Raw genomic sequence first — 56,304 nt, forward strand, 5'->3', positions numbered from 1 at the left:
TCATGCGTTTGTACTTTGTATTATTTCCTCTGTCGTTACTTGCTGTGGGATTGCGCTCATGGCTATAGCCGACCTACTCATATTTCAGGTTGTTGCATTTATAGCCCGGAGGGAGGTCCATGGGGAGTTCTTGTTGTTGAAACAAAATTTTCCACAATCTGCGACTGTAAAAAGTGGTGGAGGCCACCACATTGGTATATAGGTGATATCTGAAGACATTCAAGAAAGCAACTCTCTTGAGGAAAAATATAAATCATGGTATGTGCGTCACAGATATTATTCCAGTCTGATGCACACAGCACAAAACATGAAAGCATCCTTTTTCCAGCATCTCTTCATCTGCCATATTGCTTATCCACAGCTTATTAACTCAGAGACTGTATAATGAAGGAAAAGAAAAGAGGAGGGGAGATGGTGATAATGCTTTCCTTGCCATACATTGGGATCGGATGCGTAGCTAATGAAATGGACGACACAGACGACATGTTGCTGATACAGTAGTAATTACCAACTGCTGTCGCTGCAGTACCTACACTACTCCAGCCTCGCGCTCAGAGCCCCGAGCACGACTCAGGCATTGCTCCGAGCAACTCTCCCAGCATGTCACTGCTCTTCTCAATATCCAGCTATGTATTGACTGTCTTTAACAAGCCTCCCATGTCTCAACTACTCAATCTTTCACTGCATCAGAGCAGCTTTAGGTGCTTTGTGGAAATACACAACCACAGTATCATCTCATTATTTCCCTTTCAAAATGCCAATTTTAATAACCTCTAATTGTTGCCGAATATAAGGTCAATTGCATAATTACAATTCATGGAGCATGTGTTCATTAGTAGTGGACAATGAAAACTGGAGCAATTTCCAGTACTAATTGCTTGAGTTTTGCTCAAACCGACTTTCTCAAACTTATACTCAGCTCATCAACAAAGAAAACCTTTAAAGTTGAAATTCAAAGGTTATTATGGCTCTGTTTTACTGGTCTGGACCACTCAAGGTAAAATCAGGCTGCGTGTGGCCTCTGAACTGAAATTAGTTTGACAGTCCTCTTATTGCACAGATGCTTTTTTTGTTTTGTTTTGTTTTGTTTTGCCAAGTTAAATCTGATAAGACATTATTGGAGTGCTGTGTTTACTCTGCATGCACTCTTACAAGGACGATACAGTTCTTAGTAGTTTTACAGCACCAAGCTTAATGCTTGTCCTTGAAGGAAACTGATTAATAAATGAATGAGAACAACAGGAAGCAGCAACAAAACAGCTGAAATAGCAAACAGCAGCAAATGCCACTGAGTGTGACCTAATGTTTTTTTTTTTTTTTTTTAAGGTTGTGAGTACATCAGCTTCTACAGATTCAGTCAAACATCAGGTAATGCCGAAACTAAGAGATGCTTCAGCAGGTCAGCATTAGAGCTCGAAAGCTGTATTCATCCATGAAAAATGTAATAACAAGTTCAGTGAATATTTTTTGTTATAACTGTTAGTTTCACACTAGTTATCGGTTTCTAGGGCACACACTAATCCACTGCAGTAAGGTGTAAGCATACGTCATACTCTGAGTGTGCCCCAACACTAACTTCCTTTGCTTTTAATTGCAAAAAACAAGCAGATTAGTTTAATCATTTCCATTTTTCAATTTTTTACATTATTGAGTATGAAAGCTTCAGGTTTACCTTCATAATATAAGCATGAAACTACAGACTCAGGTGCTTTGACTCCAGCACCCTTAATGTGACCTAAGTCTTCAAAAGCATCATAAATTCATAAGTGCGGGATGTGAATAAAATCTTGCTGATGCACATTTTTGCTCGCTATTGTAATTGTCGTGAGCTTTCTGACCCACTGAATAAGGCCCCTCAAGGAGGGATCCTCATTACAATAAAACATGTTGTCCTTTCTGGGATCCCGCTGCCATAAAAATGCCAAACGCTCTAACCTGAGCCACTTCTTTCCTTCAGGCTATAGCCATTGTCCATTTATATACATGCAAATGTAAATATAAAATGAGAATCTTATCTGTATGCCACAGCGGGATCTCGGAATACATTTGTGCATACCGCTCCTTTAAGGTCATGCATAAATTTTACAAAGCAGTTACACTACTCCAGCGCTGCTTTGTCTTAATCTGCTATCTGCTGTTCTTTAAAGCGCTGTTCTTCTACAACATGTGCTTGGTGTTTAACAACTGCGGATGCCTGCCAAACAATAAACACATTCCTTCCTTGAGCTTCGCGGCACAAGCATCTCAATCATTCCGCTATGATTAGCATATGCTAATGTGGCTATACAGTCAATACTTTGGGCTAATTACAGTGCCAGGAGACAGAAGAGTTTTCAAAGTGCTGCTCATTGATTATATTATACAGTAGAGAACTAATGGATTGTGGAGGCATGCAGACATCAGAATGCAGCTGGGGGGGAAAAAAAAAAAAAGTGCTTTCAGAGATTCTGTTTTGCAAATAATTACATGCAAGATGACAATCTTGATATGCTTGGCCAACATCGGCAACTGCACTTCCATGACAGCCAGTGGGTCAGTCCCGTTGACAGTTCCAAAAACAACAGACGGCTCATTAAGTGAAGAAACATGCTTTAGCAGCAAACAGTTACGCACACAACCCGGCACTGCCGGTGAAATCGCAACACCTGCAGAGACCCTTAAAGCTAATTTAGGAGAAATCCTTTGCGTGAGACATTAACTCAGCACAAATGATATGAAAAACTCAATTAACATTTAACCAAGTGATGAAATACAACAATACAAACAAGTGCGCCTCAGGGCAAAGTGAAAATAGGCACTCATTAGCCAGATGGAAATTATTAGAATAAGATAATAAGTAGACCTCCCCCCATGCAAGACTGTGCAGGGTGAAAAAGTTAAAGATGTTGCTTTTATTTGCCAGAGATGAACATTATGCTGAATATTTATAGGGATGGAAATGTTGTTTATCTCACTGAGAAATATCAAAACTGAGGTGAGACGTAAACAGAATACTAGTTATACTCTGTTTATTTCTGCGCTCTTTCCTGTATTTGTGGTTCCATCAACTTGATTCCCACCAATGAGCTGAATAATAATGTGGTTTCGCCATTGGCCTGCTGTGTGGTCGCTTTCCAAATTGATTTCAGTGTTGGTGGTCTTTGATCTCCACAACTTGCTTATCTAGTCTTTGAATCACGATGGAATTAAAACCGAGGCCGAGGTTGAGATGCAGGGGGAGGGGTCGCTCCCAGTGTGGAGACTGCCCCAACCTTTTTTCCCCTTCCCCATGTCACCCATTAATAAAGTGATACATCAATTATTCTGCTGTTGTCTCTCTTGTATTGCACCAAACTTGTCTCAAACTCTGGACCTGACACGCTCCTGACCCTGTTGATGACTGAAGAATTGGTTCAGGTTTACTCCTTCATCATTAAAATCTCCTCACTTGACTTGCTCCTCTGAATGTTGAGTTTCAGTCCATTCAGTGATTTATTCACTTTCTCCAACCGTCTGTTGATATACGTTTATGCAGCAGTTTATGACTTTGACCAGACACTTTGTAAAACATAAGAAAGAAAACCGTAAATCTGCTATTTGCATATTCTCCTGTGATAGGACGCTCTCACAGTATTGCGGCCGGGAGGCTGGAAGGCAGTATCATTAGAGCCACACACTAGGTTTTAATACACATACATGATTTATGGAACAGCACCATCACCCCTTCGATTCCCATCTATATCCGCTGCTATAATTATACTCAACAACATTTTTCTTGTACTTTCTGCAGGGATTGATGTACATAATTTATTTGCGTTTGGACAGATTCGAAATAGAAAGCATCAAACCGCGGGGTAACCTTGGTGCCTCTTGCAAGTGCGGCTACAAGGCTGTCACTTTGAGGAAAGCAAAGTGTGAAAATGCAAATGTATTTCTCTTTTACATACCCTTACAAGGGTCCCAGTTAGATGTTTATGTTTGTATTTTTAGCATTTGCTGAACGGAAATGTGACTTTGTTGGCAGGTCCTTGATTATAGACTGAGCGCCCAGCGAGATGTTTAAATTCCCTGAGGTGTGGCGACGCCTTCGTTGCATCACACATAGCGCACACGGGGAAACGCATGACTTGGATATCAAGGCTTTTGACGTCTCAAGCTGGAGCAACATCATAAGTGAGCTGCAAGCGATTCAGTGTCTCACTCAAGAAGCTTTCAAGTGTATGAATGCACTTTTGCTATTGTGGGGATTGAATGTATGACTGCATAATTCCATCCCTCTAATAACTAGGTCACCCTGTTGGCCATATTACAATGTGACTTCCTTGTAATTTGCCCCCATGCTCCACTCTGCATATATGGGATAGGAGCCTGTTTCATCGATATATTTCCGACTGCTCAGTATTCCATCAACATTATCTGCTGGCTAATGCATGAACTTTTGCTCTTTTTGTTGCCAGAGGGACAGCACTTTTACCCACATCCCAAGAGCGGCACACACGGAATCTAAAATTAATATTTCATAGTGCACCAATGCCCATCAGACAAATTTATGTGGACATCCCGTCAATAAATGGCTGAAAGATTGATGGAATGTGATATCTGCGGGTGGAGCATGAAGCAGCTGGTGGGAGTGCTGATACAATTTTTTGGAAGATCCCCCATTTATTCTTTTAATCTACGAGGTAGCCGGCTGATTCATCGTTGCGTGCACATGTGTTGGGAAAATTGAAAGCAGAAGGGCATTACAGGAATGTGCCATCCGCAGTGTGACGGTGGGAGCTGTTTTAGTGCGATGAAGCATCTATACTCCGAGGAACCAGGTTAAAAGTGCATTATCTGAAAGCAAATTGTGGTGCATAAACGAGATTAAACTTTAAATAAACCAATCAGGGTGCCAGCCATATCGCTAGAAAACTATGCAGAGGTGCAGTAGTTAGCAAGTTTGCCATACAGCGACACAACTCTAGGTTTGGAAGTCTCTCAACGTGGAATATGATTTGTGGATATTTCAAGAATGTAAAGATTATCTGATATCAGCTGGGATGGCCTCTACCGCTTTCTGTCCCCAAGATGGAAAAAGCACAGTAGAAAGTGGACTTATTAATAAGCTCAGTGGTTTTCCTCGAATAAATGTGTGGTAGCTCAGCTTCCTGTAAATGTTTCATAAATGCAATCTTTGATCTTGGTTTGATTTGTGTGGTGAAATGAATAAAAAATAAAAAGTACACACAAACATTTGTTGTTTGATCTTTACAACCCTCATTATCTTGAATCGATTAATTCATTCATCCATCTTTTCATCTTCCTTTCAAAACAGTTTCTGTATCTAATTTAGAAAAAACAGTGGAGACTGTCTTTGGGTGACGGATGCACATTGGACACATCACCAGTCACAAGGACAAACACAGACACTCACAATGACAACTTCCATCAATTTACAGCTACAGTCACTCTCTAGTGCATGATTCTGGACAGAAAACAGAGCTCTGGAAGGAAATCTACACATTAACGGGGAAGAACATGCAGTCTATGCATGTATAGAAAAATGCTCAGAAAAACAAGCAGAGTGTCCAGATTTGAACTGAGATTATTCAGATGTGAGGTGTTAAACAGTGTTACGCAAGAGTGCTAGCCCCACATCCCCACCGCTGGCAGCCTGGCATCATTATCAAGTGAACAGTAAACCATTGTCAGTGTACAAGCATCTTTGCCATGCTTTAAAAAGACAAACAGATTCCCTGCTGTTGTCTGATGATGCCATAAACACCATATTTGGCAGAACCTTTGTGTGTAACAAGCAAAAGATTTACAAATAATGAGCCATCTGGCAATGTAGCTGAACGTTATGAGCTGTTGATTGTGCACTATTTTATGTGAACAAAGTAAATCGTAGGATCCATCAGACTGTGTGGTCTCCAACCTTTTTAATAAGAGGTGTTTTGTATCCCAAACTTCCAAATCATATGGAGCAACAAAGCATATTTAACCTTCAAAATGAAAATCAGGGCTGCGCAGTGGTGTAGTGGATAGTTTTGCACCATGTTCTTCCTGGAGGTTTGGGTTTTCTCCAGGTACTCCAGTTTCCTCTGACAGCCCCCAAAAATATATTTAAGTTTAATTGGTAATTCTAAATGGCCTGTACATGTGAGTGTGCCTGTGGTTGTCTGCCTTTCTTCGTTTGTCCTGCGATGGATTGGTGACCTGGGTGAACCCTGCCTTCACCACAGCCAGATGGGATCGGCTCCACCACCCCATGACCTGGAATTGAATAAAACTGTATTGACTGACTGTAGAAGATGAATGGAAATGAAGACCACAAGACAGATCTTGAATACAGAGTTCATTCCTCTGTTTTTAGCTGATTATTCATTGTTACCTTAGAGTTGGTTTTGTTAGTGATGCCACATTCATCAGTAAAGTGAACGGTGCAGGGAAAGTAACATCTGTTCTAGTCTTCTTCTCATAGGTGTATCAAACTGTAACTTTTGAAAGACGTCTTATTGTGAAACTAAACTTGATTTAATAAATTTTAAAAATAGGTATTTTTATTTGTGATTACTTAAAACTACTGGGAAGATGGAAAAAGCTGCATTACAGCTCCAGGACATCAGGTTTCACATCCCAACACTGTGAAAACTAATTTGCTGACATGTTTTAACCAAGGTATGTTCTTAAAGCCACAACGCTCCACATACAAACCAGTCTGAGAGCTCAGGTAGCTCAAAATGAGTTTGCTGTCTTGTATGAGCTGTTATGTCTGAAACACTTTTGGTGTCGATGACAGTAAGAACGTCTTGATGCCAACAAGGTCTGACACAACGCCAAGGAGAAGAGGAAGTAATAGCACGTTTACCGATTTCTGTGTGCTTTTACTGTGAAACTACTGTATATTTGCTGACAGTAGTCTGTCATTTTTTACTCACCGGTCTGGAATGTTTCTCATAGCTTGGTTTGATGGGTCCACCTTGCTGATCTGTTACTTATTTGTGCTGGAGCTAACTATGCACCGAGGTCTGTTATGCTTTTATGTTGTCTTATATATTTATGTTATGTACGAATGTGAAGGTACTGCAAACTGAATCGCCCTGCAAGGGACTAATGAATAAACTGAAATCTGAAATCTGAACATGTCCTTTTCAAATCTATGATACTGATAGAGTTCACTCTGAATTTTTAAAATGCCTATTAGGTTCCACAAAAAAGTGAAGAATTGCACCTTTAACTGGAAAGTGTCACAGACGTTTCCATTCTATGGATGTGCACCTGACTGGAGTCCTCATTACCAGAGGCAGTCATGTATTTCTAAGAACCTACCTTTAATACATCACATCTAGTAATGACTGCACACACAAATTCTAAAATGGATTCATGAATAGCGGATGCAACATAATCCCGAAATTGAGATGTCCATGGAATACGCATTAAAAGATTAATGAGCTGAAATTATCATTGCTCTGTCTGGCTTTGTGACATTTGTCTTCAACCTGCGAGGCTTAGGGCATGTGCCCAGAGGGTTGCCTTGCGGGGCCACAGCCATCCTTGAAATCTCAATAGATATTCAAAGTGGCCAATTACACAAAAAGGGCAAAGATCTAAAAGTCTATTTGTCTATATTTTGGGGGATTCATTCTGTCACAAGGTATAAACTCTGATTCTCTGTTGAGCTTTTCTTCATACTGACAGTGAAAAAAAAGAGAGATTTTTGTCCTAATGTAGGTACTGTTTCATAGAATTTTCGAATGCCCCGTGAGCATTTAAGCCTTATGATTAATTTTGTATGATCTCATGGTGAGATGATAGCATGGAAACCAATAAATGCTGACAACTCCAACATTTTCTCATAGTTTTCAGTCCAAAAAATATGACTGCATTGTGAAAATGTTCACATTTAATATTGAATCTTTGGAATAAAGAAAACGAGAATGACAGCGCCTGCCACAGTCTTTCTCTTCAGATGAATGCCACCAAAAGCCTTTTCAGAACAGGAACATAACATCTTTTAATATACATATTTTCACAACTTCATGCTGATCTGATGGATTTGATGGTAATGCCAATAATAGCTAGCTATCAATGACACATCTTTGATGTCTTGGCTTTGACAGCTTGCATCCTCTGTGAAAAAAAAAAAAAATAAAAAATTGCGAAGTCAGTTTTCACTGTCACCCTGCGGGACAGATTTGACACCCTTGCGGGCCAAATTTGGCCTGTGGATCTTGGATTTGACACCCCTTCTGGTAGTTTTTGATATGAATTGCATATAAATTACTGCCTCTTAAACTGACTTTCATATCTCATCTACAGTTTTCTGACATCGCGGATAAATTAGCTGAAAGTCAAAGTGAACGCTGCACATTTTTAACACAGAAACCCACAAGCTAAGAATAGAAAGACAAAACAATATGAGTTGTGACAATGACAAATCCAAACCCCTGGAAGTGCCTTCAAACGATTTGACGTGATCCCATCTTGCCAGATCTGTCAAACTCCTCTTGAACTTTTCTTTCTATTATTTTTGCGGTGAGGAAAACAGTACAGCCTGGAGCGGCTCCTGCATGGTTTTGATGTAATGTGCTTTACCCTGACAGTGACGATAAAGGGCCTGGGTTGGGGGTGAGGAGGAAAAACAACAACTCTGACTTCCGAGCTTTGCTGTGAATTTTACGGTAAGCTTCGCAGTTTCATGCCTACCGAAGACTGAAGTTGGATTCAAGTCGTCTGCAATGCCACTGCGAGCAATTAATTTCTACCCTGAATGTTACACGGAAAAGAATGAGCCCTCTTAGGCTTTTCCTAAACACCAAGGCAGCATCGCTTCGAAGTGACGTGGCTAAATGAAGTTTTATTTCATTTGCATCATTGACTTCATGGGGGTTGGCAATTTTAGCCCGAGCCGAGGATAGTTTAACAGCCTCATAACTGTGTGTCAGTCATGCTTGGTTTGTACAGTTTTTTTTAAGCATGCTATGAATTACGACACCACCAATATGGTGAAATTACAACATTTCCAGTCGTGTTTGATTGACTGGAGTTCCGGCTTTCAGAACAGCTGTGTTATCTCGTCTAAATGAAGAATTTTCTCTATCTGCCGTCTAAAAATCGGAATCTGTTCCATTACATTTTTCCTCAATATGTGGAGGTCTCACTGACTGCAGGGTGCTTTATCCAATGAGTGTAATTTCCTCAGTGCAATTACATCATTGGCGACCGTCGGATTGCCAGCCTGAGCTCAAGCGCGAATTAGCAAAAGAGTTCTAATCTGGAGGTTTTGCATGTAAAGCAAATATTTGGATCACAAGGAGCTGGCATAACATCCTCTGATCAGCTGATTAACATAGTGATGAGAATCTTCAAAGGTAAAACTTTCTTCTCCGGGGGTTGAGCTCGCAGTTATAGGTTATAAGCTGCGGTGTTGACTGTCTCTGAGGGCATGTTCTGCTCAGCAGCAGGAAATATGGGACACTCCACTGTTGACTGTAATGAAGTGGAGAGAAGGCAAAGCTTACTTTTTGGAAAAACAAAAAAAAGGCTGACTTTTTTATTTTTTATTTTGACAGATCTCATTATCTTCTCTGAAGGTGTCTGAGGCTTTAAAAAGCAGCAGAAGCACAGGGAGGAGACAGGAGGCAAAGAGAGGAGCTGGAGATGGAATATCAAGTGAGGCTGGAGATTTGTGACATGATGAACTTTATATTATAGTGATCCATTTCTTAATTACTCCTCCAGGATAGTCATTTTCCCCCTATTCCCCAGCTATAAAACATCCTCCATATGGCACCTTTGGCAAAGGGCATTATTCTGCCTCTCAACAGGCAGGCATCAGGGTGAGCTGGCTTACTGGAATGTGCTGACACCTCACTTCTAGAAACAGTTAGAGGTTTAGGGGTAATGGGAAGGCTGAGGTATAAAATGATTAGTGAATGCAAAAGAAATGTCCACATTTCCTTCCATTACCACAAATACACATTCAGATGGATCGCTTTTCTAATCTTAATATTGTGCTTTGAGTCAATGTGAACATCAGACACCTTCTCCTGGAGGGGAAGTGTAAAAAGGAGGGTGCTGTTTGAGCTAAGCTATGAAGAGGGTAAAGAAGGGATTTGGATGCCCTTCTGCAGTCCATTTTTTGTGGTGTGGGGTCGATGCCAGATATTCCTCCCTCTCACTCCCTCACTCTCTCGGATACTGCTACTCAGCACTGCAGCACTGTAGTAAAAGGATAGATCTCTCCCTTAATGTGTGAGTGTGTGTGTGTGTGTGTGTGTGTGTGTGTGAGACATAACCCGAGTGGGGAGTCACAGAAATGAAAATGAAGTCACAGCATGTCAGGGCAGTGGCAACATGCAGCACAGATATTGAGATAACAAGCATGTTGCAAAACGAGAACAATCTGTGAGGGATGTGAAACTGCTTGGACACCCCTCAGAAGACTTTGGAATCCATTTGTTTTAAAAGGCTGCTGAAATGGGGTGGCATGCTGCCAGCGAGGACCCTTCTCTCTCTTTCTCTCTGAGGCAGAGGGAGGGAGGAACAATTCATCACAAGTACTTTCAATTCATCAGATGAGGACACGACATTTCAAGTTGTGCACAAGTCTTGCACTTAATATTGGGAGCAAACTCATAAAAATTGATTGTCTGAAAATGATCATTACTGCAAGCCAAAAGGTTGAGCAATGCTTTGCTTGCGTGGCTTTCTGTGTGCACTCTTGCTTTTCCCCTACAGCAGTATACTGTACTCATCCCTCTGTTTCCATACAGTCTTTCTAATTCGCCTAATTCATAACAGATCACATTAAATATCTCATCAGGATTCAGCGTCGGTAAGATAAAGCATACTACTATTGTTGGAGATACAAGCTGAGTGCAGTATCTACTATATCTCATCTATAAGCGAGCCTGTATAGTCCGCAGTGCTGAATAATAAATGACATCCACCACAAAAGGAGGTTCTCCTGCTCTGTTGAATTAAGTATGATTGATCCACATATTGCCAATGGAACTATAGGAACCACTCAAACGCCATCCGTATCAATTGATTCTCTTAAGTATCAGCTCGGCAGGTGTAAAATAAGATTTTGTATAGGTGGAGGCTGTTGCCGGATAAGCACTTAAAAAGACACAGCCCATTAAGCCTGGATGCATTGGACGGGAATCTGCTGTGTGACGTTACGCTGCCAAAGAGGGATGGCTTAATTAAACTTTCATCCGACAAATATTCATGCGCGTTTAATGATCCTGAATCACTTCATTCCACATGAATTATGAATATTAATGAATGGGAGGGAAGGGCAGCGGGAAGATGTGTTGTGCATGTGTCGGAGCCTGGAGGAGAGGCTGGTGTTAGAGAGGATGTGTCCAGCCACCAGTCAATGACTTCACAGTGTCACCGAGGGCCTCCAGGCCAGAGGTCATAATTGGAGAATGAATGCGCCGGCCGGGTGTGTGTGTGTGTGTGTGTGTGTGTGTGTCGTCTCGTTACAGACGTCTTGGCTGGCCACAACATATCAACCGTGTCTGACCAGACGAGGCGTGGCTGGTCCTGGCCTACTTCAGGGGTCCGGCCCTGTCACTGCTCCCCCTCGGGCCAAAGCTCACTGTTTACTGTCCTGCCCCTGAGCGCTGCTCTCATTTTGTCAAGATTTTTTATCCACCACCATTAATTGATAAAAGACTAGGTCGAATCCTAGTTTTTGGCAAACACTAAGACAGCAAAAAAAAAAAAAAAAAAAAAAGAGAGCGAACAAGGTGAGAAGAGTTTAAAAAAAAAAAATCAAGTACAGAGTGCCCAGATTAAAACTACTTTTGATTTTACCATCCAGTCACCTTCTTTATCTGTCCCAATCTGTTGGGAGGGCTCCAGACTCGATACCAGCAACTGGCTGAAGGCCGAGTACACCCTGGACTGGTCTCCAGTTGATCACAGACAAGACAACCAGTCAAGCAAACAAGCAAAATGATACACTTTTCATGCAGGTGCTAAAGGGCTTCATATATCCTGAAACAAGGGAGGACAAGGAAACAATAAGCACAAAAATGAATTTAAAGGTAAACTTTATGATTATTAGAATTAAGGGAGAGAGAGTTACACAGTAAAACTGATTAAAAATCAGGGGAACAGTCAAACCTACATACAATTTAGAGTCATCAGCTAACCTCAAAATTCTTTTAGGACTGTAGGAGGAAAACAGGGTGGGCAGAGAAAACCAATGCAAGCAGAGGGAAAAAACAATCCCCATACAGAAAGAACCCAACACAATTTCAACCAAGGACAGCTTCACTATTAGCCGAGGCCATTTCCACCACTTCACCACTGAGTCAGCCAAAGACAATAAAAATCTTCATATGGGGCCACCATGTGCTAGCTTGTTATTTATTTTGAGGCGAATAACATGTGATACTTTAAATCATGCCCCATCGTTCCCTGTCACTTTCTGCTGTCACTGCTTTCAGTATTAACAGAATGTGTTGATAATCAGCTGGTCACCTCAATACGGTCTGACTGAACCTAACAGAAACAAGAATGTACTTTAAAAGAGTGAACATTAGGCACGTGTGTAGTGCTGAGATTCTTCACATACAATTCTAAATGATGTGCAGTAAGTTCAGGTTATAATGGTCAAATGTCATTTCTGAATGGAAGGAATTTCATTTCCCCCTCAGCCACTAGAAAAAGCCTCCTCTTATGCAAAGCAAGCAGCCCCACAATTAGATCTATGCTGCCATCTACTGACGTGCTGCTGACTCTTCAACCTTTACTCCGCACCCCGAGACTAAAACAAATGACATTTGTGTTGCCTAAATCATGCTTCATTCTTCTTTGCAAATGAAAAACAAGATGTGATTTTACTCAGTGTTTAAAATAATCCCATTTCGTACATCTGTGGCTGGGTCTTATTAATCTCTCCCTTAACTTCCCTCTGTCTCTTTTTTCCCCCTCTCAGCATAAACTGTCCAGGAGTACGCTTTAATGGCGCTCTTCTGAATTCCATCCAAAAGCTGTAAATAGACAAAAAGAGGGCTCGGTGTAGGCAAAGGGATGGAGGTTGATGTATGGGGTAATGGCATGGAACCTAAAATAGATTCAACGGCTTCAGTCATGAAGTAGTGTACTGCACAGGTGTGGTTTTATGGCAGTTCTTTTTTTTTTTTTTTTTTTACTGCCTCCATTGCAACCTTGCAGCATTTTAAATCATAAGTATTTTGTGAGAATTCGCCTTCATGCCCAATACATCAGCTGTTAACAGCGCACAACAGTGCAGATCCCACAAGGCCTGATGACAGTAAAGGTTTCAGCTTTAAACCAATGTTTATTGCCAAATAAATGGTGGAAACTCCACCATGCATGACGTGTGTATTCCTCATGCAAAATACAAGAAGCAGATTAGATTCCTTTTGGTGGTTTAGGATTGCAGTTCACTCTGATCCTAAACTCAGTTAATTGAATAACAGGAAAATAATTGGATAGGGGGTATTCAAACGATGCTTGATGTGCCGTCACAGTTTCTCCCACTGAAGCCAGAACGTATCTCAATCTTTGATGTTGTTTCCTGAGCATGAAGGAGAAAATCAGTTTGAACTGGTTTAATTAAAATGGAGGGCAGACATGGAGGCCCATCTGATTAGCAGTGCAGCCTCTTGTGCTGTTCACTTGTCCTCCACACCCAACGCTGCCACGAGCATCTGCAGCAGTGGTTCAATACACTGAGCCACTCACCTAATCAGAGAAAACCACAGTAAAAAAAAAAAAAAAAAAAAAAAAAAGAAAAAGAAATCAAGGAAAAACCCAAAACAAGCCAGAAGAAAACTAAATGAAACAAATGTCAAATCTGGTATTAGTGAGCGATAGCCTCTGTGCAAAAATAAATGAAAGACGCTCAGAAGTACACCCCAACAGTTGTTATCTGTGAGGCCTTTATCCACCTTATATCAACAATTTATTTCTGCATTCAGTGGCTGGATGTTTCACAAAATGAATTCTAATAAATTTTAGCTTATAAGAAAAAATGGCAGATATTTTATATGTTACATCTCTATAATGCCCAGCTAGAATCTGACACTTGACAATGAGGGCGGCTACCTACTTACTATTCTTAATCTGTCAAGTCAAAACGTAGTCACGAAGATTGTTGATAAGTGGACAAGTGAAAGTGATGCAAATATGCTTAATTAACCTAGACTGAGCTTTGTTAGGTAGAAAGGTGTTTAGGTTTTCAGGTGTAGATATCTTGATGACATTATCTATTGTCGATCTATGATTATTTCAATCAGTTGTGCTGTAAATGAAAGCACCTGATAGTTAGTTTCATAGTGATAAAAGAAAGGTGCAGAATAAAGTGTGAAAGTAAACATCTACTGCTATAAGAATTTTTTTAGAACAACAAAGGTCCAGGGTACAACACAATAGACGAGTAATTAAAGCATCATTAGATTACCTGAAACATACAAATGTGCTGTATTTTTCCGTTAACGGTCGGTAACAACGGCATCATTGTGAGGATGTTCCACACAATAAACAAGGGAGAGCACATAATTAAATTAAATAAAATTTAATAAATCCATTTTAAAGCTTGAGCTTTGGGCCCATGAGTCTGCTGGTGGTCTTGAATATTCAAGATGCTTCTATCTACCAGCCTTTGGAGATCAGATTTACAGGATCGGTGACCTTAAATCAATTATGAGGCTCCTTTTTGACTTCAATGATGTATTTATGATATCTCATCATGTATTTTTAGTTTGATTTTCTCTGTGAATCTACATTAACACATTCATTTCTGTTTCTCAGTCCTACCTTTTTTTAATCTAACACATTGCAATTAAATTCTGTTGTGATGGTATTTAATTTCATTGTAGTTTAGGAGGATGAATGAAAGGTTAAAAGTCAGCGCTCATCCTGACTCTCTGTCACTGGTACGGACATCAAATCAAGCCAGAAATCTGGGTGTCAGTAAGGACTCTGACCTGAAATTCAATAACCGCTTAAAGACAGCAATAAAATCAGTTGAAAAATATTGAAAGAACCAAAGGATTTCTGACCCACACATAACACATTTATTTTTAGTGGACTGGATTACTGTAACGGTGTTTTTACCAGACTCAGTAAAAAAATGTTTGTGTTGGTGAGGATTGGTTGAGGCGTTCTGGATGAACTGCTGCTTTCTCAAAGAGGGTGGTGCACATTACTCATGAACTTCAGTCTCTGCACTTGGCTGCGTGTGTGTCAACGGAATTACTTCAAAATCTTTCTTCTTTTCTATAAAACTTTGAATGGAATTTGCCCCCCCCCCAAAAAAAAAAAAAAGTCAGATTTATTGTCAGAAGAATATGAAACAGCCAGACTCCTGAGGTTTACTATAAGGCAAAGCAACTTGTAGTTTATATGCCCCTCACCTGTAGAATAAACTTCATGAACACCTGATGACTCCTGAAAAAATCAGTTCACATCAGGACTATTATTTGCTCAGGCCTTCCATTAAACAATAGGACTAAACTATTGTAATGTTTGTGTTAATTTGCTTATTTTATTTATTGTCCTTTGCGTTTTGTCCTTGTTTAATTTGCCGTGTTTTAATGCATCTCTTTTATTTCCATGTAAAGCAGTGTGAATAATAGTGCTATATACAAATATTTCCTTGCCTTGGCTTCCTGACTTAACTTTTGCACTATGTTCATTTTGGCTTTATTTGAATTGTCTTATCTTACCTGTTGGTACTCCACTAAAAAAAAGTGATTTAATTCTTTAAGATTAAACCAAACCTTCCCAAGACAATCGCATTTCACAACTTTTTTTTTGTTGTTGTTGTTTTCATCACCTCTTTTCCAAATAGTATCCCACTGATTCTGAGTTGATATGTTGTGTGACTCTGGGTGACTGTTTATTTATGCCTTTGTTTTGTCGGAAGAGTTTGTGCGTGTTGATTTCCGTTTCCGGTTTGACAGGCCTTCCGGTTTCGATGTCGCAGTAGACTGTTCGCCCCTCAGTCGGTTTTAAGCTCATTGTGGTTTCTCAGAACGCTTCAGTTTTCGCTCAGAAACCATGGGGATCGAGGAGGAAGCCGAGAGAACGCTCTTCATCAGAAACTTGGACACAAGAGTGTCGGAGGAGCTTTTGTTCGAGTTGTTTTTACAGGTACTGTTAGCATAGCTTAGCATAGCATAACACCCAAACAGCTATACGGATAAACATACACGCTGCTGTCACATTGTGAGAATCTTAAAGAGTTTCTATAATCCTGACGAGTTACAGATGGAGAGAGAGTAGTCTTTTACGTCCATTGATTCAAATGTTTATTGTTTTACCGACGAGGTCAGTTTAGATTGCTGCAGTCCGATCAGCTAGTCGGCTAATGTTAGCGCCAGTATTTGTCAAAACATTCTGCTTTGATCCTGTCTGGATTTTGTTTATAGGCAGGACCTGTCATCAGAACCAAGATTCCGAAAGACCCGGATGGGAAGCAAAAAACATTCGGTTTCGTTATTTATAAACACGAAGAATCCGTGCCTTACGCCATGCAGCTACTCAACGGGTCGTCGCTGTTTGGGAAAAACATCCACGTGCTGTTCCGACAAGGTGAGCTGGCTTTGACCTGATGATGCAAATGTTACATTTTATGAAATCAAATATACTTATAGGCTATACAGCATCCAGTTACCAATAATAAAACACCTAGAGGAAATGCGCGACGTGGCTGGGAGGCACAGGGGCAATCTGGCTGCTCATTCCCGTTCAGGATAGCAAACACAACGACCAGATATTCCAATATTTAGGTCCAGAAGGCATTTGGACACTGCTGCTGTGCCACTTTCAAACCAAACAGCAATCAGCTATTTGTATCCGAGTTTGTTTCGATATCCTTTCCTGTGTGAGAGAATCAAGAATATAAAATTGAAGTCATTCAATTCTTTATTGATAGCGGTCAAAGTGATGCCAGCTGCTATCTCAAAAAGTTATTCATCACCCTTGTTTGATTTTTTTTTTTTTTTCCTGTTTCAAGACAAAGCTAAAGGTGTGGATTTCAAATTATTCACTAGCTGCTTTTTCATACCACTTGAAACATTCACTGGTGTTATTTTCTGGTTTGCATGACATTTAAAACCTCCTACAATAATAATAAGAAAAGATATGTAACTAGAGTCATTGCCTGTGATGTATTGGCGCTTCTTAAAGTGTATGTAGTTGAAATCAAACTTCTAATGCTTAATTGAAATAGATGAGACAACCCACAATTTATTTTTTGCTTTTCACCTTTCTTAAGAGATATGAAGGACAATGAAGTATCATATTTGTACCCTTCCACTGTTTAAGCTGTGTCATTCACTAATGGGTTTTTATTTTGTCTCCTTCCAGGCAGCAGTCACAACAGCAGTCCAGCAAACTCAAACAAACCAAGTCCAGCAAATACACCAGATCCCCATGGCCAGAGGTAAGAGTCTTGCAAATGGCTGGTTTGGTACTGTTGCTAGCATCAAGCCTCTTGAAATAACTTTATCATTCCTCCTAAATTGATAGACGTTGGTGTCTGCCTGAATATATGATTTAATCATATAGAAATGAAATAAGTCTATACGGTAGTTTAACTTAGAATGCAGTTTATTAACTTAAATTTTGGCAATGCAAAGAACAGTGAAGACCAAATGTTAAAAGAGCCACAGTAATTAAATGTGGTTACTTTTCACACACACTTCTACTCCAACAGGCTGGAGCATCATGTTTCAGTGTTATGTCCAGGCTACTTTCAATCTGTCGTCGCCTCGTCACAAACACTAAGTTTTGCATTTGCACGACAATTTTTCACTGCAAGGTTATTTTGTGGTGAAGTGAGTGTGTTGAGGTAAGGAAGACAAAAGGGCGTCCTGTGGACGGAAAGAAAAGCGAAATTGAGCAGCAAAGCGGAGATGGAGAACTTGTGATCTAAAAAGGACAAACAAGACTAACAATATGTACATTTTCCACTGAAGTTTTCATTCTGATTTTTACCGCCCTACATGTTGAGATTTAAAACCGGTCCGCTGTCTTATAATTGCTTTTGTTTCACAGTTTGAATTAAATTATTAATTAAAGTTAATGAATGTGGGCTTTAATTGTGACCTGTTTGTTTACTTTTTTTTTGGGTTGTATACTAACCTCTCCAAACATTTGTTTGCATATTTTGCATTTTTTTACACTGTATAGTATAGTATCATATACTATATTATATAATTATACATGAGTATCAATATCATTCAATATAGGGACAATTATTTGGATAATATTTTTTGCCATATTGTGCCACTCCATATGTATGTATGAATGTCAGGAGCTCAATGTTGAACGTGTTCAAAGGGAGATCATTCAATGCAGTTAAACTAAACTACTGAACTCCATACTGACTTGCTGCTTACAGTGTATTGGTGACAAATAAACCTGCCTCACCGGTCTGATCTTGTTAGTGCATCTGCAAGAAGATACACTCTGCCCCTGACTGATGGACAGCTGACGTTTAACTGTTTTCAAGTGAAAATGGTAGAATTCTGTTACTTTTTGGACATCTGTTCACATAACGGGGGCTAAAAGTCACAAAATAGTTACTTTTTAAAAAGGACTTCCACAGTACAACTTTTGAAAATGCTCCACCTTCATGTAAACAGTGAAAACTGAACTTTTGTAAAACTGTCTTATAACATCCAGTTGCCCCACATGACAATGACATAGTTTTCAGCAGTGATCATATTCAAAGCATTGCCGTTTAAATTTTCCTGAAATGCAAACGTAATGGCTTTTTCAGTCGATTGCTGTCCACAGGCGCCACGGACAGTCAACAGGATTCTCAGCTGTTCACATTTTGTACAATAACAGTTCAGGTGACACTAAAGTAAAAGCAGAAAATAGTCGTCAACTTTTTAAAAACATTCCACCTCTCTGGAACCTGGAGGAAACACGACTTGTTGAAAATGCTCTGGCTGAAATGATGATTTTTCAAATGCTCACTCTAGGCCTGGTTACTAGTTCTTCTGCACATGCGCCTGTAGATGGACTCCAGAGTCGACTCTGTCCATGTTCTCCTTGCACTTGATGGTTTTTAGAGATGACTCATCTGTAACAGCAGTCCAGTCATCTTTAGCAAGTTTACATGCTTCCTGCTCATAGCTTGGTCCTATTACAGAAGCATGAATGTGCTTTATTTCTCTTTCACATTTTAAAACTGATGCATGTTGATTAGTCTGATAGGAGTATAAATGCAGAACATGCATTGTGACTTCAGGAGTGTTTTATACTTTTTGTAATTGATTATAATAGCTCTTTTTACATCCTTTAAACATTTTGTTGGCTGTTACTATTCAAATGGAATTTTGGCATTTAGCTAACACCAAGTCTTAAGTTTGTGCTCTTAGATAATAATCTTTCTCAGTGAGTTTTTTTTAAAGCAGTTTCACACTCTTGTCTGCCCCCTCAAGTCTAAATTTAGAACTCTGGCAAAAGATGTGGCATTAAATAGGATTTGGCTGCTCTGTGTTTGCACATATAGGGGATTCAGTCCTTTCAATCCTTTCCATGTTTCTTGCCAAATGTGTTGCATTGACAGCTGTTTTGGGCATTTGGTGGAGGAGCTGGTAATGTGGCCTCCGATTTAAATTAAAACCTTTAATGTCAAGAAGATTTGGCTTCTTTTTTTCTATTTCTTTTTTCATTTTATGGTACTAAACTTTGAGCTGCATAATATATCTTTTCAACAACTTTGAATCATGCACAATGTCAATGAATGGGAATAACACCGACTCATGTGGTCACCAGTGTATAATAAGATATTCACTGTATGATAGTCGTGCATGTATGAAATAACATGCTCAGACAATCAAAGAGCCAGTTGCAAGCCTGGTCATTTTTTAGACATCACTGGTTTGTTTGGCTGTAAACCTGGAAAGACAGAGGCCTGTGTTTTATTCTTTTAAATATTGTCATTGTTACATATTGAGATTAATTTATATTCAAGCTGTCAGAATCAGCTGAACTTGAGCGGCACAGGTCTGCAGAAATCTGTAGGATTTCTTATTTCATTCTTTATTTGACTTCTCTTTATTATGTTGCCATGCTTCATCTCCTATCCTTAACTATTACACTCTGCAGTAGTGTTTAGGTTTGTTTAACTTGTTAAAATCCTACAAATTGGTCAGTAGTAACCAAAGAGCTGCATGTGGTCACTGCACCATAGGGTGTCTGGGTCTGGCCTCTTTTGTTTTGAATCGCCAAAGAGGAGAGTTCATGATGTTTTCATAAGCTGTAACCTTGTGGAAAACATATGCGAGTCTCTCTCTGGTAAACCGTGGGTTTGACACTGGTACTCTGCGGAGAGGATGGCAGTATATTTAGGGCTCCATGTGACTGAAATGTTGTCCAACAGATTTTCTAAGTTTTGTACTGTTTTTAAAATAAAATTAGTTTCAGACATCTGTGTGTTGGTGCTGCACAGCTCCATCTGCACTGATAACAATCCAGACCTGACAGATCTTGTTGCTGCTCAGTGTTTCTTGTGACAGAGTGTCTGTGTTGTGAAAGAAACATGACTTCACTGAGCTTTTCTCCAGAAAGCTGTTGGATCTTGGATCTCATGACAAAGACTTCAACACTGGCAGACCGTCTTAAAAACATGGTGAAAGTTCATCACAGTGTTAATAAAAACAAACAGCTTTGTCTTTCAGAAAGGGGTGAATCTGAAGAACATCGGCCTGACTTGATTGCTTTTATTGCTGCTTGTTTATTATTTTTATGTTTTGCCCATGGCGTGCTTCTGTCTTCCAGGACTTCGGCCCAGTTCAGCTCTCCGCAGTACACTCCTCCAGCCCAAATGCAGACGCCCTTCTCATCCTTTGACAATATGCATAAGCAGATCATGGTAATAATTTCTTAGTTGTTTTCTTGAACTGCTGAATGATCACAACACAATATGGCTTTATTTTTGTTTGATTTAAAAAAAAAAATATATATATATATATTTCAGTGTTTTATCTCGAGTGAGCCGTGTTACCCGTCAATCTTTTCGAACTTTTGTAGATGAGCAACATGATGTGGCAGGTTCACATGCAGCAGCTGGAGCAGCTGAACGGCGGTGTTTCCAAGCCCGCCGGCGGCCGGACGGGCGCGAGACAACACGACAGCGCCCCCTATCGGCACCACTCCTCTCCAAACAGCAGCCGAGGCCAGCGATACGGTGGGGACGAGCCGGGCTCCGGCCGTCAGGGTCGGGACGGCTACCACCACCACCATCACCACCACCACCACAGCGACCGGAGCGGCGGCCGTCACTATGACAACAGAGGAGGCAACAGACAATACGACGAGAGAGGGGGCAACCGTGGCTACCAAGAAAAATGGCGACGATACTGAGGGGTGTCGACCATTTCTCTAAGGACTGAACAATTTTCAGTGTCAGTTATTTTAGCAAAATTGTGGATATGCTCAGGTTTGGCGCACTGTCCTCTCAGTACAGATTTATTAATTCATGCCTTGGAGCCATGTTTTGTTTACTTTTTAATGTATTTTTAAAGTTGTATACATCTTCCATGTGAGTTTTTTCCTCACAGATTGTGAATTTTGTGAGGGACGACAATATATTGTCAGCTGAGCAAGGACAAAAATCTGATATTGTTGGTCAATTTTGGGTGGAATGCGAAAAAAAAAGGATTTAAAGAATTTGAATACTTGTCTGTTTTTATGCAATTGTTTAAAGGTGCTGTCTAGATTACACAAAATTTTTCAGGTACTTTGCAAAGAAAGAACAATGTTGAGCTCAAGATGCCACCAGCAACTCTTTTACTACAACAGGGCACCAACCTTTCTTATTGTTTGATCTGTGGACCTTGCTCTTTTCCGAAAATCAGCCTTTTTTTTTAAAATGTGATCTGTAAAAAACAATTTTAAAAACTGAACATTTTCACTATGATAAAGCTGCTGTCATTGGATCCTCCCGTTGTCTTTCATGTGGCTACAACACGAATTCCCGGGTCTTGGCTGTACATCAGGAATGCTATTTACGGCTCTTTGTGTATGTGACTGAGTTAACTAAGTAAGCTATTGTATGTTGATGCGACATGCTGTAATGCATGCCCACGTCGCCTTAGCTGCTCCTATAAATGGACAGAGTGTAACTAAATATGCTTGTGCATGGGGTTGTGGCATAATCTACAGGTGGCGCCACACACATCCTTTTATTGAATCAATTAAGGTGATAAATATAACTGTGCCACATGATCAGCTCCTACATTTGACCTTTCTATTTAGGACACTTTCATGTCTTCTCCCCTTCTGTTCCCTTGATAACGTGCAATTAGGTTCAAGAGGAGGACTATGGTTTTGCTCAAATTGCGAATGTGAAAAGAAGCGTCGCTATTGTTCCATCCCAGAATTAGCAGCACTTTGATCTGTGCATCAGCCTTTCATTAACAGCGCCAGCGCCACTGCCTCTGTTCCGACTTGCTTCTAACAAACTGGTGATCAAATCCCTTAATGTCCGCGTTGAGGTCATAATCTATCCTTCCGAAAGTGCTTATGGTCCTAACAGCAGCTCCCGCGCAGTATCGACAACTACATCCCCCCCCCCCCCCCCCCCCCCCCCCCCCCCCCCCCCCAATAAATCTGCCGGTGTCCAAAAGTGGATCTGCATTTGCACCCTCTTCACTAAGCTCCGCGTCTTGCCTGTAATCTGCCCAGTGTCTGATTGCATCCTGATGCTCCCAAATCGCTCTAATAGAGAGTATCCTCTGTTCGGTGTCAGTACTAGGAAGGCCCTTATTATTGCTGCGCCTCTGGCCTGGGCATAGCTGGTGTAATTGGTTGATCTTACTGGCGTCTCCAGCCCTGGAGCGGCCGGATTAGAGAGGCCACTCGGTAGCCGCTGCTGTGTGGACTTATATAGAAGCGTGTCTCCTGAAATGATCCACTTCCAAACACCCGGAGACCCCCCCTCTCCCTCCCTCCCTCCCTGACAGCCCCCCCTGCAACAAAAACCACAAGTGACAAGATGCCTGTAGCCGTGATGGTCGGAACCTGGCACCCCCCCAGGTTGTCGGGTTCATTGGCTCCGCGGTATCCGGGCCTGTAAACCCTACCGGCCATATTTTGTGTTTTATTGCATCTTAGTCACCTAATAAACAGGAAAATATTACCGTGCTTTTGGACTTGCGTTGCAGACAAGATTACTTGGCAAAAAAACCCCATTTAATTTGTCAGAAACTGTGGGAAAAGCAGGTTTATGAACCTTTTGTCAACACGTGTCTTCGTGCGCTCGGTATGAAAGGTGGACGCGCCACGCGCGACTCGGCCGCAGTTGTTCTTGTCGTCTCTTTGATCGAACATGAAGAAAAAGCCGGGCTCGCACTCTCTCTCTCTCTCTCTCTCTCTCTCTTTTTCTTTCTTTGCGGGCTCCTTTATTTCCTCCTCCATAATCCCGCACAATTTTGAACAGGGCAGCTTTAAACCGCCAGCGGGTTGAATACATTTCCAGTTGGGAGATGAAGTGTTTCCTTCACTTTCAAAGTTCAGGCTGTCCATCAGCAGAGACGGTTCATGAAACAAAAACATCTTCACTTTTATTACAAAAACAACGAGGAAAGTTTTTTTCCGCCCAAAGAATTAAAGCTTAAAGAAAACACTTTAACATTTTATTTTTTTCTTCGCTTTTATTTAGACTTTTGGTTATTACAGGGCAGATTTTACATTTAAAAATACTCCAGCGTCTTTGCTTTAAGCTGTCTTCTTACTTTTATAAGTTCGTTGTTTTTCTTTATTCATCCATGTAATAATTATATAACATTGATTTAAAAAAAAAAGAATATCACTATTATAACAGAATAGGTCTAGAATTACTAATACGACTTTTTCATTAAGAATTAATATTCGTGACACTTGTAACTTTCAAGATTTGTAACATTCAGCACACCGGTGTTGTTAATGAATTTCGAAATAATAAAATTGTATTTTCGTATTTTAAATGCAGATTTTGTATTGACGCCTGAGCAAATCTATTTCACAACAGAAAAGGAAAACTTTAAAATCAAAGGCAACTAGTGTATCTGTTTCTCACAACCTAATTTGCTGTTTCTATTGTAGCTTTCACAAAGTAATTTTAAAAGTAATGAAATTAATTCCCTATTGTCTGTCCATAAGCTGCGTTTACAAGACCCCCCAATAAAAAAGCACGTTCATAATAAAATATATTAACTAATTCCCCGAAACGTCTGAAACAAAGAACTCCCTAAAGTTTGTAACAAAAGTAACTTTGAGTACAAGTTTCAACATGCGTTTAAGAGTGTTAATATAATAAGGCTAGTTATTATAACTTAGTAAATTGATTATTTAAGCAATGCGCAAAGTTAAGAAAAGTTCTATGGAGTTTTGGAGTGTGTTTGGCATTGTCCGTGACAACATTGGTGTGCATTTGTAAGAAAGAAAGAAGGAGAGAGAGAAAGAGAGAGCGACAGAGAGCGCAGTGGATGTGATGTGAGGGATGGTTTATATAGCAGTGGGTGTGCGCCCAGACCTTCAGTCACTTCTCTTCCCACTGTGGAGCTGTGCGCAGCTCATGTCGGAGGCTGCTGATCCTCACCACGACACTTCAGGGAGAGCCGAACTGCATTTTAAAAGATAAACAATGACTTATTGAAACGCATGAACTTCAGCAGTCGCCTCCCCAGACGGTTCAACCTGCATAAGCTCAGACATCAGCGACGAGACGCGCAGTGGAGAGAGAGGGTTTGGCGCACGGCGCACAGGGACACATCATGCACTGTCAAGCCGAGCTGAGGCTCTCTTCCTCGGGGCAGCTGAAGGCTGCCAGGAGGCGCTACAAGACTTTCATGATTGACGAGATCCTCTCCAAGGAGACTTGTGATTATTTCGAGAAGCTCTCTCTCTACTCGGTGTGCCCTTCGCTCATTGTGAGACCAAAGCCTCTTCACTCCTGTACGGGTAAGACGCTTCTCTTTATTTCCTTTCAGTTCGGAACATACACTATTATGAACATGAAAGAAGAAGAAAGTGTAATCAAAGCTGCGTTATTCATTTATTCTCTTTGTTTTACACATTGATATATTGCCGTATTTATAAGTAGTGTTCCATTATTAATTGCATGTCTGAAAATATATTGCTTTAAGAGAGAAAATATAAGCGCAATAAATTTGAAAGTCTTCAATAAAGTGCGTTGTTTTAATTGGTGTATTGCACAAAATTAATTAGTGTACATGATTTTTTTAATGATCGCTCTTCATGTATAACTGCTCCAGAAAGTGTTGATATCCGTGAATATTACACGCGCAATCTATCCAATTTGTTGTTCCGTGAGTGTATTCCTGTAATTGTTTGAGTTATTTAAAAAGAAAATTGAATAAACAGTGTCTATGTCACGTTATGACACCAAAAAAATATCATTTTTATTCTGTATTTCACATTGTAATGTAGCAGACTAACTGAGAATGAGGAACAAACCCCGTGGAGTCAGCGCGTCAGGACTTTTGTAGAAGATAAATGACTGAACTGATGAATTGGTGTGGCGCAAAAGTCAACGGTGAACGAGCAGGGCAGATAAGAAATATCAAGGAAAATCTCACCTCAGGACACGGTGGGTACGATGTTGTAAGCTGCGGATCTCTGCGGGTATCTTCCGCACCTAAGGCCTCGGAAAATGATTAGTCTGTGGGACATGACAGCAGACCAAAGCAGGTTTGAATGAATGGTTTAAGTGCGTATGTTTTAAGAGTGGTGAGTGTGGTATTAATAAACATTACAGATATATATATTTTTTTTAAATTGCAAATTCAACCTCCCCAAAAAATAGAAAACATTTTCTCAGCTGATTTTTAATAATTTATTTTTTGTATTTATTGTACGCTCAAGTTTGCCTGTTGCTCGTTTCAGAGATAGATAGATAGATAGATAGATAGATAGATAGATAGATAGATAGATAGATAGATAGATAGATAGATAGATAGATAGATAGACAGATAGATAGATATAGATTACACGTGTGGATGTAGTTTGGATGTACACTGCTAAATGTACCACAGGTAATTGACAGTCCTCTGAGAAGTTTCCCCTAAATCAAAACCACTTGATGGACTCTTCATTGTAATTTCGGACCAGTCTGAACAACCCAGAGGTCAATGCGCACCAGTAACCATTAGGATAATTGCCCTAAAGTCCGAAATAATAGCCACTGCGATCTGATGATGACAGCGATGGGTGGATAAAAATAGGGAGGGGAGCAATTCCCTCATCTCCCTGCAATGGCTTGGTGTGTGCTAGAAGGCACTATGACTGGGCTTTGGCACCCCTCTGTTTGGGCGGATAGAGTAACCCGCCCTGCATATCAGAACACTGTGCCCACCACTTATTTGTAGCAGCGGGGGTGTGAGACACAGTATATTCCCCAACATCAATGGCTTTTAGTGCTTGATATAGAAGCTCGCGAGCTTAAAGACAGGGAGTTGGCCCCGGCGTGGCCCCTGAACACTGAAAGCTGACTTCTTCATTCTGCTCCAGAAAAGTGATGTTATGGCCCCGTCCTGCCAGAGGAGGCCGCTGGAAGACAGTGTTGGAAACAATGTGACCCCCGTGGACTTGATATCCAGTGATTTGTTTGCCACTCATAAACCTCAGCTGAATGATCTTCTGGTAATATTTATTCTGTAGTATTTTCTGAATGAGTGTACTGTTCTTGTGATTGCTTAACAGCCAGTTAGGTGAAACACAAACCATCATTTGGTGTAGTGAAAGTGACTAATACCCTTGGAGTTAATTCCCTGTCAGTTGCAGGGGGATCAGGCACCGTGAGCCTTGACCCGGTGCAGAACAGTGAGCGATGTAATGGCAGGTTACAATATTTCATTTGGCATCCCGTCTCTCAGCGGGACCCAGGGCAGGGCTTTTAGTGGGGTTTTCTGGAGGAGGTGAGAGCGATTAAGATCAACTGTGGCGTAATCTCACCTGACAGTGTAATGAAAAATATAACTAACACACACACACACACACACACACACACACACACACACACACACAAAAGCGGGAGTGTGTGAAGCCTGAGGGCTGCTGCATACGGGTCCTGAACTGGTTCAGGGCTTACAGTGGAAATCCAAGTGAGCAACGGGGTTTTTAATGCATCTTAAAGCCTTATCTGCCAACAACAAGAAAGTGTTTTAATAGGAACAAAGGCATCTTAAGAAGGCTGATTACACACACGTCAGGTACGCACACAAATCTACGTAAGACAATATGTGCACACCTCTTCCATCGTCAGATCAGGATAGTGTTTGACAGCCTGTCATCTACCTGCTCTCCCCACTCAGATTTTTTTCCCCCTCTGAAACACAAAAGTCACAGATCAGTTCTAAAAGCAATTTGAGCTGCAGGATCATTTCCGCTGTCACCTATATGGATCTGGTTTCAGGTTAAACAGTTAACATTTTTAACATTTTTGCAAGACAAGCTCATTGAATTGAAGACGTTCGCCCAGGAAAAACTAGACGACAGCTACACTTGACAAAATGCCTTAATGTTCTTCAATTTATATTATTTGTCTTCCTCTGAAATGGAAGAATTCTGCCTGAAATGTCAAAGCAATTAGACGGACTAGTAAATATCAAAAAAGATAAAGCAAACCTGCAGTGCCTGTTCCCCTCACACTGTTTACATGCGTTCAAAGGAAAAACACTTAATTAGGAGCTGTCAGTAGATTTATATGCAAAACGCAACAAAAGCCATGTTGTCATAGCCGAGCAATAAATCACCCATTCCAGCTCACCGTTGAACAACAAAAATAGCAAGATCATAGATGTTATCATGGAGGCAAATGGATGCGGGAGAAGTTTTGGCACTGATGGAATTTCTCAGTTGTAAAAATAGCATCCTCTTCTTCCTTGGAAGAAATTCATAGAGGAAGAGTAGGCCGATTGATGAGGATTATGTCATGACCAGCAGGTCATCGACGGGGAAAAACGGTCAGTATTAGGAGGAATGTTTAACAAACTGTTCTTCTTGATCTATTCTTAGCGGGTATGCCTTCTGTAATGGTTACTATAAGCACTTGTGCCGGTGCCCGCATTCCAGCCGTGATTATCAAGAGTATCAGTGCGCTTTTGCACGGGGCCGAGTTGCGCTCTTGCAGCTACTCAAACAGTTTATTTGTAGACTATTGACAGGACACTGGCACTTGTCAACAGCATGTCAGAGAGATGGCTTCGCTGTCAGTGGAAAGTCACTACGAGGGCTGACATTTCCCTCTTTGCTTTCTCTCTCTCGCGCTTTCTTTCCTTCCCTCTGGGGTGACGGAGGGGGGGGAGGGTTGGTGGCGGTCCGGAGACACATTCAAGCTCTTTGCTGACAGGAGATATTATGACAGTTGCGAAGACAAACTGAGGCGTGTTGTTTTTTTTTTTTTTTTTTGAGTGACAGCGTCCCTTCACTTTTGAATCATGCCACAAATCACTGCCCAATCGCAGTTGATGTCAAACGATGCCACGAGGAGGTAGAAACAAGAAAGCGGGTGATTTATGAAGAGGATTAAAGCTGATTGGCTATATATACACGGAACAAAAAAATCTATATGAATGGGAAAAGGCATAAAGGAGGAGTCAGCATACATCCAGAGGAAAGTGGACTTCTTGTCTAGACTTGTTGCAATACCCACAATTTAACATTGGAGGATTAGTGGTGACCTCAGCGCCTTACAATGATGTCATGATGCCCAAGGCAGTGTCTGGTGTGTGCGTGTGTTTGTGTGCGTGCGTGCGTGAATACACGTGAGCAGAACAACTGGGGCTACCTGCATCTGCACTTGAATGAAGCACTTGTGTTCCTCATGCCTGACTTGCCATTAATAATAGGGTTTATATTGGATTTGTGCACAGTTTATATGTATAGGATTCTCTGTTCATACTTGAATGTAATGAAAGATTAAAAATGTAGGCATGCCCCATCTTCTTGTGTCTGCGTGTGTGTGTGTGTGTGTGTGTGTGTAGGTCGTCTGTTCATTGATGTGGAGATTAACAGCGTGATCTACCACAGAACACTTAGAACACACATGCCTGTGTGCTTCAGTCTGTGACAGCCTCCTATTTTCTCTGCTCCATTTCAACCTTTTATCTGCCTCTATATCTTCCTCTCCTGCTCCTATAATCCTCCTCTCATGTCCCCTCCGCTGCTCCTTATCAGCTCATGTATTACGCTGTGCTTGTAAATTTTGGTTTACAGATTTGACTTTTTTTTTTCTTCTAAGCAATGAGGATTTAATTTTTTTGAGTTAAATGGTTTTGCTCTCTTTGGGTTGACCCACTGCATCCTCTCCACCAACCTCTAGGTCTCCATCCCTCCTGCTTAGGCTCCAGACAAGTGGTGCTTTTTATTGATTCTGGCGTCTGCTCCTGCCTGCATTAATAAAGGGCAAAAATGTGTGTGTGTGTGTGTGTGTGTGTGTGTGTGTGTGTGTGTGTGTGTGTGTTCTCATGCGAGAGCGTGAGGACTTGCAAGGGAAAAAAGTTTATTATTTGATAGTGTTACACTTTATTACAGTTCATTATAGGTGTGTGTGTGTGTGTGTGTGTGTGTGTGTGTGTGTGTGTGTGTGTGTGTGTGCTGTGTGGTTCAGTGTGTCCATATGATGGTTTTATGTGAGGAAGCCTGTTCGTACTGAGCATCTTCTGAAAAATAATCATTCATTCGAAGGGTTCAGAGGACCAGTGTAAAACACAGCCTGCGTCACCAGGATCACCGCCCTCTACATACAGGAGGTCAAAACCAAAACACTTTTCACAGCAAGTGCCGGTCAATTAAAAATGAACCCTGATCGAGCAATTACAGTCCGTCGATACCAGGTGACTGAGGGGTTCATGAGAGCTCACTAAAAACCCGAAGTGATTCAGAAGGACATCAAATTTAATCACCAGAGTTTAATGGACTTTTCCGTGCCTCTGACATGACTGTGCTGTCTCTGGCTCTCCCAGGCTCCTCGTCACTCCGTGCCTACCCGCTCCTCTCGGTGATCACCAGGCAGCCGCCCAACCTGACCCCCCACCTCCCGCAGCCGTCCTCCCCGGGCGCGGCCCACTCCCACCTGCCCCTGCTTTCCCCGCAGCACCCGCGGGGCTCCGAGGCCTCGCCCAGCCAGACGCCGCTCAGCATCAGCAGCGAGTCGGAGACGGAGCGCAGCACGCCCCGCCTGAAGAAGCCGCGCCGCAGCCGCACCATCTTCACCGAGCTGCAGCTCATGGGCCTGGAGAAGAAGTTCCAGAAGCAGAAATACCTGTCCACTCCTGACAGGTCGGTGTAGCCCGGAGCAGGAATAAGCCACGCCCACTCTCAGAACCAAAATGAATCATCAAAATCATGAATCATCAAAAATGAAAAAAAAAAAAATAAATAATCCATCATGTTGGGAAAGGGCATCTCCCTGACCCCCAGAATGACCCTCAAATAAATGGTAAATGCATTGAAACACTCAGGAAGCATAAAAGTACGTCTGAAAAATGATGAATGAGATCAGTGAGACGAGTAAAAGAACACGAATCACTGATCACTGATTGGGGTCACTGATTAATACTCCATCAACGTGTACCAGACATTAAAGTTGTTTATTTGTCACTGGGTTGTAGCATTTTGACAGCCTGCCTGACAGGCACAGGGCACACTGTGAAGAACACACAGCCTGCATGTACACACAGGCGCTCCCACCGAGCCACCGATGCAATTATCAAGCGGCGGTTAACCTAACATCATAATTTTTTGATTTATCCTGTGGGGAATGTCTCATGTAATGTGAATTTGTCTCAGCCAGAGCATTACCTCAACATTCTAGTTCAGGCAAGAGTAACAGTTTAACCCTGAACTCTCCAACAGCGAGAGAGGGAAAAAAAAAAAAGCCCCAACAAAGAAACACTGCCTCATTCAGGGAAAACAGGGACAGTGGCCAACACAAGCAAACGCAAATGTATTACACTGATTTACTGCCAATCATTTCACACATGTGCAGGTGTATATAAAGCACGTTTAGCTCTCTACAATAAGATGAAGTAATCTATAAGTTGTCTTACAATTCATTTTTGGGTTCATTTTTGGGACCTGACACCAGCTTACACCGTTTTTTTCCAGTTTTATTGCAGAACTCATTTTGTACATTTGGCCTTCAGGCTACTTTTCCATCAGAATCCTGACTGGTATTGAACCATGCATGTCGTAAAAGGCTCTCCTTCACATGCGTACCGGGACGTTCAGATGCTGATGAACCTCTGCTTTGCACATCTCACCCTGGATTGTTTTCAAAATGCAAATACAGAGAGTGAATCAGTGGTAACAAAACTGGATTAAAATACTATGTGCTGCTCTTTCCAAACAGATGTCACAAAACATTAAATCCTGTTTACAGTGTGGTTGTTTACCACATTCAACCTGGAAAAATAAAGAAAAAAGAACCCCTAAACATGACCACATTCAGAATAAACCAGATTTATTTGTCATTCCACTTACGTTGTATCTGTAGGGAAAACTCCCACGATGCATTATTAAATATATCACGCCTTGGCTCAGCCGGAGCCATTGGAGAGACGCCATGCCTCATCTTTAAGCAGGAGCCCCGAGGCTGAGCACAACTCAGCGATCAAAACCAACCACCCGTACGCCAAAACACTGGGCCCTGTCAAAATACACCATTGTAACACTGCGCTGAAAATTAATTAAATACCCAGCCGGTGGAAAAACATCAAGAGGGAAAAAAAATCCCCTTTTAAAATCCCACATCAAAGGTGTGGCACGCTCTTCACGCAGGTCTGTTGTGATCTGAAGATAACTTAATTTCTCTCTTCCTTTTCTTGGCACGGAACCTTTGCGGTCTTGAATAGAAGCTTTATTTGAGAGGAATGAAAACTAAAAATATCCCTTAAAAAAAAAAATCTTATTTATATCACAGAACCATTGTAATTTTATACTGTTTCCGGTTGCAATAACACTAATCGCTGCCATCACCATCATCATCATCCTCATCATCATCCTCCTCCACATCATCGTCATCATCCTAATCATCTTCATTAAAAACTATTCAGTTCCACCCAAGCTAGAAGTGAGAGAGAGGAACGACATGGCAGAGCTCCAGAGGAACTCAGACACTGTTTCTTCCCCTGAAAGTGTGTTTTTTTTCTTTTCTTCTCCATTGAAAATTAATGACCATAAATAATGAGGGTGTTTTTCTTTTCTGCAATTACTCCGTCTTGCCTCCAGTTGCTCACCTATAGACAAGTGCATGTATGGCAGTGAAGTATGACAGCTTGATTACACTGAGACACACACACACACACACACACACACACACACACACACACACACAAACCCTAATGTTCAAGGCTCCCAGCAAATCTCTGGGACTTTGGGTTGTTCTGCTTTTTAGATTTTCCTCACTCGGTTTCTCAAATCTGGCCTTGTACTTCCACCATCAAATAAAAGTCAGCTCCCTCCCCTCCGGGGGGTGGTGGACATGTAAAATCCTGCGTCTGGCTGGTAAGGATCTTGGGGAGAACAGGGAATAGGAAATCATGCTTAAGAAAGAAAAAAAAAAAAACCCGATAAGCACTCTTTTCCTTCCTTGTTCATTTTATCTGTCCCTTCCTGAGGTTTCGCGTTACACACCGACCAGTAGTCCTATTAGTCATGGATCTCCACATGTGGTGGATGCATTCAGAGTTTTCTTTTTTTTTCAGCAGGCCAATCGTTCAGCTACAAGCACTGTTACTGGATTACAGAGACTGGACACATGTCTCGAACACGGTTTCCTTTAGCTGCAGGTGCACAATGTCACACCAAACCCACCAGGAAATCATGTCTGAAGTGACAGGCGAAGGGTGTCTGAAGGTCAGACGTGTGCTGCAAATTGGAGTTACTTCAACATGTAGTTGACATGAGGTTTTTGATTCAAGAGTAAAGATAGAAGTAGTGCAACAAGGTGCCATGTTTCTTCATTTTCAGCCACACGAAGAAAATTCTGCCACGATGTGAAGCAGCTGATGGTTGTGAACAGTTTGTGCGGCGTACAGGAAACCATGGAGAAGTTAGTTTTTCCAATAACTCAATTCAAATAGAGATCATTTAGAATTACTTGAAATATTTTCAGCTTTCTTGTGTTACATTCGTTTAACTTCTAAATCATGGAAATCAAAAATAGAGCATCTCACATTATCAGACTATATCAGACTGAGAGAGGAATTAGATCAGATGGTCCTTCTATTTTTTTTTTTTTTTTTTAAACTAGAACTCATAATTCCAATTATAATCTCAAAAACATTTGAAAAATGTCAGTAGGCTATATGTTAGTGTAGAAAAAAGAAGAGAAACGTTTCAATGATATTGCTTTATTTGAAATGCCCCTGTACAACCAGAACTGGTCGATAAAGTTAACTCTGCTTAACTAACGTGTTGTCTGTGATTCCACAGGTTAGACCTGGCGCAGTCCCTCGGCCTCACGCAGCTTCAGGTGAAGACATGGTACCAAAACAGGCGCATGAAGTGGAAGAAAATGGTGAGTGATGTAAGGACAACATGCAAGAACTTTCTTTTCCTCAAATTTCTCTGACATTTGCTGAGACAAGCAGGACTGAATGAATGAGCTCATGAGGACCTGATAAGAGTTCTTCATCTTTCATTGGTGCCGGGGGACAAGAAAAAAATGGAAAATGTCCACATTTGCGGTTTCAGAGAGATAGAGTGGAGCAGGCGAGTGACAGCAGTGGAATCTGGACGTAACCTGACGCAACATCGCATCTCTGAAGCTGCTGTTCAAAAGCTGTTTATGAGCTTTGGTGCACAAAGAAAGAAAGCGAAACAAAAGTTAAAAGAAAAACAAAACACTATTTGAAGCATGATCACAGGGATGTGCAAAGTAGTCATTTCTGAGATCAGGTAGACTTTTTTTGGGGAGATCACAGGCTTTGGTTTCAAATGATTTCAGATTCAATCAGAGCTGAATGAAACACTTTTAAAACATCCGCCCAACTGTAAATGTTTCATAATTTTCTGTACCTTTGAGACTGTCTTCACAAGTATGCTTCTTCACAAATGCTTAATTCAAATTAAAACTGACAGCTTCTAACCCTTTTTTAATGTACGAGTTGCTGCTGCATCAACACGACCTTAAAAGATAAACCTTTCTATCTGCACTTCTGAACAGTTCATTACTGTTCCAATTATCATAGGAAAATCTTTGTTGTTTTGTTTAATCAATCCATCCCACCAAAAAGTGTGATTTTGATTTACTGCTAACCAGCTGTTGCTCATAATGCCAGCTAAGTGTTAAATATTGGCGACTATAGTAGCGAAGGAGCCAAATGTGGAGTAATACTGCAGGAAGAAAGGGTGCGGAAAGGCAAAGTGTGTGTGACTGATGATGACAGCGCGGAGAGCAAACACTTATGCAGGAAGGGTTAACAACTGAAAGAACAAAAACGACTTGAAATCGTTAAAGACAAATGAGTGCACAAGGTGCAGCCAGCAGCAATATGTCTTCTCTTAATTACTATAATAGAAAGCTTTGCCTTTGACTCCTGCTGCCATTTATTACCACAGCACTCCGCTAAGATTATCTGTGTGTTATTCTAGGTGCTCAAGGGAGGTCATGAGGCCCCGACTAAGCCCAAGGGGAGACCCAAGAAGAACTCCATTCCAACCACGGAGGAAATAGAGGCGGAAGAGCGGAGGATGAAGATGGAGGAGGAGGAGAGGATGAGGAGGGTGGCCGAGGAAGCGGCGGCGCTCGCCGACGGACAGCAGGCGTCTCCGCAGGGACCTCGAGACCTCAGTTCAGACGCTCGCACCCCCCCGGCGGAGGAGCTGGAGCGAGAGCTGCCACTCCTCGTGTCAGAAACTCACACAGCCAGCTAAGCGAGAACAAACCAACCAAAGACTAATCTCAAACCTGAAAACGAATAGTGCCTCAGGATCACTGTAAAAAACAAAGCCTGTGTGGTGTTTAGAGCCATGTGCTTTAGCCGTTTGACTGGATCCACGTCGGTGGCGTACGGCCTTTAGCCAGTGTAGCCTTGTACCTTTTTTGCTTTTTTTACAAAGAACTAACATCCACACACACACTGAGCATCTGTCAGAAGCAGGCAAGCCTTAATAACAGCATAGTGACACACGTCACCGGGGTCAAGTTATTTTTCAGTGGGAGGTCGAGCACACCTCTCGGTCCTGAAACCTCCTGAAAACATCAAACACTGCCTTACTCTGGTGTCTGCTTATCTTTTTATGATCAATCACTTCATTGCCAAAAACTGTCCTATGAACTGGCTCCAGTGCCTTGTTGGTCTCAGAGGAAAGCTTTTAAAGAGTCGATCAGATAAACCAATAAATGCAGTATATATTTTTTACAGTCATTTCTGATCATAAGTGCCATATTTAGAGATAGGGAATGTAAAGTTTAGAGAAGAACACCTCTGTGTTACGACAATGAGGCACAAATATGTTCCTTATTTGTTCAACAGAGGTCGCATTTTTATTTTTTTTTTCCAAAACTGAAGCTCAATATTTCTGCCAAGCCATACACTGTAGAAAGATGTATAAGATATATGCTCTTTTGAATATATATATGTCAAACAGTATTTTCAGCCACTGTTTTAAATTGGATTAAACTAGTTTGTGTGTAGAACGTTTCAGCCTCCCCTGATCTTTTTTTTTTTCTTCTTCTTCTTCTTTCACGAGAGACAGGATGACTTTCAGCCACGAGGGCATTAAGACTCTTAAGCTGTCGACAGTCGTGGAGGGAATAAATCACAGACTGTGCCAGTGATATGCAGCAAATGTTGAACATTTAAAATCTCAAAGACATTTTCAGCCTGCAGGCTTTGCATGAGTGCCCCAATCGGTATGTTAGACCTGCATTAACAAAACACTGTCTTCAACTGCCTGTCGATGACTTCACACTCTGTCCTCTCAAAGATTTGTAATTTTAAAGAGTGTCACTTTTTGAATTATACAGATTTATTTTTATTGTTTTTTTTTTTTTTTGTTATTGTTCATATGAAATATGCAGTATTTTTCTGGTGTAAATAATGCGTGTTTGGTAAGCTTGTTTGCCGTTTTTTTTTTTTAGGTTTATGTAAAGTTATTTTTACTATATACAAGTGTGTGTTTATGTATTTAAATGCACTTAATAAAACAGCTAACATTTAAGATGGTGGTGTGCTTGGAATTCTGTTTTCACCTGAGATTGCAGTAAATCTTGAACTTTGATTGCACAATGGCGCTTTTTTTTTTTTTTTTCCACAGGCAAGTTTTAAAAAGTCCTCCATTAAAATTCTATAAACAAAATAAAGTCGCTCTTAACTGACGTCTTAAATGCACTGTCATGTCACGCTAAACGTGTCTAAATCATGCCGCTACAGTAGCTTGGCAGGCCGAGGTTCAGGCGGATCCATTACCGACGGAGCTTCTGAGGATGTATTAACCGTAGTCAAAGTTCACAATAAATCACCTTCCAGAGAACAAAACATTTAAAGCACTCCTTGTTGTGGCATTTATCATCTTTATCTGCGCGGGGAACAAGGCGGCCTGCGGTGCACCTGAGGGCTGCTACGTGTGTCTGAGCCAGTCAGATGTTTCTGAGCCTGATTCCGGACATGGATGATTTCTAAGGCAAACAGCGCCGGGCAGCATTGAGTAATGTGTACTGTGCTCTAACGCCTTGTGTAAACACTCGCCGCATGTTTCTTCAGTTTTTACAAGCAGAAGCCCGAAGACTTCTTGGAAGTGTACTGAACAATGAATAATAATTACATCCCTCTTGAAAAATGTAACTTGATCTGTTGAGCTGATTTCCGCGTCATTATTCTTCACAGTACTTTTCAGCTTCTCTTTATCTTGCTTGGATTTCTCATTGATGGAGTGGATTTTTTTTTTTCATATTCTAAAAGTAATTTCAAATCAGATCTTTACTTTGTATGCCCATTTCCTTTAATGTTATTCCAACAATGTGCACAACTACAAAAATATGAACATGCACATATGAAAATAAGAAGGCCCAAGAACAACAAATTTGGAAAAGTAAAATTTTTTTGAGAGTTGCATTGAATACATTGCAGATCAACTGAATTTTTTGTAACCCTAATACACTAATTAATATACATTCTGTTTTGTAATTTTTTAAACAAAAAATTGGAAAGTCATGTTGATTCTTATTGCTGAAACGTAACTGAAAAAAGTCACCTGGTTTTGATTTTGTCTTTTTGCATTCATGTCAAGAGTCACTGATCCCAACAATAGTCATTTGTTTAGAACCTATTAAACAACTGAACCATGAAACGTGACTATTTAACCTGCTGGGCTTGTGTGTGTTTTGATTATGACTCAGCTTCACCAGCTGGCTAATTTAAGATTAAACTGATTTCAGGAACAGCGTTTCTGCTGTAACTGCAGTGGATGAGTGGAAAGCTTTTTCCGCGCTCTCACAGGCCCCGGCTGGCAGGCAGGTAAGGCAGGCAGGTAAGGCGGGCGGCTCTGTGAAACCACACTCTGCAAGTCTCCACAAGCTGCCGGGCTCCTCTGGGCTAATTGTTGTGTGGCGAGGTAAGAACGACTTCCACAAAAAGCCCTGCGGTGAGACACTGGCGGCCTAATTGGGGAACCTGTTATTTTCTCACAGGTCCAAGTTCAGCTGCAGGTCAGCGGTGGTGGAGCGGTGTCAACCCGAGGCGGCCCCTGTCCCCCCCCCCCCCCCCACTAAGACATCCATCGCACACCCTCGCCTGTCAGCTTAGCGTATGCTCGGGTAATTAGCAGGGGCCGATGTGACACTGGGGGTGGGCGTAGCTCAAGGTGTTTCGCCTTCTTTTGTGTCACGACTGAGGAAGTTATTTCTAAACGTTGAGTGCAGGAGCAACAGTGCAGCTTAGTTAGGTCAACAAAGGCGGATGCTTTCGACGACGTGCACAATGCTCCCCATTGTCTGCTCTTAACAGTTGAGGACAGGCAGTCATCACTGGAAGTGGAAGAGTATTCGCCTCATGTACGACCTTGCTGACTGTAGCAGTTGTGAATTCATGTATTGAGCAATAACAGATTAAATGAAAAACTGGCTTCTCCTGCAAAGTGCTGATGGCTTTGAAAATACCAGACGTAAATGATGGTGCATGTTCTTTGTTGCAGGTCATCTCGCCACGCTGTGGTTCTGGTTGTTGCTCATCTCATGTCCGGCTTCTTGTTTTTCATCTCAAGTCATGGTTTTGATTTTTCTTTCATGGTTTGTGACCCACATTCATATTTTAGTTCTGAATGCACGTCTGTCTTGTAGTCTTTCTGGTTGTGACTCTTTCCAGGTTTTGGATTTCTTGGATCTCTTGAACACTTTACTTTTCACCTCATGCCCTTGAATGAAATGTCTGAACTGTTCACACTGAGCCCAGCAAATCCAATCAATACTTAAATGACAGTGAAGGGAAATGGCAAAAATGACTTGCTATACAGTTGTGAGAGAGAAAGGGATCATCGCCACTGTAAAATAATTGTAATTTGCTTTTGACACTCTGGTGGCCTCCACTGTCACTGTCCATCTCCTCTCACATGTGAAGAATCACGGACATGTTGTGCAAACGCGAAATAGTTGCATTTTCAGTCGCTCCGAGCAACGTTGTCACACAAACATTAAAAGTTCATAGCAAGTTTTCCATTTTCCCTTGCAATCTTTGCTGTGAAAACAGGGCCTGAGCTTTGCAGCTGCGTCTTACCGGTTGACACCAATTCATATGAAATTTGCATTCAGTTCTTTATTTGCATGACCAGGAAAGCCTTTAGCGTTATTGTTGCACAAAAATTCATCAAGCTAATGTCTTTATTTTGCGAGTCTCTCATTCACATTGCTGTGTGTATCTTTAAAGTCTTCTTCTGTTTCAAGTTTAACAGTTTAAAGCTACACTGAAAAATATTTTTGAAAACAAAGCAAACGCCTCTGGGTGTTTTGACGATGTCTTAATATTTCGGTTTTATTTTTTTTCTTTTCACACACAAAGCAACTGAATTGTAAATTTGAAACTGGGAAATAATCCAAAGGACCTTTCATGCGTTGTTGTTGTCTTGAACTCAGGAGTCAGGTTTTCACTGAACCACTTCCGTCATTTACACAATCGCCCACAACACTGATGGTTCAGGACTAAGTGCCCAAATCATTTGTCAGTGTTTCCTTTCTTGATGTACTGTGGGATCTTTCACTCTAATGTATTTAGTCTGTTAATTACAGTCTTGGCCGCCTCCATATCTTTTCTCAATAGCTCATGCCCTGGTCAACATGTCTGGGGTAAAATGTACCGCCTCCTCCCTCCAGGCCCTCCACTTCATAAATCAGCTCCTCAGCGTGTGTATATATGTGTGTCTGTACTCCTGCTTTTTGCTGCAAAGATACTAAAGTGCCTGTTATGGACATCATAATCACTGGCTGAAGGGTGTGTGTCCGTCCTCTGAGGAGATAGGTGGTAATAGACCTGTCAGTGTAACCCAGGAGCTACTGTGTTCTGCGACGTCCAAAACCACCGCGGCTTCCCCCGAAATCCCACAGACCTCCTCGAAGATCCCTGTCAGTTACGACTTAACCTCCAACTCCAGCCAAGATATGTGTGGATTAAGAATTAGAGTAGTGTGTTTGCAAGCTTTTGCACTGTGATTACATGAAACAACCACCATTTTTCTTTTGTTATCGAGTCTTAAGGGTTTCTTTCTTAAGGGTTTGTTAAAGTTAAAAGGTGGCAGAGCTTTCAGGAATCAGGTTTTAGAAAAGTTTTGCATTTACATGGCATTGCTTTGAAAATTAAGTAAGTTTACATGAAGACTGTATATATATTATTAATAGGGCCACTAGTGGGTGCAAACAGACCCAGAGAACAAAACACAATAAGTGTTAACAGTAGTGAGAACAGACACCTTTTCTTGGAAAGACGACAGAATTGGACTACTAGTCCGAGTGACTCTCCATGAAGTTCCAGAAGAATACAGACTGGGAGTCACATGTTGGAGATCGCCATTGCTGTTATTGGCCATCTAGTCCAGCAGAAGAACTATTTACCGTGTATCATGATTATTGATGGATTCAAAAAGCAAACCTATGTAGATGAGGGAAAGGGGAGATCGTGTGAGCTGCTACAGACAGATGCTGTAACAAACAAGGTCTCACTGACAGGAGTGTTTTGATAACATTATTGTAGCATGATTGCCAGCATTTGGATTAGTGTGGGAAGCAAGTCTGTTGTCTGATACATTATCATGAACACCCTAAAAGTATTATGAAATATTTTTTCCATTTTAAAATAAAATAAAATAAAATAAAATAAATAAAAACAGGCCATGTATTGTGTTAAAAACAGCAGTATTTGCATGACTGATTTCATGACTCCGCTCACTTCCTCCACTACAAGTAGAGGTCTGGATGTCACTTCCTGCTGGATGTCACTTCTTGCCGGATGTCACTTCCTGCCTTTGACTCCTTGCAACCATCTTGCTTTACTGAGAAAACGCCTCCGATTCTACGCCATTTTAAGTGAATTTTCCTTCCCTGGTTATTGAATATATACTTACTTTGTTCACATCTGTTGATGATTTTTTTTTTTTTTTTTTTGCGTTTCACATTGACTATGTAAAAGATCTAAAGGGCCTTAGTTGAAACAATAACATGTTCTCTGTTGAGAACCGTGAAATCAAAAATCTCCAATCAACATGTTTAAATATCAGGTAAACCACAGATGATTCCATATTCATGAGCTTGGTTACACAGGAAGGTTGCACATCTGCCATCAAGCAGCACAGGTTGAAACAGCAACATCTGGACACATCCACAGCACCCCAGACTGAATCACAGGGTCAGTCCAAGAACAACAGCATCCAGCCACAGCTGTGTGCTCTCAACCTACCAGACTGCCAGAGACGAGACATTTAAAATGAATAATGAGCTTAAAATTCATCATGTAGCCCAGGCTGTCATATCCACTCCTCTTCCCACAGTAAGCATATTTGTGGATTGCCTCTATCAACTGGCAAAGAACTGCAAAGTTATTGATGAAGAACTTTAGATTAAAGTATTTATTTGGCTATTACTGCACTTCTGGTATCAGCAAGACAGAAACAGGAATAGATCCAAAGACATCCAAACATCATTTTGGTGGATAATGCATGATACTTTTATTTTATTTTGTTTCATTTTGGAAAAATATTAATGCAACAGTTTTCATTTGAACACCAAAAACATTTAAGCTTTATGACCCAGGGTTTCACCATTGGTCAACAACTACAGTTAGTTAAATGATACTGATTAAAAGTCTGAACAAGATTTTACGAGAATATTTTCAGAGGAAGTTATTCAACATTTTGGAGCGTCAGAGCAAATAAATTGAACAATTTCAATAAAAGTTAATGTGAGAGATGATCTCTTTCAAAATCAATGATGAGGGGAAAAGGAGAGATTCAGAAAAGATTGAGGATTTGCAGGAGGACAACACTTGAGGTATCTAAAATACACTCTTACTATCGAGCCAATGCAAGAAAGACATCTTTCCACAAAACCAACAACCTTTCTGCTGAAAGTTCAATAAACACCACAACAGAAGATGCAGTCATAGACAATGTTGACATTATAAGACATTTTAAATAACATTGTAAATTACTTTGTCAGAATAAAATCCTCTCTGGATTCTGTGCTGTCTGGTTCACAGGCCTGATCTGTGATTCTCCTGTTAGTAAATCAGCTTCTGCGTGAGTGTTGATACAATTTCAGGTTTGTTGCTGTTTTCGTGCTCTCAAAGCTTCAGTAGATTTCTCCCATAATATGAGCCTGTTGTTAAACGTAGAAACCATGAGCTCCCCAAGCTGAAACATTCCACACTTTGTAACAACCAACATGAAAACACTATGAATAAGAATCTCTGAAGACGTCGTTCACTTAAACTGTGGTGAAGATTTGGAAGCCGTTGCTTCCGCCCTGGCTGTCAGCGTTCAGACGTTTCTTTGGTTCACTGTATTTTTTTGGGCAAATATGTATTTTCAGGACAGAATACAAGCAACCAGCCAAAATAACAAAAAAAAAAAAAAAAAAAAAAGAACTATGGAAAGAGCCAAAGTGAGAGCCGGGCCATGTGGGTGGTAGACACTGTCAGGGTTTCTCACTGTGATCATAACTCATTCTCAGGCACAGCTGAGAGCACAGGAGTCATCCATACGAAATCCGCCAAAGCCTCATGCTCTATTTTTTTTCTTCTTTCCTTTTCTCCTTCTCTCTGCTGTGACCTGGTCTGGCCTTTGAGAAATTTACTCTCATTAGAGAGGAGATTTTATGCGGCTGTCTCTCGCTTTGCTTTAGGGTAACAAATCAAATCTCTCAGAGTGTTTGTTGAGAGGAATGAGTGTTTAAAGCTAACAATATCTGCATGTTATGGAAGAGTTTTTCTCCTCGCAAGATGTTGTAGCCATATTTTAACCGTTACCACTAAACTCGCACATGTAGGTTTCTCTGGGGTAAAGTGAATTTTCTCTCTTCATCCGCTCTCGCCTTTCACTCAAGAGTTTTTTCCTATTGATAAAAAGCTGCCTCTAATGCATTTCATTTAGGCCTGCATGAAAAACTGAGCTCAGTGCGCTTGTAATCCGCATTTTACACCCAGACTTCAGCTTATAAAAGAAGTCGCTCCAAAAGCCAAGGAAATGTCACAGAGAGTCAGAGAAAGAGTGCAACGCTGCTGGCTATGTAATGTGGGATCAACAGATTGGCAGAATGACTGAGCAATTACGTATTTGTCGAAAGCTCATTTCATAGGTCTGTGCCCAACTGAAATAAAATGAAATGAACCAAGGAAATGTGTGTGTGTGTGTGTGTGTGTGTGTGTGTGTGTGTATACGCAGTTGGTTTCTCAGAGTTTCTTTCTCTGAGAGACTTATCTATATTCTATATCCACATCCAGACAAAAACCCCGATGTTTTCTCCCCTCACTGACAGAGCAAAGAAAACTTCCTCCTCGTCAACATTTCTTCAAATAAGACTTAAATCTGTTCTAAGATACTTTCCTGTGCTGACAGTTTCCACTTTCCAGTTTTTTTTTTTTCCCTCACTTACATCCTTCTTATACAGAGAAACGTGTGTGTTTGTTTGCAAAAGGACTTAGTGTCACTTAAATTGTGTTGTGCTGCGCCAGCAGGAAGGTAATGAGCTCAGGTAAGAAATCTGTCGTCTTCTCAGATTTTTCCACTTGGGGGAAAAAAAAAAAAAAAAAAGGGAACAGGATGGGTATTGGTGATTGGCAAGCTGTGAGGAGCTTCTATTTTCTCAACATGTTTAGCTTCTCCTCTGTCAACCGCTCTGACAGGAGAGCATGTGAGTGAGGGGCTCTGTCAGGGAGCAGCCAGGGGTCAGCCGGGGGGGCCGAGCCCCCCTCACTCATTCACACTTGGCATCCTCAGCTAGGTAGCTATTATTGAATCCCAGATGTGGTTTTATGAATGAATTTTAAAAGGAAAAAAAAAAGATTTCGTTTCATTAAAATGTTAATTATTGGTTCTTTTCGGTGGAGGTAATTGCACCGCTGTCATTAAACGTCTGCTGTACTGAAGCGTCTGCGCGTATGGAAGAGGGCGTGCGCAGGCAGCGACTTGCTGGGCAGATTCATGCATGACTCATCCGAGGGTTATTCAGAAGGGGAATATACCACATATTACTCATGATTGTCGTAAATAACCGGTGTAAATTAGAAATCATTGACAGGGGCTGACATGATTAGTTTTTCTCTGAAGTTACACACACTTAAGACGGTTTAATAACTTTTAAAATAAGGGTCATTTTGGAAAATGATACAGTACATGCACATTGCCTGAAAGAGAGAGAGAAAGAAGCTGCATAAATAATCATAACATTGCAAATAATAAAAGTAACATGCAATTTGTTTTACAAGGTGTACTTTCGCACTTAAGTGGTCCACAAAAAGACATGAAATCATAATGTCTGCTTTTTTTGTGTGCGTGTACAAATTACAGCACACTAAATGAAGACTTTGCACCTCCACTTTCTGAGCTTTCTATTCTTTCTCAGCTGCAGACAAAACCTCCTTTATGTGTGACACATTGAAATGAGTCAGTTCCCCTTGACTTGCTGTCATAAGCCATCAGAAACCGCAGCTCTGCGCGGAGCAATGCAGGACCTGCCGGTCTTGCCAAGGGTTCATCCCTCTCCACCTGTTGTGGCGCTGGTTGCTATAAACATTTGAGTCATTTTCAATTGACGACGCAATACTGTAATGTTTCCTTCAAGATGTTATCTGCCCTCCTTCTGGCGCGGCGCCATGCACCCGGGCTGTACGCACAAGCCGAGGCACATGCACGCCTGATCATACACAAACCCGCAGCGACACACTCACGTGGTAGGAAGGTAGAAAGGAAGTTAGATATATGGAAAAATGAAAGCCAGCAAAGAAAAAAAAATCTGAATGAATTTTAAGGAAAACAGCAATAAGGAGAAGATGGAGGCAGTGATGAAGAAATATTGGACAGGTAGTGTTTCTAGAGTTTTGACTCCATGAACTCTGGTTGCCCCAAAGCAACATTGCTGGTTGGTGAAGCAAAAGGAAAATGCTCTGAGCCATCACTGAATATAGATAATTTCATAAGCACTTAAAGGTGATGAAACGCGAGGCCGTGGCTGAGGGAGGAGTGACACTTAGATGGGGGGGGTTGTTATGTCCCAGAAGGTGTGTGTGTTAACTGACAAAAAGACAGCCCCACTTCATCATAATGTCAGCTGCTGCCAAAGAGGAAAACAAGCCGTAGAAAGGCATTCTTTGACAATTCAAAGTATATCCCCAAAACAATGCCTCTGTTCCTGGTTTTATTTCTATTCTCGGATCATTAGTGCAATATAAAGTTTCTTTTCAGTTCACAAAGATTTCTTTGCAGAGAGACTGAGGTGGACTCAGAGTGACAAATTGGCTTGTGGCTTAATCCCCTTGTTCATCATTCATTCATTCATAAATTAGGCTTAATCTTTTTGGCTATTAATCCATCTCCATCAATACCACCAATCCACTTTGAACACCGGTGCCCATCCCAGCATGCACTAGACAGGGGGAGAGAAAAAAAAAGAAGCATCTGTCAAAGGTTTAAAGTTTGTTCATACCCAGAAAGAGAGGTCAGGAGTTGAAGCCCCTCAGAGGAGCAAACACTTTTCAAAGATGCTGCAAAAAAACAGAGTTTTAGCTCTTGTGTCAATGTTGTGTGGTGCAGTTTGGGCTTGTTTCACAACAGGTAAAGATTCAGGTAAATTCTCAGAGAGAGTGGATGATGGTTTTTGATGAATGCCAGAGACTTTCAGTCTGTTTTCAGTTTCACTTAGGTTTCACGAGAAGATGGACAGATTTATATGTAACCTGTATGACTGCTGCCTTTTGTTTAACGTTCCACTGGATGATTGTTTATATGTTTATACCATCCATTCTATCATTCTGTCGCATCTGAGTTTTAGACAATTCTTTTTTTTTTTTTTTTCGTCAGATGTTTGAGCCATTGTTGTGTTTATTATTCCAGCTTCACGTGGAGAGCTTTTCACTGTCATCTAGAGCTGGGATCCTGGAGCTTCTCACCATGCCATCTAGTGGCATGAAACAGCACTGCACGTGATGTGCTCTGGGTTGTTGGTCAACTTGCTCACTTCAGTAGATATTTGTGCAACACACTGCATTGCTATCTATTAACAAATACAGCTGCTTTATATTTGATTGATCATTTAGGTTGATGATAATAATGCTTGCATTAAAAAAAACAGACGGACTGAATCAATCAGAGTCTGTTCAGCAATCTATAAGGTCTTTGTCCATTATGTATTTTTCATATCAAACCATATTTATTTCTAAACATTTTCACACAACCATGGTTGAAATCAAAGTATTGTACATGAGGATTACTAATTAAAGCCTAGGACGTGTAACTAAATACAATAATTTATAATAGCAAGTTTATTAACCAAACACTGGAAAACAAACTGTGTTCAAATACTCTATCAGAACTTTCTTAATTAGAATAACTTTCAAAGCTGAAGAAATGTGATGCAGATCTCGGGAAGTGATTGTTTTAAAACAGGGATTTAGGGTTGTAAATCATGAAATTGCCCATAACATAGAATTCATAAATAAGCCTGAATAGATATTTTGAGCAATCAGCATCCTCAATCTTTGAGTATGACCTTTGGAATATCTTGACAATAAACAAAATGCATATTCAGAACATTTGATAAAATATTTAACCATTTAAATGTTTCCTGCACCTGTTGGCTGCATGTTTCTGAGACTGTTTCACTGCAAGGGTTCATGATTTATTTTTTATTTTTTTTTTGCATGAAACCCCTCTGGAGTGTCACATTTCAGCCTTCAGGACTGTGAGCTGGGCAGTTTTTACAGGCTACCCTTCAGGCATTATCCATCCTTTTGTGCTGCTGCTGAAAGCGTCGCCTAAGACCTTCCCCTAATTTTGTTTTCTTTCACACCTCTCAGTAAAATATCATGGCAGCCCTCACATTTAATTTGATAATTCAGTGCCTCCGGTACCGAGAGCGCGCGGCGTGGCAGCATGATTTAAGCTCCCCTGTATTTTCCAGTAGGTGGGCTGAACTTACACCATGTGGTACAAGCTGAAACAACCGCGTGAGATCGCTCCAGCTCAGCCCGAAGCCCTTTTAGATCTGTGCTACCTGTTCCGCAAATCAGACCAAACGTCGCCGGCAGTGAGAGGCTTTGAAAGTTTAATGCCCATGAACCTTCTCAATACCAGCATCAGCTGTTAAAACAGGACTTTCTAGATCTTTGGTAATCACCTCCGAGCCTTTGCGGTTGTCGAACATGATTAAGAACTTAAGGCTGATCTTTGCTCTTAACTTCAGTAAAGAAATAACCAGCTCTGTTTTATGCAAATCACCATTTATTTATATATAAATAACATGTTTTTTTTTTTTATTCCAAGTCATATGACTGGTTTAAAGTGAGATTGGTTTGATTTTGTAGGTATTTAATTGTTATCAGTGAGTAATCTTGGCCCGACATAAGATTTTAATTTATTTTCACTTTCTTATCTAAATGAAAGTCAGAAGTTTTATATGTCTAAATCAGTATTCTGATCATGCAAAATGTGCAGATTTGCCTTGATTTTGAACTTCTTTTTTTTTAAATTCTGTAGTTCAACAGTGAGTACAGCAGATTTCAGAATGATTGTTTATTTCCAAGGTAAACAGAAAGAATACAAATCTGCTGTGTTTACTCTTTAGATTCCGTAAAATCTAAATTGATTAACATATGAGCAAGCTGAAAACATGTTTTCAGTTGGAATTAAAGAGCTTCTCGCCTTCTTTTAATCTGCTGTTTAGGGTCTGATGTTGTCTCTGCTGTCTGTGGCCTTCAGAGTCTGCAGAGGCTTTTAGGCAACGGCTGTTAAAGGAATCTCAAAGTGATTCGATCACCCCAGTGAATCCAGCCTCAGAGCTGATCATTTCAGGCATCAAGAAGGATATCACGAATCCGTGATTTAGATATGTGAATTCCAGGTAACTGATTGTTCTCACAGTGCCTGATTGCCTTGATTGTGAATCTAATAAAGAAGGAGACAGTTTTCCTAAAATCTTCCAAAAAGCTTCACACAGGTCTTGCAGTATTTTTTTTTCATCTATCTACATAGAAATGTTAGATGCTGTTTAATCAAAATAATCTGATGATGGCATGTTTGGCACAGTCTTTTCCTCACAACAAAAACATCCAAATCCACCTGATGCCAGTAAGACGCTGCTGCACAGAGCAGGAAGTAAGGATTGAATGTTTTACATGTTTTTACACGAGCAGGGGAAATGTCAGTGACGAGCTGTTATCTTCACACGCAAATTTTAATAACCGCAAATAAGTGCTGTGTTCTTCAGGAGAGCATAAAGAAACTTTGGAAGTGTTTTACAGAGAAATCCAGATGAATAATGATATTTGGCTCATCATTATTCAGCTGTGCTTTCAGAATGTGCATTTGATCTGAAGCAGTGCTGAAGCGGTGTCGCTCATGGGTTGAGTTCTTAATTCTGGCTGTAAATTGTACATGTCAGCAGACGTGTGAGACGCTGTCGGCAGCGCTCTGCTGACATCCTAATCTGAGTGTTTGGAGGTCTGCATTGTTATTGATACGGCTGCGGCAGACAGTACTAAATGAGATTTGCACACGTTTTATTTAAAAGTGTGTGTGAGGTATACACACACTTATATTCTTTCTGAAAAGATGTGCTTTTTTTATGCAGGATTATATGGACCCGTCAGCGTTTCGCTTTCTGTTTGCAAAAATTGCTTTCATTGTGATATAACATTTCATTTTAATTACACAAAATATATAAATAGTATATTTTGCATGTTTTATTTCGATAATACTCAGACATGCTTATTAAAGCTTCACAATAACCTTCCATATGTCAATCTCAATTATCATACAAAGATAATTGAAGGATTGAAGGAAAATCTCATTCAGATTTTCTCTTTTTCATAATAATGTTGTTTAAGTGTTCATATGTTTTTGAGGATTAATCATTTGAAGACAGATTTTATGGAATATTTCCCTGCTGACCATATTCATTGAGCTGGAACATGAAACATGGATCTGCTCAAAGGTCAAAACGTCAGTCATCCTGTTTAAAGAAGATCAAAGCATTATCATTAGCCCCTCGCTTCTGTTAAAATGCATAATGACAATCACTATAAATGCAGCCACAAAATGCATTAGGCCATGATGATGTTTTTCTTTCCTGTGGTGTGGGTGGCGATGATTCAGTTTACATGATAAATTGGGACGAGGTTCTTCCTGATTAGTGACAGAACTGGAGGGAAGGGGGGGTTAGATGGAGAAATGATGAAAAATGGGTTTGGTAATGATGGAGAGGCAGAAGATTTATGTATCCATCAACTGATCACCGAAAAAAATCGAGAAATAGAAGAAAAAAAAGTTATTATGCTGTTTGTCTCTGGCCAGTGGAGCACGGAAACAGATCCTCAGGAGGGATTTTCCTTGCAGCCGAGGGGCTTATTTGAATTGGATCTGCTGTTGATGGAAATGAATCGGCCCAATATCACAATTCCTTATAACTCGATCCCGGGCACAGATGGACGAGTCATCCGAGAGGACACTTTCTCTAATCCTCATTCCTCTCATGTGCTGCAGCATTCTGGGATGTAGGAGAGGAAAGAAAGAAGACTGTAGACACCGGTGACCCTTTCAGGCCACACACACACACACACACACACACACACACACACACACACACACACACACGTCTCGCAAAGATTCATCCCAGAGGCATCTGTGACTCTTGGCTCTGGGGCAAACTGATTTCATGGTGGACAGAAGAATGGGATCAAAAACAACATAAAGGTGTAGAGAGGAGTGTTTTCTTAGTTTTGCTTCTCATCCAGCTTTTGGAGTGACTTGGTGCTGGGGTCAAAGGTCAGCTTGTCACACACATTTATCCAAACCTGGCTCTGACCTGCCCTCACCTTTGGATGGAGTCGAGTTTCACTGAGTGTGAAAGAAAATGTGTTTTCCTTTCTTTGGAAATGAGTGTGATTTTAAATGCAACATTTTCAAAATAATTATTGGCCTCTTTCTTGATTTACAGCGTTTCTCAACCTCACAGCTGCCTCGGCTCTTAGATCCAGCCTCCACTTTATTCTCCGACCAGTGTCTGCCATTTGAATCCTTTCTCTTTTTGCCTCTTCATGGTAAATCACCGCGGCGCTGTCAGCACCTCGGTGTCTGCGGCTGACATCAACTGATTCACATGAGCACAGTGGTCGCTCTGTGCTGGAGCTATGCGACCGGGACAAAAATTACAGTTGCGAATTTCTGCTCTGATTACACAGATAATCCATCATTGACATCCACCTTTCTGCATACGGTATTCAATCAAACAAACACAATTCAGGGATTAAGTGGGTAATAAATGATGAACTCTCATGGTTCTAGTTTCATTTGTAACCTGAACATTCTTCACTGTGCTCAAGAATGAGTTAAACCATGCTTTCATATAAAGACAGGATTGATTTCATTGATATCAAGCCAATAGATTTGGGTAACGCTATGGCTGAGAGCTAGCACAGTGTAGAAAGCTCAGAAAACTTAAGGAACTGACATCAATTCATAATTATAATCAGCTGATTAACACCAGATATCGTTTATGATCAAATCATCATACAAACAGCAAAAAAAAAACAAACAAAAGACAAACCCTTTGCAGGTTCTGTTGCTGTTTTTGAAAAGTGATTTTAAACTATTTTAATGTGAAGCTTTGTTAATTCTAATACTGCAACATCAACAAGTTCACAAATGAGAGTTTAGCAAGAACAGTCTGAATTATGAACGTTTGTTTTGAACGCTGTGATATGTTCAGACATATTTAAGGTGAACTGTCATTTCCAACGCTGCCTGTGTAGCAGGCAGTCAGGTTGAGTGAGTCAAGGAAAGACACAATGGGGACCATTGTTCACAGATGGCCTTGGATACCAACTCATGGTTGCTATCTTTATCAACAATGGCTCAAAACACATCTGGTGAATTTCTCTTAGCCTGAGTGGTCATGCACAAAGAAAGGCAGTGTTCTGTGTTGACTGACTAAATCTGTGAGACATAAATGATTTACTCAGCCTTAAGTGCCAGGGCTGGGCACCCTGCACGAGCAGCATACCAGCCCAGGGAACCGAGGGAATCGTACAGTAGAACTGGAGAGATGGGCGGTGCACGCTCAGATAAATGCGCTATTCACACAAATGCGAGGCTGTTAAGAACATGCACCAAATGCATATTCACAAGCGTGTGCAGTGACTTATTCATAATCCACGCGCTCGTGCACGGCTCTTTGGAGAGACTGTGAAAAATGTGTGTATTTCTTGTGAGCTTTGTTGTCAAAGTGCAGGGTTATTAAAACAGAGCGGCTGCCAAGAGACACAGCCGATCGCACCTGATACTTCTGTGTTTTCCATTAACTGTCATCTCTGACACTCAGCTCTTTCAGCACGTTGAGCAATGTTTTTCACTCCGGGTTTCAGTCCACATTTGAAGGTGCAGTGCAGGATATTTAATGCCACTGTGTGTACACATTTCAACTGCTTGAATAAATCTCCTTTCACCTTGTTGTTCCTATAGTCTGCGGCAGGTGTGTCAAACTCATTTGAATTCAGGTCACAGTTTGGAGATTTAAAATGAGAGCATTTCATGATTAAACTACATTTGTTAGAGTAACAAATACAAAATGTTTTCACCTCTGATTATGAAATGTTTGTAAAAAAACAAGGTGACATGGAGTTCCTCTTCAAAGAAATGCAGGCACAAGCTTTGTAAAACACGAGGATTTAGACACCTTTAGCGTGCATGTTTCCACAAACCCACTTCAATGTTAAGGATTTCATACTAATGCGATTTCCCAGGCAATAAGGGAACTGGCTTTCACTGATCTTACCACTAAGACCGTTTCCTTTTCAGGAAATTCTATTATCAACATGAATTTAACTTGATTGAAAAATGAAGCAATCTGAAATCCTGCCTTGGCCTTCAGAGTAATGTTGGTGCAGCTGATTTCTGAAAAATTGTAATATGAATTTTTCTTGAGGTGCACTGATACCATTTCTTTAAAGGACAAGTAGGCTACTAATATTTAGCTACTTGCAGAGACGAGTTCTTATTAAATGTCATAAATCCTGATTTACTTAAATACTGCATCCCCTTTCTGCTAGAACCACAAGTCTCACATCTGTTTTCACGGCACTTTGCTGCACTGCAGACAGATTGGAGAATTTCAACTTAAATTCAGATAATATAAATCATTCTTATAACAACATTAAGTTATTTGATAAAGAGATCAACTGTTGTATTTTGCCAAAGTCTAATGTCACAATATTGTTTTAGCTTCCGGCTTCAGTTTTTTCCAAAAAATATTTAACACTTTCCAGAGGTTCTTGATTGAGTATAGAAGTTTATTTTATCGATTCCCCAAAAATATTTATGCTTTTCTTCCTCTCAATAGTCTTATTTCAACATTAAATGAACTGACTTGAGAGTCTTGTTTCTTTTTTCCCCTAGTAGGTCAATCTGTGAAGATCTCAGAGCTATTACACTACCCATTTAAAAGAGCAACATCAGGCCTGAGTTATGGAGAACAAAGGTCTTGCAGCCTCTCCGAGGCTCAATGCACACATAAATTATTGTTTTCTTAATTGGATTAAAACCTCAAAGTGAGTTTGTGGACCTCCCACGTGCAGACAGTGGAAAAAGCGAGCAGGACTGCTGTAGATTTCCATCTCCTCTGTTTCTCAATAGCTATTAGACGAGGATCCTTGTTACAAATTCTTTATTTTATTGAGGTAGTAAATCTATCATCTGTACAATGCAGAACGGAATAAAACTGTTTTTTCTTTCGCCTCAGTAAGGACATTTTAGATAAATATGCAAGTGCTATCTTCTCCATCAGCCACGTTTTTTTCCCTCTTCCCCGCTCCTCCTCCCCTCCCCTCTGTCCCCAGGTGGAAGGAAGCTGTTGGCGCATGTACGCGGATTGCTCATTCAGTCATGATGTATAAAACTCTGACAGTAATCCGGGCTGATCTCGGCGTCTGTGTGTGTACATAGGTGCGTGCTTTTGCCGTACGTGTGTGTGTGTGTGTTTGTTTATACGAGGTGGGTTGGAGCACTTGTGCGCTGACAGCAACCTGCTGGGTGAGCTTAGCGCTCGGAGTGAGTTGAACTGATGACACTGTGACACCTGTCAGGTGAAAGCATCCTGTTCAGTCAGCAGTCATTTGTAACTGTTTACTGACACACACTCGGAGAGGCAAGCACGCTCACACAGTATTTATTCATTTCCTGCCAGATGAGATGAAAAAAATGTCTTAAGAATTACAACCTCACGTTATTTACTCCATCCTCTACCCGCTTTGTTCTGTTCAGGGTTCACTCAGGCTCAGACTCAGCCCCTCTCGCTAGCCACTGCTCCGTTGTGCAGAGACCTGTTATTAATAGAATTTCCAGAGAGTTTGTAAAAAAACAACAACACAAAATGACACTAAAAACTATTTCACTTGAATGAATGTTAAGTGTTAATAAGCTTCATTATTATCAGGATTTGTTTAGCATGTAGGGTATACCACTTGTTTAGATAAGTCAGCCAGTTTTAGTGTTGATGCAATAAGTATGTCTTTAACTTTCTAATGTTTTGTAGCTCTCGCTTCAGCTGTTAATGTGCCTCTGACTCATCCAGACTTCCACTAAATAAAAGCTCTGATGGTGTGTTGTGCTCAGTGGAACCAAGATGTTAGCTGTGGACTTAAAGGATGTTCGCGTCCTTTGAGGGTTTAAACTGAGCTCGAGTCCTTAAAGTCCTGGAAATTGGGGTCACGTGCGCAAGGAACGTCAACCATCAAAAATGTTCCCTTTTAGCAGATCAGCTTGGATGATGAAAGGTTTACCTGCAGCCCGTCGTGTGTCACCTGCTCGCAGATACCAAGATAAAGAGACAATCCGTGTTCACCTGTCAGTGGTATAAAAGCCTTTCTAAAAATGATGATACAAAATAAGTAAAAATGCATATTATGTCATTTAAGAATAATAAACCAAAAGCTGGCTTTCTTTTTATCCAGAACAAAACTATATAGATTCTAATAGATTCTAATAGATGAGCCAGTATGGTGTCTCCATTGAAAGACTTTTAAAGTATTTTTGCAATTTGCTGACATGAATAAAATTGACTAGACCTGACCCTTCAGTGATGTATTTTCCTCATAAATCTGCTCCTAAGCCTTTAAACCCTCGTGACAGTTCCACACTGGAACTGTCACGAGGGTTTAATCTGCACCGATATTGACACAAATCTCTGTGTACACAATACATTTCTTTAGAATGTGAAAACGTTTCATGAATATTGGTGCACATCTCAAGAAACCATGTGCACAATGCATGCAAAACAGATGATTTGTAGAGATATAATTCACATTAGGTGGTGGAAAAAAAACTGAAAGCGCAACACAATAGTTGTTTTGATAGCTAACACCACAAATAAGGAATGTGGATGGGCTTCACAGGAAAAAAAAAGAAAAAAAACATGAATGAAAAAACAAACTCGTGCTTGGAGCCAATTTAGACGTGTTCAACTCTCACACTCCGCCGAAGGTTTCCACTTGCTCATCTGAAGAACTCAATCCTCCCTGAATTACAGGGAGATTAGGGCTGGATTACAGCGCTTCTGAGAATCCCAGCCAGAGAGCAGCTATCATATCCATCAGAGGAGGCGCTGGGCCGCACCTGTTGCTGCACGGCCTCAAGAAACGAGACAGTTCAGGCTCGATTTGGAGGGGGAAAAAAAAGTACTGAGGATATTTTAACAAGAAGAAAACCAAAAGTTTGACTGTTTACCATAAAAACGATGTGTTTTTTTAACCTGTAGTATTTCTCCTTCAGTGCGTGTTTTGGTTTTTACAACATTACTTCATACCCTGGCAGAAGATGTCTCCAGGAGTACGTGGACGTGCGCGCAGCTCAAAAGGTTCTTTACCGTCCCTGCAAGCACTTTACAGCCAGCTGTACGCGCAGTAACTCACACGCACGCAATTATCTTGAAAAAGTAGACCATAAAAACGGCAATTTCAAGAAAACGGTGTCAAGAAAAGTTAATAAAAATGGGAGTTATTTACATGGATAACCGTGCACATGGCTGCTAAAGCTGTGGTAATGGGGTGGGGGGAGGGAGCCAGTGTTCACAATTAACTGCTTCTCTTAAAAGTGCTGAGACTTACAGGTGCAACACGCAAAGCCCCAAGAATGTGTGCATCCCGGGGAAATACGATGTGAGAAATCACCGTGCTCCTGAAAGCGCTGGGCTTATACCAGAATGTCCATGTGTTTGTTTATTGGTGTTATTTTTGGTCTGTGCAACCACAGTAGTGCATTTAATCTCATTTGTTTATTTAATTCAGCTCAACTGGGAATTGCCTGTAAATGTGCGTATAATGAATTAGCAGGAGAGGAACCAGTTTTGCACTGGAGGAAGCGGCAGTGCTTCTCAGAACATCATCACATGGCTCCTGAATGAACATACACGGTGGTTGTTTAAAAAAAAAAAAAATCTTGCAGCATTAAGCACATTTTCTCCTCTGAGTGTGTTTTGTTTAGATCTTTCGAACCCTTCATGCAAAATCCTGACTAGTGTACACCATCACTTCCTCTTTGTGCATAAGCCATTATATATCTAATCCTGATTAGCTTTTTTCACTGGATGTCAAAATCACATGCAGTTTAGCTGTGGAATCAACTCAGAGGCAATTCAGAATTTATTGCAAAATGCAGCCGTCACTCTATCATCACAAGGTAAATGCCGCCCTATAGTCTTGTAAGCTCACGACACCGGCATGAAGTATGAATCTGATGAAGACAGTAAAACTGAATGACAGAAACGATCAATCACATGTGGCGATACAAAGGTGTGATACAATAACAGGATTAGACAGAACAAGGGCCGATCACACCCTCCTGCCCTAACTGCTACCGAGCACAGATCAGTCAACCTCGGGGTGACCGCACCTAACTATCGCAAGAATTCTCCGCGCAGGTATTTGCACGGACAATAGCAGCCATTCAGTCATGCCAAGATGAATTGTACGAGCATGTAATGGTTTAGCATTAATGCACTGCGTTTGAATCAGCGTGCCCTACGGCCTGTCAGTCACAGCGCCGCTGTGCTTTTTACTGTGTTTTGATAAGACGGAATAAAGGGATGTGAGACACTTATTTCTGCGTTAAAGCCCCAAATTACAAGGTTCACGTTAACTGAAATACGCCAATTACCCGAAAGCAAACGAGCGCCGTGATGGAAGTGCATATGTAATGTGTGTACGGTACACGGGATGGGTGTTTCGGCCTGCCTGCCAGAGATGCCCCGACTGCAGACAGACAAAAGCTCCTTCTTTACAGGGAGGTAGGAGGCGTACTGTCCCTTTAGACAACAATGCTGTTGAGCAATGACTGCGATGAGACACTTTAGCTCCGCTTGTCAAGAGGCAAACAGGACAGGTAACAGTACATAAGAAAAACAACCCGCAGTTGCTAGGGAATTTGCAAACAAACAGATCGCAGAAAAAGAAGAGATTGGGTGTAAATCAGCCTGAAGGGACAAGGGCCCAGTCACTGAAGCTGTGAGCCAGTTTCACAGGGAAGGCCCAGCCAAGTATCATCCAGCGCGAAATACCAGCGACTAATCGTTTACCTTTCTCTCTCCCCTGCTTTCTGCATTTCATCTTATCATCCATCTTTGTCTCTAATAAATCAAAT

At 40.9% G+C, this 56,304-nt stretch overlaps 2 protein-coding genes across 4 annotated transcripts; both read left to right on the forward strand.

Moving 5' to 3' along the window:
• Positions 1–15,919: 15,919 nt before the first annotated feature.
• rbm7 (RNA binding motif protein 7) lies at positions 15,920–21,914 on the forward strand. Of its 2 annotated transcripts, none has more exons than XM_030109418.1 (5): positions 15,920–16,107; positions 16,386–16,548; positions 17,326–17,401; positions 20,755–20,848; positions 21,007–21,914. In XM_030109418.1, exons 1-5 carry the CDS (start codon positions 16,015–16,017, stop codon positions 21,337–21,339), a joined length of 759 nt encoding a protein of 252 aa, XP_029965278.1. In that variant the 5' UTR covers positions 15,920–16,014; the 3' UTR covers positions 21,340–21,914. The 2 variants fall into 2 exon arrangements, with proteins under 2 accessions (XP_029965278.1, XP_029965279.1); XM_030109419.1 differs by having other exon boundaries at positions 21,028–21,914.
• A 2,601-nt stretch (positions 21,915–24,515) lies between these two features.
• On the forward strand, positions 24,516–34,925 carry barx2 (BARX homeobox 2). Of its 2 annotated transcripts, none has more exons than XM_030109460.1 (4): positions 24,516–24,918; positions 29,943–30,258; positions 33,415–33,508; positions 34,576–34,925. In XM_030109460.1, the coding sequence occupies exons 1-4, from the start codon at positions 24,732–24,734 to the stop codon at positions 34,855–34,857; spliced, it is 879 nt and encodes a 292-aa protein (XP_029965320.1). In that variant the 5' UTR covers positions 24,516–24,731; the 3' UTR covers positions 34,858–34,925. The 2 variants fall into 2 exon arrangements, with proteins under 2 accessions (XP_029965320.1, XP_029965319.1); XM_030109459.1 differs by having other exon boundaries at positions 24,643–24,918; positions 33,415–33,499.
• Positions 34,926–56,304: the final 21,379 nt, after the last annotated feature.

This window comes from Salarias fasciatus, chromosome 14 (assembly GCF_902148845.1).
Source record: "Salarias fasciatus chromosome 14, fSalaFa1.1, whole genome shotgun sequence".
Lineage (NCBI taxonomy): Eukaryota > Metazoa > Chordata > Actinopteri > Blenniiformes > Blenniidae > Salarias > Salarias fasciatus.

Excerpts from the sequence above, each read along its gene's own strand:
- rbm7 (XM_030109418.1), top strand. The coding sequence starts at position 16,015 with ATGGGGATCGAGGAGGAAGCCGAGAGAACGCTCTTCATCAGAAACTTG. Across the intron at positions 16,108-16,385 it reads TGTTCGAGTTGTTTTTACAG|GCAGGACCTGTCATCAGAAC; the intron begins GTACTGTTAGCA and ends TTTTGTTTATAG. Across the intron at positions 20,849-21,006 it reads ATATGCATAAGCAGATCATG|ATGAGCAACATGATGTGGCA; the intron begins GTAATAATTTCT and ends GAACTTTTGTAG.
- barx2 (XM_030109460.1), top strand. The coding sequence starts at position 24,732 with ATGCACTGTCAAGCCGAGCTGAGGCTCTCTTCCTCGGGGCAGCTGAAG. Across the intron at positions 24,919-29,942 it reads GCCTCTTCACTCCTGTACGG|GCTCCTCGTCACTCCGTGCC; the intron begins GTAAGACGCTTC and ends TGGCTCTCCCAG. Across the intron at positions 30,259-33,414 it reads TACCTGTCCACTCCTGACAG|GTTAGACCTGGCGCAGTCCC; the intron begins GTCGGTGTAGCC and ends GTGATTCCACAG.